At 38.2% G+C, this 72,089-nt stretch overlaps 1 protein-coding gene across 1 annotated transcript; it reads right to left on the bottom strand.

Annotated features, from left to right (window-relative positions):
- Window positions 1–31,957: 31,957 nt before the first annotated feature.
- LOC149246557 (uncharacterized) lies at window positions 31,958–60,148 on the bottom strand. Its single transcript, XM_089455712.1, has 3 exons — window positions 59,848–60,148; window positions 35,000–35,056; window positions 31,958–34,002 (listed from the first exon to the last, which is right to left on the bottom strand). The coding sequence occupies exons 1-3, from the start codon at window positions 60,070–60,072 to the stop codon at window positions 33,922–33,924; spliced, it is 363 nt and encodes a 120-aa protein (XP_089311838.1). The 5' UTR covers window positions 60,073–60,148; the 3' UTR covers window positions 31,958–33,921.
- Window positions 60,149–72,089: the final 11,941 nt, after the last annotated feature.

Here is a 72,089-nt window from a genome sequence, read left to right as displayed (position 1 = left end):
GGCTCAGTTCGAAAATCAAAAGGCTAGAGCATCTTTGGGAAATATGCCTGAGCAAGCTAATAGAATGATCCAATTCCTGAACACTCACACCAAAGAGCAATTGGCAGCAATAGGAATCAGGAACAGGACTGATACTATCTTACTAGTAAAAAGGGTGTTGACCCTAAGGAATTTTGTGCAAACCCTGGAAAGAAAATGCCAAGAAATGCAAGCAGAGGTGAATGAATTCAGAATAAAGTTTGCAGCATTACAGAGCAGAGGGCTACCAAGTTTAGTAACTAGCGCTGGAAGACTGCTGTCACATGAGCATTATGCCAACAGGGTAAACAACTATGCCTCCAATCAAATCACAGCATCCTCAAGCACCTCAGAAGAAACAGGGCCTCCATCCGGACAGAGTCTTTATGACAAGCTGGAAAATTTATTCTATATTAAACATGAGATAAACCATCTCTTTGAAGTCCAGCCAAACTTTTATAGATACACTGAAGCTGATGAAACACTGATAAAGATACAAAGGCATCAGCTACCTACAGAGGATTGGTGGAGAGGAATGATGGAGATATTGATTAGGTAAATTTTATTTATTGATTCCTTTTGATCAGCTACAGGTCAGCGAAAACAGAGACACGATCCACCTGTCAAAGGATTAAAAGCAGCATAAAGCAGAAATGGAATGGTAATTACAACTCGTCAAATGCAAAGAAACCGAGCACTGATGATGAAGACCAAGACAGCAACAAACAGCGTACCAGCATCAGGACAGCAAACGCAGAATGAATGCGCAACAAGCAACCGACTCACACAGCCCAGAAAAGTCAAAATATTTCTGACTAATTGGACAGCTAGCACATTCATATTTATTACGACATTTATTCCCTCATTTACTGCTTCTTAGGAGTTGGTAAAGAAAGTTATGAGTTCAAAGACTTATCTTCATGATATTTTGTATCACCTTTTTGTATAAATACCTCCCCACAATATGTATTTGGGGTTGGTGATTTTCTCTCTTAGCTACGCTGTAATTTCTGAGACTCTCTAATACAAATTGCTGTTGGAGTTCATGGTTTCTGTGCTGTCTGAATGTGCAAATGATGTTCTGGGACCTGCTACTGAATTCCTGAGTCATTCGAAGGAACAATAAGTTATTCTAAACTTCGTTTTTATGTTTCTGTGTTTACAAATTTCACATATGTCTCATAATCTTGATAACAGAGAGAAAGAATAGCCTAGGATTTGTTTAATTACACCATGTGCTCAATTTCTGTTATTACTTATGTTTTCCTCAGAATTAGTCATAGATATGAATTCTTAACTGCTCATGCTTGCACTAATTCCTTCACATTGAATACTGTTTAGGAATTCTTAACTGCTCCTGGACAATACTCATACACTTTCTCTCTGCCAGCGTAATGAAAGATTCTTGATTGCCTTTCATTGCTTGAATTCATTTCATCATTTCAGATTTGAAAATTGTTCCTAGACTGCCTACCTTGCTCCGTAGCATTACCACTTACCCCAAGAAGTATTTTCAGCTGTACACCATCCTTGACTCCATGGCCCAATGGAACAGACTGGCTTAGACTTTCTCCTCAGCTCTGCTTGGAATCACCATCCAACAAACTTAAAACAAAAACCTGTGCATCATAACTAGCCTAAAATACCCCAAAACAAAGCTAAATTACAAAGAGAGAGCCCTCTCTGGTTGCAGGTAGGCTAGGACCTGCAGCTAAAAGATTGGTTAGTGGTTACCTCGGTCGTATTCCCTCCAGGAGGCAGGGAACAACCTGAGTGATAACATCATTGGCGACTCCACTGGGGACCTGAATGTTTGTTTATAATTACTGCCTATTTTCTAAAGTTACAGATGGAGCCTGAAGTTAGCCAGGTAGCCTTTGAAACTGTCTTTGCTATGCATTGACAGGAGTAGATAAAAGTTGCTCCAGTCAATCTCCAGTACATCTCTAGGCGTTAGAGAGTTGTTCCAAAGATTTGACCAGTCTCCCTGTTTCAACATATTCAAAGGAAAAACTCAAAGCCTCCTATATTTCAAAAGAACTTCATGTAAAATATTGTCAAAAATTGTAATCTTAAAATATTCCCAAAAAATAGCAAAAACAAATTTAGAAGCTGGCTCCAAAGAAGAGAACTCGGTACACTAGGTCAAACCCTGACCCAGATCCTCTAGCTGTTTTTGAAAATCCAAACTTGATCCCTAAGACCCTTAGGAAACAAGAAGCTCAAGAAAGTTCTGCTGGTTTAGACCTTGAAACAGTTCAGCAGAGCTATATCCCAACTCCTGCTAAAGCCTCAGTCCATCTTCACACAACTGCTGCTTCTCCTAGTTCTTCATCTACCTCTCAAAGCACCCTCCCTACACCTCCATCCACTGCACATATTTCAACTCCAGTCCCTGTTGTTCCAGCTGTCCCATTTCTTCCTGTTGCCCCATTTGTCCCTGTAAATATGGCAAACCGTTATGCTCCTTTACAGTTACCTGGAAATCCTGGGGCTATGCCTCAAGATTATCAAAGTAAGATCACTTATTTTGATGGTACTGGTACATATACAGCCCAGAAACACACCAAGAAAATGCAAGATTATTTTGAGAATTATGAAATAGATGATGATGATGTGAGAATGAATATTTTTGTCCAAAGTTTAACTGGTGATGTAAGGACTTGGTTTAGAGCACTTGCTGCAAATTCCATAGCTAATCCATGACCTCTTTATCAATCCTTTCTAAACAGATGGGAGAAGAAGAAAGACCCTTTACACATTTTAACAGAATATGACAACTTGAAAAGAGGCCCACAAGAAGCTGTCCAAGACTATTGTGCTAGGTTCAACAATGTTTACAATGCCATTCCTCAAAACCTTAGACCTCCACCTGATCTAGCCTTGATCAAATTCCCTGATGGATTTGATTCTGACATGGCATACCAACTGAGGGAAAGAGCTCCTCCAAGCTTAGCAGACATGCAGAATATAGCTGTTAGTGTGGAGGCAAACCTTATTGCTAAGCGAAATCAGGCAAGAGCTGAAAGAAGAACAACGTTCAAAGAGGAACCTTCAGCATTTGAACAAAAACTTGATGCAATCATCAAAGGTATGGACAGACTTGGGGATAGGGTGGAAACTATTGAAAGAAAATCATCATGGGAAGGTCAACCAAGTAACACTGCAAGAGGCCCGAACTTTAGAAAAAATCAAACTCCAAATGTTGGAAGGGCTGGCCCTGATCAGAACATCAGACCTCCATTCCAAGAGAACTATGCCGAAGCCTCAACATCTAATGAACCAACTGAGGACACCCAAATCAACCTAATGGGATTGAACAGTGAGCAACAAATATTCCTGACCCAAGATGACCAAGAGGCTCACAATTTCAATCAATTCCAAACCAAATCCGGAGAGTCATTTGATTTTAGGGAAGGCTATGATGCAACAGTCTATGAGGTTCACAAACAGTACAAATTGAGAAGTAGAACCATAGATGCGCCTCAACCTACCAAGCTGAAAGATACTAAGCAGCCAAAGAAGACAAAGGATAAAACTGTCCAGATGGAACCCTCTGATAAAACAGACCCAGACCCAAAGGAAGTCACTGTGGAAGATGTATCAGATTCACAGTCTTTAAAAAACATCCATACATATCCCATTCTTCGAAGGAAAGTCCAAACTGCTCTCTTGAAAATAATTTCAAAACGGAAATACCTCAAAACAACACTCATAATCAAGAGAAGATCACTGAAAATCCAGCTGAAAAGGAAAAGTCTGCTATCCATAATGCAAAAATACAGATAGAAAAACCTTTCAACTTGGAAACAGAAATAGGTAAGCTGAAAATAGCTATTCCTCTCTCTGAATTGGCTAAACATGAAGTATACAGACAACAAATCAATCGGTCACTCCAAATACCAGAGAATAAGGATGCAATCAATGTTCTAGATGATCAACCAGAGTTGATTTTCGGTCCGGAAGTCAATGGTAAAACAATAGATGGAGGAGTTCCTCCATTTTATGCAAGCTTGAACATTCATGACAAGGTGCTCCATAATGCAATGTTTGATTCAGGAGCTTCCCACAATCTAATGCCTAAATCTGTGATGGAAAGGCTGGACCTAGACATCACAAGACCCTACAAAGATTTGTTCTCATTTGATTCCAGCCAGGTCAGGTGTCTAGGCCTAATCAAAGACCTATGTGTATCTTTAGTCCAATATCCGGCTAAAACAATCTTGATGGATGTGGTGGTAGCTGATATTCCACCTAAGTATGGTATGCTTTTATCCAGATCTTGGGGTGCAAAACTCCAAGGATCTTTGCAACTAGACATGTCCTATGCCACTATTTCAGTCTTTGGACAGCCAAAGAGATTATACCGTGAAACACTAATGAAATATGTGGTAAGTAGTCAAGAAAAACCCCAAAACTTCCCCATCTATGCTATGCATTCCGATATGGATTCATTCATTTTGTATAATGTTGGAATGTGTCCCAAAACTGATGTCAAATTCCTAGAAGCACCACAAACACAAGGCATAGATGAACAGTCTAGTACTCAAGATCAAAAAACTGTTGGTATCATTGATGCAACAGAGAGAAATGATATATCAAATGACATACAAGATCCAAATCTGCCCATTGAACAAACTTTTAAAACTCTTAAGACAAGTCATAACCAAGAAATCTTATGGTACTTAGAGTTTGATGGCTCAGTAAACAAGTTAGGAGCAGGGGCAGGGGTTTGGATTCACAACATGCAAAATGACCATGCTGAAGGTCATGCATATAGGCTAAATTTCAGGTGTACAAACAATATGGCCGAGTATGAAGCCCTGTTGTTAGGACTCAAACTCATCAGAGGTCTAGGGGCTGCCAAAGTTTCAATTCTAGGGGATTCAGATCTGATCATACAGCAGATGAAGGGAAATTTTGTCACAAATGAACTTAGGTTGAGAGCTTACAGAGGGGCAGCCATTGAAATACTTAACACCTTCTCGGAATCTCAGCTAACCAAAATCCCTAGAAAGCACAATTTACATGCACATAGCTTGGCAACCTTTGCTAGCACTTGCAAGCTTCCTTTTGAGCCCAATCACCATTTCACTGCCGAAATCAAACATAGACCTGCTGTCCCAGATAATGTCAAAAATTGGTAGGTCTTTGAAAATGATACACAGATAAATAACTTCCTGACTTTGAAAGAGGAATTCTCCAGCATAAACATTGATACAAGCACCATGGATGACCAACAACAGATAGACAAAATTGAACAAAATATATCAACTGAAACAACAAATCTGATTTTGCACCCAACAAATTTTGATGACAAAAATGTACAAGAGCTGAAGCAAACAGATTTTGATGAAACAACTGAGGCAAAAGCTGAAGTAATTGAACTAAAAGACAATTTTCTCCCCACAGGCTTAACTCCTTTGAAGGATTTATTCGATTCAAATGATATTTCAAGGAAGCCAAAAATGCAACCACACGATGCAGAAATTGAGGACTATAACATTGGAACCACAGAGGATCCTAAAATGGTAAAATTGTCAAAAGCATTGCCTGCTGATCAGAAACTGAAATACATTGATTGGTTTAAGGAATGCCAAGATGTCTTTGCCTAGAGTTATGAGGACCTCAAATCCTATGATACTTCAGTCATCCAACATACTATACCCTTGAAAGAGAATCAAAAACCTTTTAAACAAAAGCTTAGAAGAGTGAATCCTGTCCTCCTTCCCCCTATTGAAAAGGAAGTTAAACGTATGTACGAAACTGGTATCATTGCACCTATCAGATTCTCAGAGTGGATTTCAAATCTAGTGCCTACTAGGAAGAAAACGGGAGAGATAAGACTGTGTGTTGACTTAAGAAATTTGAATAAAGTCTCTCTCAAAGACCATTACCCTTTACCAAAAATGGATCATATCTTACAAAGGGTGGTGGGAGCCTCTAGGATTTCATTGTTAGATGGATTCTTAGGATTCAATCAGATTTTGGTCCACCCGGATGATCAAGACAAAACTGCCTTTACAACACCTTAGGGAACCTTCAAACATGTCAAAATGCTTTTTGGACTCAAAAATGCAGGGGCCACATTTCAAAGAGCAATGGATATAGCCTTTGCCAAAGAGATCCATGATTTCTTAGTCGTATACCTTGATGATCTCACTGCCTTTTCAAAATCAGACCAAGAACATTTAGAACATTTAAGACAAGTGTTCATAATTTGCAGAAAATATGGCATATCATTGAATCCAAAGAAATCACTGTTTGGCCTAGAAGAAGGCAAACTCCTAGGTCACATAATCTCAAAAGATGGCATTAGGATTGACCCGAACAGAATTCAAGCTATCCTTCAAGTGCCTCATCCAAGAAACATCAAAGAACTGCAAGCTTTTTTAGGAAAGATCAATTTCCTAAGAAGGTTCATTCCCAATTTGGCCGAGCTAATAAGACTGTTGAATAATATGCTGAAGAAAGATTCTAAAGTCAAATGGACCATGGAAGCTAAACAAGCCTTTGAGGACATCAAATCAACCCTAACAAAAACACCAGTCCTCACAAGCCCCAAGTTTGACAGAGATTTCATCATCTTTTCCTTTGCATCTGAGCATACTATTGTTTTAGATATCATTTTTGGGATTCAACTGCGTTAAGTAAGTCATTCAAACGTATGACCATTTCCATGAGAGGTAGTCATAACTGACTAATTTCTCATGATTTTTGAATAGTTCACTTAGCACTCATTGCATCGGGTGATGCTCACAGGGGTGAAGAAGTGGGATTGAAACTAGTGAAATGTGGAGAACGAATCACATAGCATCAATCATCACTTCCGGGGCTTGCACCCGGTAACCAGGACTTCCCAGGAGGTCACCCATCCCAGAACTCCTCTGGCTCAAGCGCGCTTAACTGTGGAGTTTTTCCACAATCAAGCCCACTTATCTTGCTACCCCATTTGCAAAACCTTAGCAAGTATTGTGCCTCATGAACCATTCAAGTAGAGATCCCTTGACTCTTTTTGAATTTAAGTATGGGGGATTTACGCAGTGCATTATATTAGATATCATTTTTGGGATTCAACTGCGTTAAGTAAGTCATTCAAACGTATGACCATTTCCATGAGAGGTAGTCATAACTGACTAATTTCTCATGATTTTTGAATAGTTCACTTAGCACTCATTGCATCGGGTGATGCTCACAGGGGTGAAGAAGTGGGATTGAAACTAGTGAAATGTGGAGAACGAATCACATAGCATCAATCATCACTTCCGGGGCTTGCACCCGGTAACCAGGACTTCCCAGGAGGTCACCCATCCCAGAACTCCTCTGGCTCAAGCGCGCTTAACTGTGGAGTTTGCTGTTCTATTGCAAAAAGATGACCAAGGATGTGAGAAGCCCATTGCTTTCTTTAGTAAAGCCCTTAGAGATGCTCCCTTAAAATATCCGATCATGGAAAAGCAAGCTTATGCCCTTGTAAAAGCCATCAAGGATTTCAGAGTTTACATCTTGTACTCACATGTGATAGCCTATGTTCCAAATGCTATGGTTAAGGACATTTTAACTCAAGAAGGAATTGAAGGTAAGAGGGGCAAATGGATAGCCAACATCTTAGAGTATGACATTGAAATCAAGCCTACAAAACTGATAAAAGGACAAGGGCTAGCCAAACTGATGACTGAAACCAATTTTCAGGCCCTTGACATCAATGAATTGGACAACGAACAGGAGATGGCGACTCCACAGATCAATCAAGCCTTTTTACAATCCCCTTGGTATGCTGATATATGTTTTGTATTGTTAAACCTGCAAGCTCCTCCAGGGTTGTCTAGAACTAAAAAGAGATTCTTGAAAATGAAAGCATCAAAGTTTTGTATTATAGATAATGCTCTATTTTGGAAAAATCATGAAGGAATTTTGCTTAATTGCCTAACATTGGATGAAATTGACAAAGTACTCAAGGAATTTCATGCAGGGGACTGTGGAGGACACTTATACTGGAAATCAACAACTGATAAAATCCTAAGGGCTGGGTTTTATTGGCCCTCCTTGTTTGCTGATGTGAAAAAATTTGTAATGTCTTGCCATAAATTCTAGATCTTTGAAGGCAAGAGAAAGCTGTTACCTTTACCCCTCAAACCTATTTCAACTCAAAGACCATTTCAACAATGGGGTTTAGACTTCATTGGTGAAATCCATCCTTCCTCTTCTGGCCAACATAGGTGGATTTTGACTGCCACAGACTACTTTACCAAATTGATAGAAGCCATCCTTTGTAGGCAAGCCAATGACTCAATCATCATCCAATTCCTAGAAACCAACATCTTGGCCAGATTTGGATGTCCATAAAAAATTACTACAGACAATGCTGCTGCTTTCAAATCCAAAAGAATGATCAACTTTTGCCACAAATACCACATTACCTTAGGCAATTCCACAGCCTATTATCCTCAAGGTAATGGTTTAGCTGAGTCCTCCAACAAAAGCCTCATCAACATCATTAAAAAGGTCTTGGAGGAGAACAAAAAGAATTGGCATAAGAAGCTTGTAAACGCACTATGGGCCGACAGATTGACCATCGAAAGATCTATTGGTACAAGTCCATATGAATTGGTTTATGGAATGGAGGCAAGATTCCCTTCATCTTTGGGAATCCCTGTGATCAAGTTGCTGCAAGAAATACAAGCAGAGCCTAATGATATTCAAAGAAGGATCAATCAAACTATTCACTTGCAACAAACAAGAGAAGAAGTATATCAGAGAACCCAAGTTTTACAAGAAAAGCTGAAAAAGATCTTTGACAAAAGAACAAAAGCTGAGGATTTTTTCATAGGAAACAAAGTGCTGAGATGGGATTCTAGGAGGGAAGATAAAGGGAAACATGGGAAATTTGATTTTCTTTGGAAAGGACCATATGTTATTCATGCTGTACAAGGTAACAACACCTATTTTTTGAAGAGTTTGGATGGCACAGATACTGAGGAAGGCCCGGTCAATGGGCGAATGCTCAAGCACTATTTTGATTCCCTTTGATCAAAACAACACCACTATATATTGTACATAAATATTTGTATTTCCATCAGTTTTCATTTACAACAATTAAATAAGGAACAACATGCAACAGATTTTGAGGAAAGAGTCAAAGAATTACTCCCCTTTTGGTGTATAATTTGAGTTTACCACAAGAGATCAAGAAGAAGACTTGGGAACTACATAAATGATGACAAATACTCAGAAAAACTAGCAAAGATAGAGCTGTAATTTTGCACAGATCAGCTCATAAGGACTGCATACAGGCTACCAAGGTTCAGAATCATTGGTTTCCAGCATAAGGAAGTTTTAAATTACAACAACCAACTAAGAATAAGGCAATCTGACCTGCTGTTCTTGGCTTTTCACTAGGAAAATCCATCCCCAAGTGGAGCCACTGTTAGGTTCCTATACCAATAGGTTTCATGTTTCATGATTGACTATGGAAGTGCCAAATATGTTCATCTTTTCATGTTGCAAAGGTTCCATATTTTGTAAAGAGTTAGAGAGAATTAAAAAATGTAAAGAGGGTATGCCCTAAAAGAAATATCAAAGGGCAAGAAAAATGAATTGGTCAGAAAAAATAACAGAAACGAACCCCAAACCAAAAGACCAGGAAAGTGTGCTAGCTCAAGTGCCACTACTGTTCCATTTTTGAAGAACTTCAAGTCATGAGTGATTTACTCACATTTGATGGATGGTCCAATAGCTCAATCTGGGCCAATCCATATTTGAATTTATTGTTGTAGAATAGAGAATAAATATCTGTCCAAACAACTAAAGCTTGGCAGATGAGTAGACAGGTGGAGAAAGTAAAGGAGCCCAACTGCTTAATCTGGGCCCTTGGAAGAAATAAGGGTAGACTTAGATAGGAGGGCAGTCAAAAGAAAAGAGGAACTTCAGGGTTTGCTAGTTCAAGTGCACCCAATCCAAAGGAAGAAAAAAATGTTAGGTGTATTAGGCTGGGTAGGTAGTTTGAGGTTGCAGAAGCAAGGTTATGATCATTTATTGTCTTGTCAAAGAAGACTCATATCATCAGTGACATAAGCACTAAGGCAGTTGTTGGACTGAAAAACAATGGAAGCATGACTAATTCCCCTCCATTTCCCCATAAATCTTTGACTAACATCCCCTCAAGAACCTTGGGATCTGCCCAAATAGTGCTATTTCTCTTCATTCTATGAGAAATTCTAAGTTAAACTCTCGATTTACTTAGTGGAAGAAGCCACATTTCTTGTGTAAAAAGTTTTATTTCTCCTAAACACCCTAAAGCCTAGGTGATTCAATGTTATGCACCTAGCGCTTTTCCCTTCACGTTCATATTAATATTCTAACTTTAATATATAAATCCCCTTTATATCTCCCCTCCCCTATTATGTATAAAAATCTACAAAAAACCCAAAAATATTGTAAATACCCCACCCCCGGCCTAATATGGCTATAAACTCTTTCTCGGGAGTCATTGGTCCACCTGGGACCAATAACAACCCGCCACTTGTCGCCCTGGGATTCGCTAACCTCCGGTTCAGCGAATAACCATAGTCGCTGCGCATAAACATCGGGATTTGATTAATGTTTGATTAATCACATAACCGCATTCCATATAACCCATAACCCAAAGTTTAAACCCCGCCAAACAATATTTAATTGCTAAAAAATGGCAGCGGGTCCCGTACATTAACATGCCGCCAGCTCGCAGTTCCGTCAACCGTCGGATCGGGCCCTCCCCATCCGACGGCTCTCGTTGATATCGGAGCCGCCCCGACGTACGAGAGTTAGCGCCCGATAGAACGGCAGTTTTCCCGTCGTACAAAGGACGCGTGCCCTCTTTTGATTGCATCGGGCCCGCTCTGACGGAAACCGCCCCCGTACCAAAAGCGGTCCGATGGAAACCGGTTACCGCCTTCTGTCCCCGCTGCCCACGTCATACACCACGTCGGCACCTGCGTCAGCCCCCATGTCACTGTTCCGTCCGACGTGTCTGCCTCATCATCCGTCCATGTCAGCGCCTACGTCAGCTGCCACATCACCCTCCGTACCCGCTACGCGACAAAAACCATGTCATGATGATGTCAGCATAAAAAGCGCCAAAAAGTCCAAAAAGCCCAAATTTGTTCAAAAGTCACGAAAGTGATGGTTTTTCGTTTATTTTTATTCGTTTGTCTGCGGAAACTTTGCATGCGATTCACAACGATTTGATCACCATAGCTCCAATCCGCCACCCAGAGGAGTTCAACCTGCAAACCCGACCTCCTCAGCTCTACCTGCAACTGCATTTCGCGCCAAACTCTCGGGAAACAGGTATTTATCCGTCAGTCACCCATAAACCCTGTTTTTCCTACGTGATTTCTCTATTAAAAATCACCGAGAGAGTTGAATTTAACTAAAATACATTGTTGCCCCAAACCTCTGTGCTCCAACTTACTGTTTGACCGTGTTTTCCGGGCAAAACTTGCTAATTCTATGGCCCTCTGATAAACTATCCATTAAAACCTGAAATCGAGCTCGCCCCCACCTGCAAAACCACCGAAAGCACCTGCAGAAGCCGCCCCTTTTCCACTGTCTTTTTAGTTTCCTCATCGAAAGACTCCGCAGACTCTGTTGTCCCTGAGAGTGTCACTCACTAAGACCACTTTTATACAGAATTCAAATTGTAGCAATTTTGCTAAAAACCTACTGCCAGCACCTTGTTTCCTATTGACATACCAACTCAAAATCCAGTTGTAAACACTGTGGATCATGGATGCTCCAGTGGCCTTAAATATTTCCCCCTTGAACGCACCACATAAGAACTTGGAGTGGCTACCCCTTGCTGACAGGGATTACCAAATGAAGGAAACAGTTGAACTGAGCAACAAATATCACATTGAAACTTTTTGTGAGATAAGGAAAAGATACAGAAGCAATGCTGATGTCCTGGGTATCTGGGAGTCCAACATGCCAATCTATTATCTCCCACAAGTAAATGTATTCCCTGACCTTATCCATCAATGTTATGAAAATTATGAGCCCACTCAAAGAGCAGTTTTGGCTCCATCTGGGACTGTCTTGTTCCACATCAACCCTCAAGCCATAAACAAGATGCTAAACTTTGAGCCAACTAAGCCTCTGACTCCTCTCTCCATGAAACTTCTGCTTGACCAAGGTGCCAAACTGCCCAGCTCAAAGATCACAAGAATTGCCCAACTGTTCATGCAACCAGATTGTCAGCCCCGGCAACCTCCTCCTTATCTACATGTTTGGTTTAATGAAACAGGGAGACTACTGGTAGACATGATATCCTGCATCTTAGGATTCAATACCAGTGAGTTTGTTGATGAGACAATCTTGGTGTTGCTGTCCATGTTTGCTCCAGGACAGCCCCCTGCTGTCTAGTATGATTATGCCACCTTCATAGCTGACAAGATTCATGAGCAATTCATGAACCTGGAGAGGGAAAGGGTGTTCAAATACACCTCCTACATATATCATTTACTGCTGTACTATCAGCCTGATAGTTTCCCAGTTTTCCTCAAAAAATTGGATGCTAAGGGGAAGCGAAGGTCTGTAATATTTTGGTCATCAGTCTGCCACCATGTTTATTACTCTCCATATACCTACTGCAAGTTTATTGACCTATTTATATATCCAGCTTCTTCTTTACTGGTGAGCACTCCTCTTCCTAGACTCACTGATGAGATGCAAAAGATTCTACAGCTTTCCAAAAGCTACAGCATTGGTGACTGGTATTTTTACCAAAACCACACAGTAATCAGGATTTATGGCTGCGAATTAGCCCCCTACAGACTGCCAAAATATGTCCCTATGAGACTCTTTGCCTTGGAATACTTCCGGCAATTTGGTAATTCAGATATGATTCATTTCTATGGCACTAGGAAGAAGGCACAGCTCAAGATAAGACATCAATTGGGCCCATTTATTTTCAATAAGAGAGAGGAAGCCTGGGAAGAGGCAGACAAGATTTTGAAAATTTTTCTGTTGCTAAAACCAAGCTTTTATTGGGCACCATATGACCCCAATCACTTCATAAGCTTTAGAAGAGTCAAACACAAGCTTGCAGGATATGTACACTACAATATCCCTCAAATTGAACAATATGCTAATCAACAAGAATGGGTAGAGGGCACACTTGTGGAAGAACTTACTGAAGAAGAAATAACAGAAAGAGCAATCAAGAATCTTGAAAAATCAGTTGACTTGGAATCTTTTGAACAGGTGTTTTTCACAGCTCCTCGGCACCTCGGAGAAGGCACCTCATCTGCCACGGCTTCCCAACAGCCTGTCCAAGAAAGTGCTCCACTAGCAGGAACATCTAAAGGTAAGGAGGTGCAGGATTCAGAACAACAAGTGCACAATTTGGAACAGCAAGAGACAATGGCAGACCGGCCGGCCTCTACAGATGAACAAAGTCAAGGGCTAGACCCTTCTACTCAAGCAAAGGCAACTGAAATCCCAGTGTTACAGACTCCTCTTAATGAGGAAAGGGCTAAGAAAAGAGATAGACAGGAAGAGACCCCTCCAGGGACATCCACAGAGCAGCAAGGAGAAAAAAGACAGAGATTAAATCCTTTTTCAGAGGAAGAAATACCAGAAGGGCCAACTGAACAACAAGTTCCCCCAAGCATGGAGACATCAGCCAGCTCCTTCCAGCCTGAGCAAGAAAGACAACAAGGGGTGGAGGTTACATCCACCAGGAAACAAAGCAGACAGGGCTCTGATATTAAAAAGGCATTCACCGATATCAAGGCTAGAAATGAGCCAGTGAGGTACCAACTCTACAACCAGTTGCTAAGGATGGCTCCCACTAATCAGCAAAGGCTAATGGCAGCCTATGACATCCAAGAAGGCAAAATGACTCTCAGTCATTTCAGACCTATAATGCAGCAACCACAATCAGCTGCTGACTATATCAGAACCAATCTGGAAGTGCTCTCCAAAGACATCCATCCGATGGACCAGATTGAATTGCACAAGCAGACCGGGGAAATGGTATATTCTACCTTGGCAGACAAAACGTTGTTGGCCCATAGATTGCAAAACTCTCTGCACAATACTTCTGCCCAACTAGAATTGGAGAAAGCTTCATCACAGGCCAAGGACAATAGAATCAAGTCCTTGGAGGAGATTATTATAGAGTTGGGACATGATCCCCAGGATCCAAAAGGCATTCAGGCCTTGATCAAAAAGAAAGATGAATACATAGCAGCCCTCAAAAGACAACTCAAGCTGCTAGCTACACTGCATCCTCAAGCCATAGAGATAGCACAACAAAAGGAAGAGCAGGATGTGGTAACTTTTCTTATGAGCTTGCATAAAAGGTTGATAGAAACAGAGAGTGCCTTGGAGGCATCATTACAGGGAAGACAGGGAGAGTTGGCCTCTCAGCCAATTCAAACAACTTAGATTCTTATAGCTGCTCCTCCTACAGCCACCATAACAGTCCCTCCCACTGGTCCAACATCAGAAGCAGGTACCTCAAGTTCAGCACCAGTTTCAGCAGCAATTACAGAAACAGCAGAGCAAGAGACCAGCTTGAGTATGGAGGGGATGATGAAAGAAATAAAAGCCCTAGAAGTGCAGATGGCAAAATTGAAAGAGGCCAAAGAAAAGTTGGCCAAAATTAAGGAAATATATGACAAGTCAAAGCAGGATGTTGCTGAGAAGACAAGGGAAGTGAAAACCTGTTATGAAACCAGCTCAAGAAAAGATAGAAAAGAAAGATCAACGCCTTAGAATTCAGCCTCTTCTAGGGGGCAACCTCCTTTACATTACATAAATGAACAATTCTTGGATGATACAAATGAAAAGACATCCTTTCTATATATAGGAGTCTAAGGTGTTATAACATAGTCAGAGCCAACATAACAATAATAATGTAAGGGCATAATAATAACAATAGTGGGCTTCTATGGGGCACAATAGTAACAATATGGGCACTACATGGGTACATCAATATAATAAGTGGGTTATACTAATAACAATAAGGGGTTACACTAGTAGTATAGGGGCCTAACATGCCCCTCTCCTTCAAAAAGCGTTGTCCTCAACGCTTGAGTAGTTCTTGATGCTTCTATATAAAATTCTTGTCCTCCCATGTGGAATATTCAGTGGGTAAGTTCTTCCACTTGATGAGATACTCTGAAATTGATCGATTTCGTAGCTGTCGGGTTCTTGTTTCTGTGACTGCTCCAGGTTCCAATATGATTTTTCCTTCCTCTTCAATTTCTGGCAATATTGCTTGAATTGGGATCTTTTGCAACTTTTGAATAAGTGGCCATACTTCTTCGTTCTTCTTCCATTCATCCGTTGCTTCGTTTATCCAATTTGGTTGGATCATATAAATAGCACAAAACAATGCTTCCACATCCTCATCCTTGAAGCGTCTTCCCATTCGGTAAGGTCGCCATTTTTTTAAGTGCATGTAGTATTGCCAACATTTCCTTCTCATAAATAGCTTGCTTGAGATGTAGCAGTAAAAATACCCAATCACTTACATCAAAACAATTTTCACTACGATGTTGATCTGCCTGTTGTTTCATTTGATTTTTCACCGAAGTCGCGTTATCCTTTAAAAGTTGGAGAACTTGCTGTTGATGCTCGATATGATCTTTCTCTGCTTGAACCTTTTTCTTCTTGATATTTCCTTCTATCTTTTGAGGAGTGGTAATTTCTTCCAGTCCTTTACAAGACATGGTCGGATTCATTTCTTGATGCTCGATGTGATCTTTCACTTCTCGTGCATTTTTCTTCTTGATGTGTCCTTCTATCTTGATAGTTTGAGGAGTGGTAATTTCATCCATTGAATTACAAGATATGGTTGGATTCATTTCTTCCTTCTCGATGTGATCTTTCACTTCTTGCACCTTTTTCTTCTTGATATGTCCTTCTATCTTGAGAGTTTGAGGAGTGGTAATTCTTGCCAATGCTTTACAAGATATGGTCTGATTCATTTCTTCTTTCTCTGGGGGGGTGTCCTAACGTATATCCTCTTCTTTTGATGTTTCTTGATCCTTTTCTTCCTCCTCTTCATATTCTATGTAAAATAATTTCTTCTCAGCACACCTATGACCTCTAGTGCATTTGCTATCACAATTGTAACAAAGCCCTTTTTCTCTTTTTTCTTCCAATTGTTGTGGTGTAACCCTTGTAGGTTGTGGAAGGCTGGGAGAAACAACACTTCCATCTTTATAGTTGTGAGGGGTATGCTTCCTGGTTTCCATAATTTTTCTTTCCATTATGTCACAAAGCCCTTTTACTCTTTCCAATTGTTGTGGTGTTGCTCTAAAGAAGGTGTTGCTCTTTGTATCCTCATAATGTGCTATCATTTCCTCCGTGAAAATTGACCACGTAACAAGTTTTTTACGAGAACAAAGCCCTTTGTACCATAAAAATTGATCTGGTTCTAAATATGAAGATGCAATACATACCTTTTGTAACAGTTGTACACCATGTATATCAAAATATTGCTCCATCTGAAGTATCCAATTTACCGGATCCTTGCCATCAAACTTCCTCATCTTTCTTTTTCTTGATTTTAGGAGCTCTACCTTGAAACGACTGTAACTCTGTATTTTCGGATCTTTAAGTTTTGAAATTGTGACCTGTAGTAGCCCTCTGTGTCCTCTTTCCAATGCCACAAGTCTGATCCAATTTGGATTCTCCAAGAAAGAGTTATGCACAATCTCCCGCAGTGACCTGATTATAGACTAGTTCAATAGAGCGAACTTGTATGAAGTGCCACATGTCACTGTTGCAAACTTTGACTCTGAAAAATATATAAACAGAAACTACAGTCCGTCCTCTTTCTGTACCTTCTGACGAAATTTCAATCCGATGCTCAGAAAGAAAGTTATGACGATTTTCCCCAGGTCACCTGTTTTGAGTGTAATTCAGGAGTCTGCAAAAAGACCAACTTCCTCAGATCATATCTCCGAAAATATCACGTAAAAATCTCTGAAATTCGGACCCAAGATTCAGCGTCAATTTTTCTCAAATGGGTTTTTTTTTTCGACTTCTGAAACGTCACAGACAAAACGTTATAGCGAAAATTCCACGATGACTTGTTTGGAGCAGCGAAACCCTAGAATCCAAAGCTCTGATACCAAATGTTATGAAACCAGCTCAAGAAAAGATAGAAAAGAAAGATCAACGCCTTAGAATTCAGCCTCTTCGAGGGGGAAACCTCCTTTACATTACATAAATGAACAATTCTTGGATGATACAAATGAAAAGACATCCTTTCTATATATAGGAGTCTAAGGTGTTATAACATAGTCAGAGCCAACATAACAATAATAATGTAAGGGCATAATAATAACAATAGTGGGCTTCTATGGGGCACAATAGTAACAATATGGGCACTACATGGGTACATCAATATAATAAGTGGGTTATACTAATAACAATAAGGGGTTACACTAGTAGTATAGGGGCCTAACAAAACCCTGGAAAAAAGAATAAAGGAGCTGGAGAAAGATCTCACTCTTGATAGGACCCTAGCTGAGGTCAAGAAAATTTTGTGGGCCAAGATTGGCCAATCCATTACAGACCAGTGGCAATCAATTGAGACCATTCATGAGCAAATGGATTTGATAAGCTTGGCTCAGTTCGAAAATCAAAATGCTAGAGCATCTTTGGGAAATATGCCTGAGCAAGCTAATAGAATGATCTAATTCCTGAACACTCACACCAAAGAGCAGTTGGCAGCAATAGGAATCAGTAACATGACTGATACCATCTTACTAGTAAAAAGGGTGTTGACCCTAAGGAATTTTGTGCAAACCCTGGAAAGAAAATGCCAAGAAATGCAAGCAGAGGTGAATGAATGCAGAATAAAGTTTGGAGCATTACAGAGCAGAGGGCTACCAAGTTTAGTAACTAGCGCTGGAAGACTGTTGTCACATGAGCATTATGCCAAAAAGGTAAACAATTATGCCTCCAATCAAATCATAGCGTCCTCAAGCACCTCAGAAGAAACAGGGCCTCCATCCAGACAGAGTCTTTATGACAAGCTGGAAAATTTATTCTATATTAAACATGAGATAAACCATCTCTTTGAAGTCCAGCCAAACTTTTATAGATACACTGAAGCTGATGAAACACTGATAAAGATACAAAGGCATCAGCTACCTACAAAGGATTGGTGGAGAGGAATGATGGAGACATTGCTCAGGTAAATTTTATTTATTGATTCCTTTTGATCAGCTACAGGTCAGCGAGAACAGAGACACGGTCCACCTGTCAAAGGATTAAAAGCAGCATAAAGCAGAAATGGAATGGTAATTACAGCTCATCAAATGCAAAGAAACCGAGCACTGATGGTGAAGGCCAAGACAACAACAAACAACATACTAGCATCAGGACAACAAACGTAGAATGAATGCGTAGCAAGCAGCCGACTCACACAGCCCAGAAAAGTCAAAATATTTTTGAATAATTGGACAACTAGCACATTCATATTTATTACAGCATTTATTCCCTCATTTATTGCTTCTTAGGAGTTGGTAAAGAAAGTTATGAGTTCAAAGACTTATCTTCATGATATTTTGTATCACCTTTTTGTATAAATACCTCCCCACAATATGTATTTGGGGTTGGTGATTTTCTCTCTTAGCTACGCTGTAATTTCTGAGACTCTAATACAAATTGCTGTTGGAGTTCATGGTTTCTGTGCTGTCTGAATGTGCAAATGATGTTCTGGGACCTGCTACTGAATTCCTGAGTCATTTGAAGGAACAATAAGTTATTCTAAACTTCGTTTTTATGTTTCTGTGTTTACAAATTTCACATATGTCTCATAATCTTGATAACAGAGAGAAAGAATAGCCCAGGATTTGTTTAATTACACCCTGTGCTCAATTTCTGTTATTACTTATGTTTTCCTCAGAATTAGTCATAGATATGAATTCTTAACTGCTCATGTTTGCACTAATTCCTTCACGTTGAATACTGTTTAGGAATTCTTAACTGCTCCTGGACAATACTCATACACTTTCTCTCTGCCAGCTTAATGAAAGATTCTTGATTGCCTTTCATTCCCTGACTTCATTTCATCATTTCAGATTTGAAAATTGTTCCTAGACTGCCTACCTTGCTCCGTAGCATTACCACTTACCCCAAGAAGTATTTTCAGTTGTACACCATCCTTGACTCCATGGCCCAATGGAACAGACTGGCTTAGACTTTCTCCTCAGCTCTGCTTGGAATCACCATCCAACAAACTTAAAACAAAAACTTGTGCATCATAACTAGCCTAAAATACCCCAAAACAAAGCTAAATTACAAAGAGAGAGCCCTCTCTGGTTGCAGGTAGGCTAGGACTGCAGCTAAAATATTGTTTAGTGGTTACCTCGGCCGTATTCCCTCCAGGAGGCAGGGAACAACCTAAGTGATAACACCTCCATTATTCATGATTCTTCTGGTCTCGAATAAACATTTTTTTTGTCGAGTTTCACGATGGAAATGTTCTAGCAAAGTCAAAGGAGGGAGTACTGGGAAATCTTCAAGGGAATCTTACTTTTGAAGATCTGGCTAGCACAAAGGATTAATGTCATGGGTCTCATCCTGTTGGAGGTGTAGATGATTCAGGGCCCCCCTGTGAGCAGTGGAGCTTTCCTATAGTTTCAGTGCTCTAATGTTGAAGGTTCTTATTTTCGTCCATTCGTTTATCAATGAAATTATTTTCATCCTAGGCTTGGTGATCTGAAAGGGGTTGATCATAGTGATTGCTTGAAGGATGATCATTCATTTTGGGAAGAAATCACAAGAATGTTGTCAAAGCCTCTTTCCTCTGAGGAGATATTATTGGTAGAAAAGTTTGAAATGGGTACTTCTCAGTTTTCTTCTTGTACTTCGACTGCTTCTTACATTGTTAATAACATCGAATTTTTTAATCTTAGCAATCATAATAACTTATATCATGATCATATCTCTCCTTTACCTAACTTGGTGGTGGTGTTATTACTCAAGTTTTCCCAAAAGTTGTAAGAATGGGAAAGGAGGCCGAGGTAACCACAAACCAATCTTTTAGATGCAGATTCTAGCCAATCTGCATCCAGAGAGGGCTCTCTCTTTAAGTTTTAGCTTTGTTTTTTGAAGATATTAGGCTAGTTGTGAAGTTTAGGAGTTTGTTTGAATTTGGGTGGTGAGATTCAATAGTAGAGGGATAAGACTCAGTAGTTTAGGCCATTGGGCTAATGGAGTCAAGTAAGATGGCTTTATTGGATTTGGGTTTCTTAACAAAAGATGGTTTCACAGAGCAAGGTGGTCAAACAGTGAACAAATAAAGACTTGGAATAGATGGAATGGGTTTCAAAAATGGGAGAAGGGCAATTAAGAATCCTTCAACCTATTTCAGGAGAGAACTTGGATGATTACTGATAAAGAGCAGTGAAGAATTCCTTAATAAATAATCAATATGAAAGAACTAGAAAACAGGAGCAATTAAGATTTCACTGTTTATCCTAATTCAGAAGAAAACATAGAAAATGATAACTTTTGAAAACAGAGTGCAATAAAGCAAATTCTGAATTATTCTTTTTTGTTTATCATTGAGATATGAAACAGAGATGATATAATAAACAAAGAAAACTTTAAAACATGAGGTATAGAGGACTTATTGATCCAGTGTTTGCTTCAAGAAATCTGTGAAAAGTCCCATGCATTAATTCTTTGTCCAGCAAGCCATGCGAAAATTTGATCCAATCAGCACTTTATTCCAAAAACTCAGTATTACAACAATGTATATGAATCCACCCCAAAATACTTCAAATGAAGAAGTATTTATACTAATTGTAAACTGAAATATCTTGAAAAAATATCAAAATTAGTTTCACAAATATCTCCAACTGTTTACATTAATAGAACTTAAATAAAGGACATTCAAAACTAATGAATATATTTGGCACTATTTCTATGGCTTTATGGTGACAAACAAGAGAAAGTCGAATTTGATAGCAACTCTTAGTTGATGATGAGGCATCCCAGTCACTAACTACATCCTTCCTTTGTGCATTCTGCCTCAGAAATTATGCAAACTTGGGGTCCAATGATTCGCTTGTATATCTCAATCCGAGATAGATATGTAAAATGTGAAAGCGGTTATTGTAGATAAGTATGTTTTTGAGATAAAACTCTCTCAGTTTCCCAAAATTCATCTCCATCTGTTCCCAATATTCTCTGCAAACAGATGTAAAAAACAGGACTTTTCACAAACTGAAAAATAAGCTGTGAAGAAATGCACTTATCTCTCTCTTGGTAATACCTGTGTAAAAAGTGAGAGAGGTTTTTGTATCTTGTCCTGTTAGGAACAAAAACCTCTTCTAGTTTCTCGAAATACTTCTTTTATTAGCCACAATAGTTTCTGCAAAACTATGACTTAAACAGGAAATTTTTGAAGAATGTACCATTTTTGCTCTGATTTCATCTTTTAACCTTAAACTTCTTTTGATTGTTTTTCACTTTTACTTTGGATAAACTTCATTGTAGCTGGTGAAAGTGTTTTCATCTTTTTTTAACCCTCAATGTCTTCATGTTTACTTTTACTTTTTACTGTTTACTTTTTACTTTTACCGCTCTGTTTTTTCATCTGTCTTCACTTTGACATGAATCTGTATGCTATGCTTTGTAACTGTCTTCTTTGATGTTTATCTTCATCCTAGCTGATTTACTTGACTTGGTCTTCAATCTGATACTCTTTAACCCTGATACACTTTGACTGTTCTTTACTGTGTCCTTTTACTTTCGCTGTGTAGTTTAGGTTTTTACTGTCTGTTTCAACAGTAAATCCTTTTAATTCCATGTTTCCTTTGCTTGTCTTTTAACTGTATGTTTTATTTTCCATCTCTGTTTGAATAGATTTGATAACAATATTGGAGTAAACAGGTCTTATGACTAGTATTAAGACTGTTTATCCAAGGATGTGGTCTTTTGATCACCTGTCAAACAAAAGAAATTGTTAAGAAAGCATTGGTTTGCAGGGGGGGTCGAAAAGTTTTCATTTGAGCTTGATAGGTCTGTGGAGTGAGTCCAGAATGATTTTTGGGAGGTAAACCATGCTCGAATTGGTTAACAAAGGTTTCAGGTGGTGTAGCATGCTACAGCGAAAATGACATTTGTTCGCTTTATTTCACAAAACTGAGGTTGGCGGGGTTTTTTGGTTTTATCAGGCGTATGACGTAAGCGGGATGTGACATTTTGTCGTTATGTGGAGGGTGGTAAGCGGTTTGTATCGCACCGCTTTTGGAGTCAAGTGGTATCAGGCAGAGGGCGAGCGATCACATCGGCTGCGTGACGCGTGGCGGGAGTATGGGGGCAAAACCGCCTGGTGATCGCGAGTTAAAGCACGATCACTAGGGGGGGCACGATATTGTCCTCAGTTGTTGGATGAAAGTGGATTGATCGGACGGTGGACATGAATGGGATATGGCGGGGATTTAATACAGCGGGCCCGGCATAATAAACAAAGTTTTAATCGTATCGGCGGCATTTTGATTGGTCGGGGGGACGGTTATTAATTAACCCAAATGGTTAATTAATCTTGTATTTTGGTGAATCGGGGAAGGTTATTAATAAATTCCAGATAAATTTATTAATCCATGTTTAATAGAGTTTATGGTTATATTTAACTGGGGCGGAGATACATAATATTTTGGGGATTTATATGTAATTACATAATACGGGAAGGGTTAAAATTTTTATATAATAAATATGTTAATAGTTAACATGAAGTAAAATGAAAAAAAGCACTAAGTAAATGTTAAAGATTTACATTAAACTTAGGCTAAAGTGGGAAAATGGGTTTTCAGGTGATATGGTGCATTATTCCTAAGTAAATTAGGATTTTTACTTAGGAAAAGAATTTATGAAAACAAATGAATGGTTTATGAATGATTCTAAGTACTTAGGCTCTCAAATCATTGGGTCGAGGGTCCGGTCCCTTCAAAAGTCAGAGAAATGCTATGAGCCCCTTTAATTTAATAAATGCCTTGGTACTTAGGGGAAATTAGTAAAAAATTAGGGAAAATGAGTAGGGGAGTCAATTATTCTGACTTTGCTTTTGCTTTCAATGTACTGTATGCCTTGGCCTTGTGATGAAAGTGAAAGATAAACACATTTAGAGACATCATTCATCACATATAGTTCTGCAACATCAACTACCTACCCTACCTACTTTATCCTAGCATTTTTTCTTCTTTATTTGGGTGCGCTTAGACTGGCAAACCCTTATCCATCTTCTTTTTCTTTTACATGGCAAGCCTACCTAAGTCTACACTTATTACATCCAAGGGCTCATATTAAACTGTTGAGCTCCTTTTATTTACTCTACCTATCTACTTATCTGCCAAGATTACACTGTTTGGTCAGATGTTTATTCTCTATCTCTAAAACATGAAATTCAAATATGAACTAGCCAAGCTTAAGTTGTTTGACTATTCATCAATTGTGGCAGAAGTCTAACAAGTTGCACACAATTTCTTATTGCAGAAAATGAAATAGTAGTGGAATTTTAGGCTTGCACACTTTCCTGATCTTTTTGTTTGGGTTTCATTTCTTCTCATTTTTTGACCATTTTATTCTTTTTACCCTTTGATTTTTCTTTTAGGGTATACCCTCTTTACATTTTTAAAATTTTTTGATATTTTGAAAATATGGAAAACCTTTGCAACAAGGAAAGGTATGAACATATTATAGAGCTCATGAAGTCAATCATGAAATATGACACCTATTGGTATAGGAGCATAACAGGTGGCACCTAAGACCTATCCAAATTTCTTTGGTCTTGAAAAGTTTGTTAACATTGTGCTAAGGAAGTCAGATGTTTCGTTGTCCTCTCTTTGCACCGTAGTTTCACTAATTCTTCCTCTGGTTTTCCTTTTCGGAACTCTGACTTGATTGGTGACTTGCCTGTTCATCTGGGGTATGATTCTACTCCCTCATACGCATCCTCCCCTAGTGTTAGCACATGGTTCTCTTCAAACCTGCTCGACTTCCTCAATACCCCTGCTTTAATGAAAGTTTAAACCTCATTCCTCTCCCTGTTCACTAAAATCTGGAGCCTAAATAGACGAAGGGTTAGAATTTGAAATCTTCCTTTAGCAATGTGACCATTAGGTAGAAAAAACATAACAAGAAAGCCTTGGCCTAGGAGGGCACTATCAAAGGAGGTTTGTATTCCGGAAATATGTCTTTCTCTGAGGAAAAAAGGGCGCTTAGAGCTAAGATGCCCTCTCAGGAAGGTCCCCTGTGATAGTGATGTCGATCAATATTAGGGGAGTGGGGGATAAAGTAAGGAAAATTCCCTCAAAAGAACTCTAAAGATCATAAGACGTCTATTGTCCTTATTCGGGAAACAATGGTGGTAGGGGGAAAAGCTTGTGATTATTTCCTTTTAACTTTGTCTAGATTGAAAGGCTTGTGCTATTAATATTGTGGATTTATCAGGGGATCTGTTGACTACATGGAATCCTAATGTTGTTGATCTTAAGTATTACTTTTCATGGGCTAGTATCATCTTGGAAGGCTCCCTAAAAGCATTAAACACCCCCATAAAGCTACTTAACTTTATGGACCTTGTGATAATAGGCGAAATTTTTTGAACTAGTTGCAAGAAAGTGGTTTTCTACTAGATTAGCCCATCATTTTTGTTGGGGACCTCACTTTCACCATCTCAACTTCTAAAATTTGGTGAGCTAGGGCCTGGGTTGACCCCTTAGCTCCTTATTTCTCTCCACTGATTCAAGATTCTAACTTTGTTGATATCAGGCCTTCCCCTATGAGACTGGCCTAGACAACTAGCAGGGTGGATGAGAGTGGGATAGCTAAAAGATTGGTAATATTCCTTTTAGTTGATTCCCTCTTGAAAATTCTTGGTAGGTTCTAAACTTGGACCTGTTTGGCTAGCATTTCTGATCACTCCTCAATCATCCTCCAATTGGACTTTGATACTTATAAGATACATTATCCTTTCAAATTCAATCCCACGTGGATGGAGGATGTGTCTTTTGTTTCCCTGATGAGAAAGAGTCAGCAAGAGATTTCAAACAAATATTTCAACGCAACCATGTAAAGTTGGGTGTATAAGATGAAAATTTTAAAACTTAGGGTGAAGGAATGGGATAAGCGTAAAAAACAAGATCGGAAAGCAAATCTTATACATAATGAATCTCAATTTGACAGAATTTTTCAGGCTTATGTGAATACAATTTTTCCTGAAGAGGTTACCTCTGCAATTTGGAAGAGAAAAATATCCCAGATCTTAAAATAGGAAGAAGAGGAATGGAGGATGAAAAACATAGATATTTGGATAAAGGTGGGGATGGAAATATAAAAAAAAAATTCCACTAGTTTGCAAACTATAGAATAAATCACAACTCTATCACGGAGATTAAGGAAGAGAAGGGGATAATTAGAAGCTCCCAAAAAGATTTAGAGAAGGAAGCAAAGGAGCATTTCAAGGATATTTTTACAAATCCTGGTATTAATAATATTTCTTCCCAATTGAAGGCACTTCAAAATTTTCTAAAGTTCTTTTCAAAGGATGATTCCGCTAGACTTGGCAAATATGTAACTTTGGAAGAAGTAAAGGGGTGTTAAAATAGTTTGCAAAATAAAAGTCACAGACCAATTGGGTGGACAATAGAGCTATACCTAGCTTTCTTTGATCTGATGGGGAATGAGATTTTACATGTGGTGGAGGAAGCTAGAAGGAAAGGATCTATTAAAGGTGTTATTAATGCCACATTTATTACTCTAATTCCAAAAGTTCAAAACCTGAGAATTTTAATGACTTCAGGCATTTCATTGTGTAACTTAATATATAAGATTATTGCAAATATCTTATACATTCATCTTAGAGAAAAACTTGTTAAGATGATTTCTTTGAAACTATTTAGTTTCTTTCCAAATAGGAAAATCCACGATGTTAATGGAGTTTCTCAAGAAACCTTCCACTCTATTAAATTAAATAAAAAGAAAAAACAAAAAAAAAACAAAAAGAGAAAACAAAACGATGCAAACATTTTGAAAATGGATTTGGTAAAAGCATATGATAAAGTCAATTGGACTATTTTAGATTGATTCTCTTCAAACTAGCCTTAATATGGAAGTGACCAACTAGATCATGGGGTGTGTAACCTCGATGAATTTCACAGTGGTGATTAATGGCTCCCATTTCAACTCTTGCCGCAGCACTAGGGGGTTGAGACAAGGTTGTCCCCTTTCTCCTCTACTTTTTTTGTTAATAGTTGAAGGTTTAAGCACACTGATCCTTCAAGCCAAATGTGTTGGGAATTTAAAAGGGGTGAAAGTGACTAGATCAATGCAAATAACTCATCTTCTTTTTTTTTTTTTTTTTTTTTTTTATGATATCTTAATTTTTGGAAATGGATCTTTTGTTGAATGGGAATGTCATGCCAAAAATATCTCTCTCTTTTGTCAAGCCTCCAATATGGAGGTTAGCCTACAAAAATATACTTTTTTTTCCAAAATAGAGGCCAGGATGACAATCTCAATCTCATAAAGTCCATACTAATTTTTGAAGTGGAGCTTCTTTCCAAAGGTCTTAAATGCCTGGGATTTTTCTTGAAACCAAATTGTTAGTTAAAGGAGGATTGGACTTGGCTCCTTAAAAAGGCTGATCATAGAATTATAACTAGTGTTTCATGTGGATCTCTCTTGGGGGAAGGGTGATACTTGTAAAGTTTTTCCTTTAAAGTAACCTTTTTTATTGGATGATACTTTCAAAAATCCCTAAATTTATCATTAATAGATTAGGACATAAAATGTGTAGTATTTTATGGACTAGAAAAAAGGAGAAAGGAGTACATCTGGTTAGGTGGGAATCCCTTTCTCTACCTAAATCCTTTGGAGGTTGGGGATTTAAGAATACATTTACATTTGGAACTTCCCTATCTATGAAGATTCTATGGAGAGTAATAAATGGCTCTAGTCGTCAATAGGTGCTTAGCTCGAGTGGTAGGGAGTGGTTTACCATCCCATCCACCCGGGTTCATGTCCCTGGAGACATGGCCCATCATAGTAAGGCTGGAAGGATGTGCGTCCCATTGGATTCTGGGATCCAGCTCCAGTTTTGGTGGTCTCCGGATGTCTCGATCCTACGTCGAACTATGAGTTTCTGATATATGTGGCTTGAGGGCTATTGCATATATCTGAGGAGGTTGCTAGTTCCCTATCAAAATTTTAGGTTGAAAAATAAATGGCTCCAATATGTGGCAGCAAATTATAAAGGTTGTATTTAAAGAAGAAATTTGTCACTACATGGTTTAGATCATCCTTTTCTATTTTCTCCCAGAAAGGCTCTATCAACTGGAAAGACCTTATGGACTCCTTTTTGGGGCTATCCTCTTGGATTGCCTGGAAGATAGGAAATGGGAATAAACCTTAATGGTATAAACCTTCTATAAAACCATCAATGGATGTATTGAGTGGGCCTAATGGTTAAGAACATTGCTTCCTTGCAAGAGGTCATAGGTTCAAATCTAGAGGGTTGTAGAGTATGTTCACTTTCATAGAATTTAATAGTCAAACCGTTGCGCAAAGGCAGGCCCTTGTCCCATAAACAAGGGGGTCTCACACACCAATTCGTTGTCTGGCTTGGCTGTGACCTTAAAAATATATTATTGTTGTCATTATTGATGAAATAAAAGATTTTGACCATTTCTTTTGTAATTACTATGTAAAATTGCTTTATGGGTATTCATTTAGGCTTGTTGGATTTGTTTTAAATTCTTAAGAAGTTTGTTGTTCGAAATTTGCAACCATGGGAAAGAGTTTGTACATGGCTCTCTATATGGTGCTTATGGTTCAAAAAATTATTTCCATGGCCAAAAACTCCTCAAGCACCATGTTAATCTTCATGAAGCTACAATTCAAATCTTTATTTTTAGTTTTGAGCTTACAACAATGTTATCTTCTTGAAACTTGGCATGTGCACTACAAGAGGATATTTTGTTCATTGTAGTACGCCCCACCCCCAAGCCCAAGACATAGCTCAATGATTGAGTTGCAGAGGAACTTTTCCTCCACATTATGCCTTGCCATTTGTCCTTGTGTGAGCGGGAAGAACCTAAAGGAAAGCATATCACTCACTCATATTTGTATTCATCACTTTTTTCATGGCTACTTATTTGGCTCACTAGTGGATGTTGAAAATGGTATAAGATTCAGTTAAAATCAATATGAAGGTCATCCTTATACATACACGTTGATAACCTCTCTTGGGGAGACCATCCCAATCTTAAGTGATGTATAAATACAACTCTCATTTGTAATTGATCATCTTGTGATCAATAATCATTAATAAAGGGTTTTTCTTAAGGGCACCTATCAAGTGTAGGTCCTTGTGAATGGGTTTATTTCTCTCTTTAGAATACTTTGGTTCACTCTTTATTTAGGTTTGCACCATTCATAGTTGATATATCCTCTCGTGTTTCTCTAGTGCTCGTTTGTTTTTCTCTTTATTGTGGAGTTTTGGTTTGTGTTGGTTTTGTTCATTTCTCACACTCTTTCTTGTGAATCTTGACAATATCATTATGTGGGATAAAAAATACTCTAAAAATATTTTAAAACATCTCTTTGATATGTATATATTACTTGCAATCTAAGTCACTAAATTTCATTGATCAAATTTGAAATTTGACACATTTGAAGAGAAGCTATGTAAATTTGGTCAATAAATTCATCTATCAAATTAGTCGTTGTTTAATAAACAAATTTAAGTATGCTTGTTAATTGTTGTGGAAGGAGATGTTATGGAATGTGCCTTCTATTTGCATGAGAGTCCATCATGTGAATTCAGTAGCAATATGTCCCACTTTATTTTCCTATATAGTGTCATGACTCTAGAGATGTCGTCATAACCCAAGGTCTTAGAAATCCTCCCACCATGTGGCGCCAATGCGGTTCTTCCCAATGGATTGCCTAAAGTGGGCATACTAGACTTGGACCATGCCTTCTCTCATTTATTAGCTGAAATTTAACTTAACCAATCTTTAACTTATGATCAATTGCAAAAATTCACCACATGCAAGAGACAATGTAAAATAGGCATTATCCATCCTAATACTCAAATCATAAGTTTAATAATAAACTTTGTTACAAAAACCAACCCAACTTTGTCGATCCCCAAATTTTAGCTCTTTGAGAAAACCCAAAATTTGGGGCTCGTGTTCCAACACAAAACATAATCTTAGTGGCCTACAACAAACCAACAAAACCCCAGCCTTTGGCCCACACACCTCTACCTCACAGATAGGGCACAACCTTCACCTCATGCTCTTTGTCTTGTCAACTCTACAAGGAGTTCATCACGTGCTCAGCCTGAACGATCTGTGGTCTGTGTGCTTTGAGCTATCCATTGATTTATTTCCTCCACTTTGAATATATACATGTGATGCACGTGCCCATCAATTGTTGCATTGGTTGGGTGGAATGGGCCAATACACGCCTGTTCATTTTGTGTCCATGTCAAATTATAACTAATCAAGATGACATATCTCTTGCACGCCACGCACATTTAACGAATGTCTTGTCCGCGCTTCATTCCAACTCAATCTAACCATCTCGCTCGCATGCTGTACATTGGAAACCCCAAATTTGGTTGTGGCCACCGCAACATCACTCTTATTGACCTATTCACATTGTTGTGCAACTAACCAATGGATATAGCATGAGATGATTCCTTACCTGCTGATATGGGCACGGTAGTGTCGTGCAATTGTGCTCATCACATCGCAACTCAGCATGGCACCCAAATCATGGATTGAGCACCTCGAACGTCCATTTTGACTAGTGGAGCATCGTGCGATATCACATATTCCTTAGGTGTGTATCGAGCATGGGCTCTAGGGACCTTACATATAGTCTTCTAATGATGTAACAATTGAAATCATGCCCTACATCATGGTGTTGATGCCCAACCACTTAGAAAACAATTAATCTACCATCCAACTAAAATGTCAATTATTAATGCATTAAGATTGCCCACTATTAATACATTTAATTTTAAGCATTGTTACTACTAAGCTTTTTAGTGTTATCTATGAGAATTAACTACATATGTATTATATTAAAATAAATTTATATATTACCTTGTAAATTGAAAATAAACTTAAGGATATATAATTCATCATTTATATAAAAAAAATAATATATTTGAAAGATACACAAATTAAATAATTTATCTAAAAACTTATATAAATAATTAAAAACTTGATATCATATTTAATGTATTTATTATATAGTTTTAATTGTTTAATTTAATGATGAATATGAGCTATTTTCATTATTCAATGAACAAGAACATGAATTAGGGGACTATCCCTAAGCTCTTAGTGTTCAAAATAGTTACTATTCAATTGTCAAGTTTAATGATTTGTAATCCGCAGAAACTATGCCAATGACAAATATATATTGATATATAACAAAAAAACAACAAACCTCTATGTAACGATTAAATTTGATGGGTGTTTACATATTCTTCTTTATCACATCATCATTGATGTGAATTTAAAATTGAAGATTTACAAGTAGCCATATATATACTTTTCGTCAGAGGGCCCTTTTTAACACTGCAGCATGTTTGATGTGCACTTAAACTGTCAAATTAAAACGCAAACTGAAAATTTAATTGTATAAATATCTGTGTATTACATTTACTATGCATTTCAATTCAATGAAACTTTTATTTGTAAATACATGTGTATGGATGAATGATATCATTTTAATAAATTTCAACAATCAGTCATGTCAAAGCAAAGTAGGTGTGTGAAAGGCTGAAGATATCTGCTGCATGAAAAAAACACACAAATTTTGATTGCATATTCAAATGAAAAAGTCTAAAATTTCTCTTGAATTTGAGGATCATTTTTACTCATAATTAAAACATGACAATTTTTACTAGGGAAACAGTACAAATGTACCTTATTCCACACCATTTTGATTCACATAATGGCCATGATAATGCGAGTCCTCACACAATTAATAATTCATTTGATTTATTGGGCCTTGAGTTTACTCCTTTTGACAGTTACATTTTTATATTCACCTTGTTATATTTTTTAAAACATAAATACACAAAATGTCGAGAATGCGGATGATATCCATGAACTACAAATAATGATTGCGACTTGGGATAGCTACCACTGAGGGGAGAAAATATTGGGAATTCTACCTACTGCTAGGGTGTGATTCTTGAATGGCGAATTTAATATGAATGTGAACTGCAGCTTTAAGCACTTTTCCTCTTCCCATAAATTGTACCTATCTTGGTATCATTGCATGCTTCCTGCTCAACATTTGGTTGTTCATATACAATGATTGTATTTATGAGGGAATGAAGCATAAAAATAAGTTGGAATGATGTCTAGGCTGTTAAATCTAAGGTAATCTGTTAAGTTTTGTCAAAGTTCAAATATATTCAAAATCATATGATGTTATTTTAAATGCAAATTCATAATAATTTTATATTATGAATGGGCTACCTTTATATTCACAACAAAAGTTGCTCTTATATTCATAAAAACAAGTACATATCACATCATTATATTTAAATGAGAGGTAAAAATAAATATCCTGAAAAGGGCAGTTTAAAAAAAAACACAACACTTAGGAGTGCCCAAGAAACTTATACCCTTCCTATATGTCTTAATCCTCAAGATATTAACGCATATGCATGAAAATTATGATGACTAACTGGATCACATGGCTTAAAATGGAAACATGTGTCCTTGTAATGGATATCAGACTTAGCTTTTCAGCGAAGTCGAGTTGAGCGCTACAATAAATATATGAGATTGCTTATTTCTTAAGAAAAATGGAACAAAACAACTTCTTATACTAAGAAGATTTGCACAACTGTACATAGAATCATGACAAAAAAGTGGCCAGTTGATGAAAGTGTTCCTTTACAAGCTTTTACATCCACAGCTAGCTGCGGACTTAATGACAACATTCAGTTCCTAAAATACACTCTAAAATACAATGCTCTAAAAATACACCTAGAGAAAACGTCTTGGACCATATGCCAGAGACATGCTCACTGGTTCAAGGACATGATCCTTGAACATATCACAAAAATGCTTTGTCCAATCCCTAACAGAAGCAAACGGAATAAGTCCAGCCATCACTGGAAGAACTAAAACTAGTGTAGCATGGAAAACAAACTTACGAATCCATGAGGGTGTCAAACTGCTCCTACCAGAGTTTGAAGTCGGGCCATTCATAAAACAAAATAAATGTGATGTAAAACAATTGGAAAAGGCGTGAAAAATACAAAGTAGTTCACAATGTATGAGCCAATGAAACCCACTTCTTCCCAAGCTATCCACAGAGAATTTTCCTGCCCAACCACATAAGCATCCTAGTAAAACCAAGATAATCGTTGCTGGCTTAGCCTGACTAGAGCTTGTGACTGTGTGGTGGAATAATAAATAGACGATCACTGAAACAAAACTAGCACCTGCTAGCATACGGGATATTACCATAATTTCGCATGCAATAGTTTGGAATATTCCTGTTACAGTGCCCACTGGGTTGGAAAACCACGAAGACTTTTGTGATTCCTACACACAATTGGAACAAAACAACAATCATAGAAATGTAAAGAATAATACACAACTTATCTTGAGACTTGATATTATACACATCAACGAAATTACCTTGGTGGCTTGGCATGATGTGATTGCTTCTGAAAGGAGCGAGCATGAATATCTTGAAACATCATAGGCTAAAGCAAGGAGCATGAATATCATCCCCACCACTAATTCATCTGCACATTGTCTGCTAAGCTCAACATATGCCCTCTTTTGTTTTTCATCTGTGAATGCACTCTCTTTAAACAATGCTTTGGAATGGTTAAACTATAATTTGTTCCTAGCCAACATATTCAACTCTGAATTAATATGAAGTTGTTCCTCTTCAAGTTTTAATTGCTTCATTTTTTACATGAGCTCGAGTGATATTAATTGGTTGCTTCTTTCTTGTTCCCTCACAGACTTATCAAATACATTAAGAACATTTTGCTGAATTTGTCAATTAGAAATGTTTGTCCTATCTGAGAATACAGATAACAAAGCTGCTTCAGGTAAAGAGCTAGAAAAATTCCTCAGTTGTCTATCGGAGATTTCCTCGCATTGTGGATGTCCATGTAACACAATCTTCTGACAATCCTCTAGAATCCCTAATGTTTCTTTATTCCCATGTATTTCCGCTCTGACAATAGACACACTATTCTCTCTAGAACCCTATGCTGTAGCTGTATTCTTTTCAGTCAATATAGAAAAGGAATTATCCATTAAAAACTTTGGACATTGTGCATCCTGCACTTCCACATCTTTAATAGCCGAGTTACTTCTTTCAATTTCCCCAGAACCAGCACCACAACTATGGACATTTACTTCGGACTTCACATGATCGAAATTACTCTGCTTCACATTACTAGCAAGAGTTACTTGCGAGGTTGCACCCTCACTACCTACAAATTTATAGTTATCTTTAGAGGCTTGACCCTTGCAATTTTCGGTTCCCTCTGAAAACTTGCTACCAAGCTGAGATTCAACTTTCATGAAGCTCTGCTGCTTCGAAAAGTCTTGCTGTAAACTGGGTAATCCATTTTCATCTCCAGTCTTCTATGCATGCTCACATGTAGTATCGAGACTGCATACTTTTTCTTGCATTTTCCCCTTTTCATCTGACTGCAGTTGACATTGTTTCTTACTTCGTTTTTTCCTCCGTGTTGTTTTACACTTTATGTCCATGTTGTGACTATTGACATCTGTTACAAAACCATGTAATGAACTATCAACAATCTGCCCAAATGGGTTTGCATTCCACTTTCCTTCAGAATCACATGATATCTTATCATTATCGCGGTATTGTGTTGAAGGTGCTTCTGAATGATGCTTCAAAGTCATTTGCAAACTGTCTGCTTTCAGTATATAAGATCTGAACAAGCAAAACATCACCTAAGTTCCAGCCACAACATTTCTGCTTCCATCTATAATAGTTTAAGGAGTAAAACATGAAACCTATATGGTTCCTTTTCTAGAAAAAAAACTAACCTGGGACAACGATTCCTTTATTGTCAGTCCCATGAGCTGCAAAATATATATATATATATATATATGAAATGATGGATTAACACAAAGCAATCCAATAGAGTAGTTTAGAGTCTAGACCATACAAGAAAAGGATTTTTACAAGAGTAAAATGCAGAAAAACTAAATGCAAGAACTGTATGGCATGCTAAATATTCACGAGAATCATAACCTGAAGAGATAGAGTTACAGGGATAACTAAAATACAGAGAATATTACAATTGAAAATGTTTAATTCTATAACTATTAATATATTATGCCATATCTTAGCTTGATTATTAATTAGTATCTGTGGTATTTTTCCAACAATATAGTTTTGCATTGCTAATGTTATGATATATTATCGTATGTATTAAATTATGTTAGGGTGGATGGATATTGACAAACAATATTAACTTATCAACTAATGTGTATATTTATGAAATGATATATGATAAAGTTTTGTAAATTAACAAAAACTCAAGTATAATTGAAACATTCATTGAGCATATAATACATTAAACCATTTTAAACATATAAATTAAAAATTGATGCTAAAAAATGTAAGTCAACCAACATTACATCAAAACATGTGCATGATTTTATACTAGCTCAGAATTGAAGTGTAATAAAATATTTATTAATGTACAATAATAAACACTGAATGGTTAATAAGACTGTAGAAACAATACATCGCTAATAAAAACAAAGGAATGCTTCATACAAATCCATCATTAATCATAAGAGAAACAGAAAAAAAAAAAGAGCTTCTAGCTTTAGTAGGTTTTTAAAATCATGCAAGAATAGCAATGCCTGGTAGATTTCTCAAATTTCTAAAGAAATCAAATGTTTGAAACAAGACTCACCCTTGGTAGCTCATTTGCTGAAATGAACTGCCCCTTTTGATTACTGCTTTCGAAAACCTGAAAATAGGATCATGATTGATAATTTAATTATGAGAACAATAGCACCAAAACTTGTCTGGTTTACTTGCTCAGTAACTTATGAGTCAAAAGCAACAAATAAAATTCCCCATTTCACTTCAGAAGTAAAACATCAGATATATTTCCTATTGCAGAAAAGATTATAAAAAACTTCACAAATAAGATCAAAACTAAGGAAGCCATACTCCATTCCTATGATTCATTAAATCCAGATAAGAAAATTTTGTCCAGAACAAATACGAATGCCTCTCCTGGGGCTGTATGATTCCCCACCTTTCATTAACTCCAAGGGTTGGTTGTGAAACCTATTTCTTCAGGCCTAAAGTTTTACTTGTCTCTCTCCCACATAAGGAAGGTAGCAGCATTAAAAAACAAAAGTTGGGAAGCAGCAATTGGGGAGACCCGAGTAGAGGACAGGGAAAAGAGCACCACAAGGATAATGCACATGAGAATTTGGAAGCAAATTATAGGAATAGATGACCCACCTTTGGGGGTCAGATTCAAATGAGTAACGTAACACTTTCAGATATTCACATAAGGGATATGATCTCTTCCACATATTTATTATTTTCTTCAATTTTTAGAAGTAATGTTGCAACGAGATTTAAGTTTTTTTATCCCATAGGTGAGTTGGCCTCACGAACACCTTAATAAAATCCCATTCTAATCTATTATACTACATTGCATTCCCTCCATTAGAGTACCAAGTAGAGAGCATAACCATTTCAAACACATTGTTGAATGACCAGGCGAATGACTTCATCTAATATGTGTATATCCAAAGTTTTTTTGAAATAAGTAGCCTAGAAGGGGATTAGTTTGTTGAAAATGGAATCAAATAATCTAAACAATAGATTAATTCATCAAGCCAAGCACCAATTTATTGCTACCCCCAAAATAGTGCTCCCAAGAAAATCATGTTTCTTCTCTTTGGAGGAGATTAACTCCTTAGGCCTCTCTATACATAAAGAGTGTTGGTTCTCGGAAGCTTCTGAACTCCTTTATTCCATTAGAACTTATATTGAGAATTTCCCTCACTTCAAGGACACGATGGACACTGCTCATCACCTCTTCCCTCTAAAAGAAGAGATCAACAAGGTGGTCAACATAGTGAATACTAATCACATGGAAGTCCCCTTCTCGAGCTCTTTCTCCAAAAATGGCATTCTATTATGGGCAATTTTTACTATTGTAGGATGGTCTCATTATGTGCCCTAACTACATTCGATGTCATTGGCCACATAGCCTGGAGATTCAACTTGGTCAATTGTGTGTTGATTCGCGTTGGTTAAATTTGAGTCAGATCACCCAAAGTTATAATCAATTGAAACCAACCAAGGATCTAACCAGGACTCCAATATGACCAGTCAAAAAACTAGGATGAAGAATTGATTGACTAAAAAGTACAAAAAAATATGCAAATTTTAACTAAAAAATGTAAATACAAACCCTTAGCCACCAAATAAGAAAAGTTTTATCATGTATATAGTATATAAGGGAAAATATAGCTAAATCGCAATGACAATGATTCATATCTAGAAACAAAATTCAAAAACATCAAAGTTGTTGAGCACACGCTTATACTAAGAGGGGGGATCAGTATAAGACAATTTTTTCACTTATTCAAACATTCATCAACCATAAGAAAACAATCAGATATGAGATCTATTAATATAGAACGTGGAACACAAGATTTATGTGGAAACCCTTTCAAAAGAAAACAATAAAACTTATCTTTATAATTCTCTGCAGGCACCAACCTACTCTTATAGATCTTCGTAGGCACAAGAAACACCAATCCCCACTACCACAAATATTCATAGGTACAAACCTACTAGAGACACCGATCCCCACCACTAAACACCAACTTAGCAAGAGATACCAATCTCTTTGTTTGAGCAACAACCCTCAATGACAACTCTTCTTTAGTGCATATAACTTCTTCAAAAGATGATAGCGTTCACACTACCTTCACCAAGCTTGCTTGCTACCTCTACCTTCACTAGGTTTGCTTGTTGCTTTTGCCTTAACCAAGTCTACTCTCTACTTCTGCCTTCACCAGGTTTGACCGAAATTTGAATCTCTAAATGAAATTTATGGTAACTCTCCCAAAGATTGTTTTTGACCTCTACCCAAGAAGTTGTACATGTCATGTATCCAATTTCGCAAATATGATTATGAAATTTTTACCTAACGTACTATAATGTCCCCAATTAATAATTTTGCTAAGGGAAATTCTCAATTTTGCAATTTTGGGGAATAATAAATATATTTAGATAATTTAAATTAGGAGAAATAAGTTGTGGAGGTATTAAATAAATTTTGGAGAAAAGGCAATGGTTGGCACTTAGGAAAAGAAGAAAAATTAAAGTGAAGGTAAGTTGTGGAGATTACCAAGAATGGAAATCGAACCATGGGAAGAATAAAACCATGGTATCAAAGCATAGTGCGAGAGAAATCGAACCATGGTATGAGGAAGGGAAAGTAACAACAAAAGGAAGGCTAGAGCCTCATTTTGGGGATTCTATTTTGACATTTCATTTCTAATTTTGGAGTTTGCTTGAGCTACTTAGCCAAGTCAACTAGTGCTGTTTAGCACAAGGAATTTCCAAGTGGAAACTCCACCTCTACCTTCGGTGAACTTCGAGTCTCACCCTAGGAGAGAATTTGGGAGTTTATTACAAAATATTCACTTAGAAATTCATTATTTATGGATGAAAAAGACAAACTCCAGAGGTTATTTGGAGCATCATCTTTCTATTGCAGGTTTCAAGTATTTGCAGGAGATTTTCTACTGGTTAGAGGAGTTTAGGACCATTTTTCAGAGATGTTCCTGTATCTTTTAACTGGGCCGAATCTTCTCTTATAAAGCATGTACAGGGGTTGGAGAAAAAAGTTTTTTGTTGGTGTTTGGTGTTGATATTTTCTGGGGGTTTTTAGTTGGGAGTGATAGCTATTTTTTGAAGGATATTTGTGCACAATTTCTCAGCCATTTGCAGGAGAGTTTATCATTTCTCAACAGTTTCTCTTTGGTTGGGTGCAAAACTATGTAGTTGGGAGATTTGCTCTATTTTGGGAATTTGGGAGCAACTGGAATCAGCCCAAATGATTTATAGGTTTTGTTGGTTGGTGTGCGAGAAGCGTATAACTAATTTTATAGAATTTTCTGAGTAATATTTGGGCCAAAATTGTACATTCTTATAGTAGGACATATTGTGGGTTCAATTTTGGCTTGGAGTTAGGCCAAACTTTTTCTAGGTTTTACTAGTTTATAGGAGGGGAGTTTGTGGCTACAATCTCAGGTCAATCCGAGCATTATTGGTGTCAAAATTTCAGTTTCTTATCTAACAACAAAGTAGCATCAATATTATTTTATAGGTAATTTTCACATTTTGGGGCTTTCTAGGTCAGCTAGAATTAGCCCAAGAATTTTCTGGGTTTGATAGATTTGGGTGAGAGAAACCTCTAGTTAATTTTGTCTAATTTTTGGAGCAAATTTGATGGTATAAATCACAATTCACCTCCAACAACAATAATTTTTTTTTTGGGCAGTGTGTTGGGACCAGTGTTACTTGGGAGCGAGAGTGAAAGTGGGGAGCGGGAGCGAAAGCGGGGAGCGGGAGCAAAAACGGTTGTGGGAGCGAAATTTTCAGAAGCTCCCAGTTTGGGAGCAAATCCCAGAGCATTATATATATATATATATATATATATATAGATATATATTTTACTTTTTGATACATATATGTCAACAAAAACATGTAGAATGATGAATTAGATATAAAAAACATAAAAAAAAACATAGATTGATCATTGAACCATATAACAACAGTCATCTAGAATTTATAATCTTCATCAACCACGTCCACAAGTTAGTAACATACAACATGTTGAGTCTCATGAATCATGATTCATCATTCTTAAAGTTTCAACTTCAAGCTTTCAAAATTGAAAATTCAATATATAACATTTATCATCATTGATCACCAAAGTTGTACTTGTAAGCTAAGTTTAACCATTACAACAAATAATATCTAACATGAAATGAAATGTTATAAAATGAAATGAAATGAACAACTTTCATGAAGCATTATATTCACAATTCATTACCAGTGAGTTATAATTGACAACTTCAAACTTCAAACTTAAATTGTCATATATTGTTTACAAAAAATATCATAATAAATATGAAAGAGTCAACAGCTATGAAAACTACTAGAAACTAGAAAAGACAAGTAAATCTATTATCTACTACTTCATGTGGCCCTTGCCACGAGAAATGTCTAATTTTTTAGTAGGTTGTGGTGGTCTTCTAGGAGTCTCCTCCTGCATAGACCCACAACCAACCATAAAGCACATGCCCTCCATGTGAGGGTGTAGAAGGAGGTGGTGATAGAAAAGGAAAAAGACTCGGAACTCAAGAACTGCTACTGGATGGTGGAGGTGGCATGGTCGTTGCTTCATCTTCCTCTCTCATAAGTTCTGCTTTGAGTTCTTCAAGATGTATAGTGCCATCCTCCAAATTATCATCCTCTGGGTGGTTGTCCCAAATTTTATATGTTGGATCCTCATAAGACCGATCACAGTAATGAATCAACAACCTCAAGTTGTAGTGCACATAAACCAAGCTTTCTACCTGGTTTAATTGAGTCTGTTTCTTGTCACATTATGTATGAAGTTGTAGGTGCTCCAACACCTCTCTGCAGAAGAAGTATTTACAACCCGTGAGAGAATTTTTTTTGCCAATTTTGGCAAAAGTCCCTGGCTGCCATATGCTTCCCACCATGTGAGAGCATCAAATCTGTCTCTATCTTCCATTGCATGGAAGGAAACAAACAAACTAGTGCAACTGAAGTATCTTCCTAATTCAAGACGCAGACTAGCACAATCCTCCTTGTCAGTTATCAACTTGTCTAATTCTTGCAAATATCCTATGGATACCTCTTCATCTATATGGGGTTTGACCCTAACCCCACCCCCTGGTGCAGATTGGCCCAACCAAGATGCATAGTAGTATTTTGGCGTAAGAATATACACCAAGGCATGTAGTGTAACATTATGTTTATCCCACTGTGTACACACACAATTGTGAATCAATGTATACAAGTTGGGATCATCTTTATGAGCAATATATTTTATTTGCCCCAACATGGTATCCATCTACTCATACACCTCCCCAATCACTGGTTTATTTGTATCTGCAAACCGAATCATGTGATAAATGGGCTTGGTGAATTCCAATACTTGCCTCACACGTGCCCAAAACATACCATCAAGAGCGATCTCCTCCACCTGTTCAAAACCTTGTCTATCAACTGCATTTGTAGCCCTTTCCTTTAATACCTACGAGTGTGGACTTCATACCATGCTAGCCAATGATTCTCTTACCTTCAAAAGGCAACTGAAGGTGAGGTAATAGCTATCAAATCTAGTCCCCGCAATCTTCAACAACTCCAATCTTGAGTGACTGCAGAAAAGGCCATGGGTATTGCTATGATTTGTAATAAATTTTATCATTTCTTTCCCTCTCTTGTACAAATCACCAATCCATTTGTATTGTTGGTTTTTGTTCTTACCAATATCATGCATCAAAAGATTCATTGTGTGGACCAAACACCCAGATCAAAATATGTTGGGTATTTATCCTCAATAATTGCTGCTGCTGCCTTACAATTAGGAGCATTATCAGTGATGACTTGGATGATATTGTATGGCCCAATACGTTTAATTGTTTCAAGTAAGGGTTCTGCAATGTTGATGTCGTTCTTGAAGTTGTTTGAGTAAACATATGCTAAAAGAAAGATGGAATCACTAACAGACACAACAAGAACACTTATCAATGGCTTGCCTTTTACATTTGTCCATCCATTAGATACAATGGACACCCCATGGTCAGTCCAAGAATTTGTCATTCTACTCAAAGAATGTGATATTTTTTCTTTTTCATGATCAAGTCCAATGGTTCTAGCCTTTTCATACCCAAGGCTCTTGTATCCTTTAGGGGCATCATTGGCAGAAACTATTTCATGCCAATAAGGTGAGCGAAGAACATTGAATGGTATCCCACATGCATAGAGAAACTTGTAAACTTTTGAATCCACATCATTCCTACACCCTTCATCAAGGAAATCTGATATGGTTCTACGCCTTAAAATTGGTGACCTTTTACCTCCATATCCACTGCCATGGGAGGATGCTAAAGGAGTTCTTTGTGCATGCAATTGTGAGCTTGGTTCAAAGAAACCCTTTGATTTTTTAGATTTGTATTGGGTTTCCTCCTCTTCCATGATGTATTTGTCTCTATATACTATTGACACACCTGTACAAGTTTTGATTCCTATTGGTTTATCTCCATCCCATGGCCTTTTCTAGCAAAGGTGCTTTCTGGCACGAGTGTATGAACCTGTGTAATTATTGTTGCACTGGGGCCAATGAAATTTAGTGGTTCCACCCCCTTTCCCTGCTTCAGACCTATTAACATATTTCCACAATGGAGTTTGGTCTTCTTTAGTTTTTTGAGCTGACTCATGTTCACTCTCCACCAACTCCTCCTCACCAAGGTACTCCTCTTCGGGGTTTTCATCATATCCACTATAGCCCACTTCTTCATCCCCTTGTTCATTTTCAACCCTCATTTTTCTACTCTTGAACACCATAATATCCAAAAAGTGAACCAAGAAGAAGAAAATGCCAAGAAATATAACCATGATGTTTGAAATTTTAGGTTTTGAATCTACAAAAAAATGGAATGGGAAATAGAGAAAAAATTTATTTATTTATTTAGGAATGAACATTTAAAAAAAATTGCTAGAATAGAGTGTAGAGCCTACCTTTTTGGCCTTCAATCTCCCCTTGCAAGCTCTTCAATCTCCCCTTGGATGCCTCTCCTTGCTCTTAGCTCTCTCTTGCTCTCTCTCTCACTCTCACTCTCTCAAATGTAAAATGAAATGAATATGAGGGAGAGGGTTTATTTATATTACCCCCCTCCTTTCCCTTCCCTCCTTCCCTCCCTTTATTTTCGTCGCTGGTGGATTTTTTTTCTTGGTCGGCCGTCACTTTTTTTTTTCCTCTTGCAGGCGTCGCTCACCGCCGCCGGGAGCGATCACTACCCGACCGCTCCCAGTTTGGAAAAATCGCTCTCGAAGCAACGCTCCCTAGTTCGAATTGGAAAATGGTAGGGAGTGTAATTTTTTTTTAGGGAACGCACTCTCGAAATCGCCGCGCTCCCGACCCACTCCCAAGTCGCTCCCGCCCAGAGCGTGGATTAGGAGCCAGATCGAGGGGGGGGTGCTCCCCTGCAACACTGGTTGGGACTAATTGAGCCATTTCAATTGGAGTTTGCTTAGATCTTCACCTATGTATTGCATGCTTGCATTAGCAAGCCTAGGTTCTATCATTCCTTGCCATTTATGTACTCAAATTTCTATATTAATAAGATGGCTCAGTTGTTTGGCTCAATTTCTTGTGTATTTTGATGTGCATGTTTGGAATTTGTTTATTGTTGTTTCTTCCTTGTACATGACTCTGTTATTTGCTATAAATTTCAATTTGGAACATTACAGGGGCCTTTGTATGTCTTCTCAAGGCTTTGAAAATTTCACAATCTGAAAAGAGTCCCAAAAACAAAGTTATAGCAAAAACGTCAAAGTGACTTGTTTGACATTGATTTTAGGACCATACAAAACCACTAAATTCCACAAAGCATATCTCTAGAAGTATAGCGAACCAAATTCTGAAATTTTGACTGCATGCACCCATAGATCTCGCCTCCATCTCCTTAAAATTTCGTAGTCCGAAACAACCTAAAAATAAGCCATAGCGAAATTACAAAATTGATCTGTTTGAAGCTGATTTTAGGAGCATTCAGGAACTTGAACTTCCACATGGCATATATCAGAAAGTATAACGTATCAATGTCTGAAATTTTGACCACATGTACCCAGAGATCTCACCTCCGTCTCCTCAAAATTTCACGGTCTCAAAGATCCAAAACAATAAGTTATAGTGAAAAATCCTAACTATTGAAAAATAATGTAGCTATACTCGACATTTTTCATTGCAAAAAAATAAAGAAGAAATCAATTTGTGTCATCTAAAATTTGGCCCAAACAGACCTACAAGTCAGCTCCAAAGGGTTCTTCATGTTGGCCCCATTAGGGATAATTATCCCACACATGACGCCTATATATATGAGCTCTTTGGCACTCATTTCGGCCAACCAACTCATCAAGCATTCGATCTGTAATTAGACAACTAATACCACACATGCAAAGGATGGAAAGAGGACTATTACAGCTGTGATGACTTTATTTTGGTATCTACATTGAAGTTTGGCTTGGGTTTATTCACATTCATTCCACCGCAAACCTAATCTCTTTGAAAGCTAAAAACCTCTGAAAAGTTTGTTGATTCTTGGGACTGTGATTTCGTTCTTTTGCCAGACGTTGACCGAGGGTTTTTGACAGTAAATTTGGGCTGAGCTTCTGTGGACATTTCAGGACTATTTTTGGCCTCTTGTGACAAGGATCTCAAACCATAATTTTGGCATCTTTGTGCAAACCTTATTCATTGGACAAAAGTTGATTATCTCTCTTACTATTGGCAGAATTTGATTGGTTTTCATTGAAGAGTATTTTTGGATTTGTTGGAACAATTTTGATATAACTTTGATGGAAAAAACCTCTCTCTCATAGGGAAATAATTTCAGGTTTTCCCCTTGTGGGTTTTGTCCTGGCAATGAGCCCAATCTTGGTGTCTCTTGTCTCTTCTTTATTGTCTACTGTTCATTGTCTACTATGATCTTTATTTACTGTTCTTGTTGAAGAATTAATGGTTCAAATTTTTCATGTATAGCTACTTGTTGATTAAAGTATAAAGAAGGAACTGTTTGCATCAATAGAAGTAGTTATCAATTGTGAAAAACTATTATAGTCATTGCAACAATAGAATTTCAACATGGTATCAGAGCGAAGTTGGATTCAAGAGTAGTATAGCCTAGTTATAAGCCAAGATCAATTTGAGTTTGAGAAGGGTACTTCTATGGAGGGACAGTCGAAATTCTTTGTACAGGCGTACTATTACCCTTTAGTTTCAGACCTCCGAATTTCTATTCTATAGCATTACGAAGGTCTGAGGTTCTAGTCCAAGCCATAGTAGAGATCCGAGGCTCTTACATGGAAAATAATTTGAAGCATTTATATGACTACATGAGAAGGGCCAAACTCCTTTTGTAGTGGCTGTCGAGAGAAGGACAACTTTTCCTAAATGGCATCGATACGCTTGCAGACCTGAGGCATTGTCTCTTTGAAGAAAGTGAATTCCCTGTGACATGATACTGGCCTATTCTCTATGCGAGCCTCCTATAGAAATTCATGAACTACCTGTGAGCTCTATGGCAAGGTCTCCAAGGAAATTGATGGGTAAACAAATGAAGATGGCCTTCATTCTCCATCTCTTCTAAAACCTGATCTAAGTTCAAATCCTATACTACTGATTAGATCCAAAGAACAAAGTTCAGAGGCTCTAAGGTCTGTGCCCCTTATTCGAATTATTTGGAGAACCTTGCTTGCTTGTGGTCCGAGAAGATCTGAGACTGATATCTGTAATCCGTGCCTAATCCTTAAAAATGATCTGAGTCGGATACTAGGGTTGTTAAAAAGTATACTTCAAAGTCGCCAGATGTTATAGTGAGTATGTTGTTGTAATATTCGAGTTGTTTTGAGGTGAAAAATGCTACAATTGCTTGATCCATGCATTACATAGTTTACATGATCTAGTGACAAAGGTATGTTATATGGAGTGCTCAAATTGCAAAGAGTATATATCAATGTTGCGAACATCGGCATTGGGATAAAATCGGCAAGGGTCCGGAAAACCAAAAAATCGGGCAAATATCGGTAAAAATCGGCAAACATAGGCAAAATTAAGATCAATAAAAATATCTGCAAAAATCGGCAAACATCAGCTAGGCCAAAAAATCGTGATTTCAAGATAAAATCGGGATGTTATCGAGATGTTCTCAACACTGGTATATATTGCGTATAGCATGTACAACATAGTATGTATGTGATAATCAAAGCCATCTCCTAAAGTATGATAGTATATGATGTGAAGTACACTGGAGTATGTATGTGAGTATGTTGTAGCAAGGTACATGATTCAAAGTTGCTATAACAATTGCTAAATAATGATGTGAGTCTCAGTACACCCTTATAATATGTATGTCATTAACAATGATTCGTAGAGAAGACTTGGCAGAGAATGTATATGACATGGAAGACACCCTTGGTATGTATGAAATCGCAGACATTATGGCAAACAGTGTCTATATGACATGGCAGACACCCTTGGTATGTATGACATGGTAAACAGTGTGTATGATATGGCAGATTGTATGTATGACATAGCAGACTGTATGTATGACATGGCAGATAGTAATATGATTGTGACCTGAGTTTTACCCGGTCAAGATCTGAGTTGTTACAATCCATGCAAATTGTTACAGTACATCTAGGACATGCTACGAGAGACACATTTAATATAAATTGAGAGGTATGTAATGTATAGTAGGTACGCAATGTTTGCATGAGTAACAGTGATCAGAATATGTACAATTTGGGTGTGATTTTGATGATATATACTCTTGTATAAGTTCTCGAACATATGTTTGATATGTCAATGGTATGATGCAACATTGATTGACTTGAAAATAATTTTATATGATAATGAAACTTGGATAGTATATGGGACTATGTATATCCCACAGTGATGGTATATGTCAATATGGTAGTAATTTCAATAATATGTGATCGGTGTATTCCAAAAGGAATTATAGTCATCATTGAGGATGTGCTCCTATGGCCAAAATTTTGCCTGTTGCATTAACAAAAAGAACCAAGTCTATCATGGGCAATCATTGTAGCATGCATGATTTGTGACAAGTATAGGCTCCAAGTTGCCTTACATCTCTGAGGAATTTGATTACACGAATTGTGTGGAAGAAAGAAAGTTGAGTATAAGAATACTACTTGAAGTCAAGAACCTCAAATATAGTGCCTCATATAAATATTCGAGTAGAAGAAGGACGATACTCATTGCTAAATAGCCAACCTATAGCTCCACTATAAGTTTCCAAATTGAAAGGATTGTTTTTGGTTTCTTGTTTTGGCTAAAGACTTGCAGATCTCTAAGGGTTTGAACAAGAAAGTATTAGGGTTTGTAAAGCCCTGGGATTCCCATTGTTAAAAATGATGAAGAATGTGAGAATGAACGATGAAGAATAAGCATTAGGGTTTGGGATTAAAACCCTATCAAGTCAAAAGGAGCTACAAATGAAAAACCTTGGGCCTGTGGATTAATTACTTCCCTAGATCCTGAATGAATTGACATCTTGGTAATGAGGTTGATTTGTAGGATGGATGAAATTTATGATCTCTCATGGAGAATAGTTTACCATCCCCTCGATGATGACATCATGCCCTAACATTATGAAATCCCCTTCTTGATACTTGGAAGGCTGACATGGGCACTTTTATGGATCACATTAGGTTGAGGGGGCCTTGCTATTATGCATCCATTTCATGAGGAAACATGACCTTTGGGATGAGATGCACCCATTAGAGCCATTTATTACACTTTTCAAAGAGACACGCTCCTTTTGGAGAATGACGTCACCCTTGAAGGAAATTTGACTTGCAAGTGTGGGTTAATTGAGGCATTTTTTTATGTTACATCATTATTTAGCTATCTTTCGGGGATCAGTTTATGACCTCTCCAACTTGTAATCGTGATTTATTATTATTTTAGGGCTTTTAGGCTAAATTAGGGGAAATCAACTCAGTTAGCCCAACATAAATAGAGGGAAGTTGATTTTCCTTGGATAATTGTCACACTTGGAGATAAATGGCACTAGCTAATTGACATTTTCTCTCTTATGCACTATGGGGCACTAGTGCAACAAACTTCTTATGAAGGATGTTTTGCAAATGGTTCTCTCTTGGATGATTATTGGTAAATTATTTGATGATATGTGCTATGTTAATGTATGTATCTTCTTCCATCTTGTTCTTGTTGATGAATTAGGATTTAATGAAAATTTCACCAGGGTTCTGTTAATGTTTTATTGCTCTAAAATCTCCTTGCAAATGATTTTCATCAAGTTTCTATTGAGGTGACCAAGGTTTAGCTCCTTCCATTTCAATCTCCAATGAAGAGAAGAGGACACTAGGGTTAAAAAGTTGAATAACACAGATTTTTACTCATGGACTCCACTAGTCCTAGATTGAGAAAGGCTCCAGTCTTATCCCCTGTGCTAATAATTCAAAAACCCTAAATATTTTTATATTATATTTTCTAGAATAAATTATGACTATATTATATCAAAATCATCCATTTCAACATTATTTTCATCAGAGTTAGACTTGTATGCATTTATTTGGAAAAGTAAAAATACCATTTTTATGCAGTTTTCAGACACAATTTAGGGCTAACATCAAGGACTTATTGTGTTGTTATATGTGTTTTCATTAATTGAAAATCGTTGTAATTATTTCCTCTATTTATTCTTTATTTAGCACTAATTTTTCACTTGTTTATCATAGATTCTAAGACTAAATTTTGTTGTTGTTATAATTTTATTTGCATGATGCAAATTTGTTGGTTAAAACCCTAATTTACAATAGCCAATTGTAATTTCTTGATTGCATGTATTTGGGAACCCATTTGAGCCTCCATTGGTTAACTTAAGCCTTCTAGATTGAACCATATGAACTCTTGAACTTGTCTACTTGGAATTATACCATAAATCATCCAAAACCCTAATCATTGTACTTATCCTTGGGGGAAATCATGGTGTAGAACCCTTAGAAGGCATTTAGCCTAAGTCTATTTGTGTTATTTGATCCCTAAGATCTAGTAGGGAAGCCTCCTTGCAGTGGATTGTGTCCAACCATAGAAATGAGGGGAGTAATTGTGGATGTGACAGTGGTAACTCTCCCACTGTGGCTCTTAATCTATGTTGTTTAGTGAGGCTTTTCTTTGGATTTTGCGGTAACAGTCTCTATGACCAAGACATTGAAGGTGGCTTGAATAATTTTAAACTTCCATATATCCTCCGTAAATCATGGGATGCCTCTATCATTAAAATTGGCCAGTCTCACCTTGAGCCACATAAACAATCAATGCAAGGCATGTATTAGCTTTCACAATTTATGTGAGTAGACTTCCCCATGCTTACTAATCACATGCAACCTTGTCTTCAAAAGGTGGTTACATATAAAAGCAATGGATTCACATTACACTTGGCTCAAATGACTCCATACCACAGACTTCATATATGTGTCAAACCAAAGGAAACTCTATAGAATTTGACCCATGCGATAGGACATCCCCTTCTGATGGTAAATTAGAACCCACGAAATGGAGACACAGAGAAATATTACAAGGTGTCTCCACACAATTTCCATGCTATAATGTTTTGAGTGTGAATGAGGACGGATGACCCCAATACAAGGTTGCTTCATTTGAACAATTTGGCCACAACTAAAATGTGTTGACCCCATATCATGGCCTTTGACATTATACTTGTGGGCAAGTGGAGTATAAAAACTCAGAAAGAAACATATATATTTTATTAATAACTCAATGGTGATTATTGTCTGAATCATTAGTTGCTTCACACTTATATAGGTTCTTGGTTTCTTTTCCCTTAGCACATCTATGTTTAGGGTCCCATTTTTCACCACAACGTTTGCACTTGCCTTCTTTCATTTTTTGCATTTCCAAGTTAGATTTTTCTCCTTCACGAAGATGTGGTGGAACATATTTTGTATTATCCGTGTTCGAAATTTTGGGAAATCTTCGTCTCAAATATACTCTTTCAACTTTTGGTCACTGCATCTTTTCCTGCTTCTTTTCAGCTTCTTTTGCCTTCTGTCTTGCTACTTCTATAGAAGTGATGTCATGAAGCTCAAGCTTGGCCTGGAGATGGGATTTAAGTCCCATGATGTATGACTAAATGAGACAAGTTTATGATAATCGAGGTACTCGTGTAGCTAAAGTTTCCCATTCTCGAGTGTATTCGTCCACATCTCCTTTTTGTTGCAGTCTGTTGAGTGCTGAGAAAAACATTTCTTCCTTGACACCTTGGAACCTCTTAAAGAATGCATTTTTGAATTTCTTCCCACTGATAGCAAGTGTCGTCTTTTTCCACCACATATACCAATTATATGTTTCGCCTCCCATTTGCATGGACACATGCCTGATATTTTCATCATCATTGTCAATACCGTAAACCTCGAAATATTATTCTACTTTATTGAGCCATGCAACACTACACTTCTCGTTACCATCAAATTTGGAGAGCTCAAGGCTCTTCGTTGATATGTAGTAACTGGTGGAGTGAAGAAGGGGTATTGATTCGCGAACTGCATATTTGAGTATTGATTCCAGAGTTGCATATTTTGAAAATTCATGTTACTATTTTGTTGATGGGGTATGGACGATGCTTTTGGAGACTCGGGTTTCTCATGTGAGTCTGACGAGTTTGATGTATCCGACAAATTGAGATGTTGAGTACCTTCATTATTCTGGGTATTTGATCGGGTGTAATCTTCAACTTGTCACAAATACAGGTCAACATCACCATTGCTTGATTATGATTTAGATCCACCTTATTTGAAAGGATTGCATGATCCTTTTTAAATTTGTTATGGTTCTGCGCGAGCTGACTTTCTATTCTCTTGGTTGTATCCTAGAGCTCCTCGATTTTTTTGGCATGTCCAGTTACTTTAGTCTCCAGATTTATCAATTTTTTATTAAAATTAGCCATTGACATTGACGACGACATTGAAAGGGTATATGGTGGTGTATATTTATCCAACTTTAACCTTTCTCTCTCTCTCTCTCTCTCTCTCACTATATATATATATATATATATATATTTTATTATAAATTTATAAACATATTATTTATTTATTTTTATTTAATTATTATTTATTTATTTTTAAACTTTTTTTAACTAAACAATTATAAATAATATAGTTATTTAAAAACTATTAGACTAACTATATAATTATAACCTTAGTCTCAATAAATTTTAAAAACACTACGTGCTGACCAAATGGAAAATGATGGTCATGGCAGTCGAAGGCTCGAGTAGAACAATGGATGCGCGTCCGGGCCAAAGCTAGAGATGGTGGCATGATGAGGTGAATAGGCAGTTGGTTTCGGGTGTTGTCAGAACAGTGACGGGGGACGAGCGCGATGGGTTTTGGCTTTTATGAGCGGAAGATAGCGGAGCCAAGGTACAAAGTATCGGGTATCGATGTTGGACTGCGACACAAAAAACTAGGGACACGACGGAAAAATAGTGGCACAACGTATATGAACAACAAATGGTGATAGTATGAAGGAAACAGGGTGTCGAATGGACAGAACAGTCGGCGGCTAGGAACAAGCGACTAGAAACAATGAGACGAGCACGATGGAGAAGGATGATGTGGCGTGGAGTAGTGAACTGTGCAGTGAGAATTTTTGCTGAGAGCCATAAACCCACTCTAATACCAAATGGAGTATAAAAACTCAAACATAAACATATATATTTTATTAATAACTCAATGGTGATTACAGTGAATGAGGACTCAAGCTTTAATATAGCCCAAGAGCCATTACATGAGGGGGCATGATCTTTGATTGTGCCCCTTAGTCTAAAAATGGAGTTAAGTTGGTAGAATAATTTTATAAACAATAACAAGATAAGGTGCACTACTGCCTTAGGTTGCATTGGTATCTGAATGAAGTGGGCAATAACCTTTAGTTTTGTCAACATATCTACCCTTCATTCAAATAATATAAGGCCACTTTCATTTATGTTCCCATCAAGGTATAAAGTAACACTTCATTAGAAGGTTAGATGGTTAATATATGGGATAGAGAGGAGATGGACAAATAAAACATTATAAGTGCCTCAATGTGTTCTATGACCTATCGCATAGTCTTGCTCCAATGAAGATAAGGTCTAAGGTGTAGAAAGGGGTGGCACCATTAAAGTAATAATATACTTAACTCCACACGTGTGCCAATAAGGAGTATTCCTCACAAAGGTTTTGTACCATGAAAGCTGAAGTAGTACCCTAATAAACTCCACCATAAGCCAAAGTCATAACAAAAAGAGATCAAGAGATGCATGAACGTTAGGTTAGGCTAACCATGAACAACATAATCACCCACCAGTGATATTCCATAGCACCAAATAGCATCTTACAATCATCAACTAAAGCATCAATGATCCGTTAATGAAAAAGGTATTATAGACTATGTGTAAATTTGCTTATGTTACTTAGTGCAATGGATCAAAAAGATTGCGAATAACATAAACACATAAATAATTAGAAAACACATTCAAACACAAAAACACAACCAAATTTAATAAAGGAGTTCACCAGACTTCCTTCCTACATCTCCTGGTCCTTTCGCTTCCAGTGCTGACCTCTTTATTTTGTCTTCAAATTGTTGTTACAAGTATGAGCTCCAAAACAGAGTCTCAAATAAGAAAATGGACATCACCCCTATGTTTAGCTCGAGATTTCGAGTCAAACGAGTATAAAATCGACCATATCTGGCCACTGTGACCTCCAGACCCCCTGGAATGGTCCAAAACCATAATCGTTCGTTCGGTTTTGGTGATATGGTAATATATACCATATGTAGTTGCAATTTGCGGTGAATGTGGGATAATGCGATAACAGAAAATCAAAGGTCTGACGGTTGTGGGGTTGACCCTGACTGTCCTGCCTTTTTCCGGTGGAGATCCCGTCAACCAAGTCTCATTCAATCCAACGACTGTCGCGTCACCCGCTTGCCACTGGCTTGGCCAATCTCCACCATCGATCAATCCCACATGATCCAATGGCTATCATGTCATTCGCTCACTAACTAACCCGGATAATCTCCACCATAAATGTAACCCATCTAATCGAATGGCTGTCGCGCAATCTTGCGTGAAATCTTGCACGACTGATATCAGATCGAGAGTGCGCGAGAAAAGTGGTTTTCTCATGCTATGTGTCACCCGCTAAGGTTAATCATGTGAATTTTAGAAAATCTGCTTACCACCTTTAGGGCACGCAAGATACCACTTCCCACTTTCCTGCTGGAACTGAAACTATTTTTAATAACCACATCACGTCTGTTTGAAATTCTAACCTACTTGCACGTTCTGATGCGATATGCGTCGATCTCCTCTGATTGGACAATCACCACTTCCCTATGATTTCCATCAATTTTAGCAGTCTGCCAAATTTCTTTCTCATCTGCCACATTGGGATTTCATGCCAACATTGGGCAAGTCCAGGCTGCTATGTGTCAGCACCGGATTGGCCCGTGTGAACCAATCGCAAATTTCCATGTCACTTTCTCTGCTGAAATCATCCAGTACCCGTGGCTCATTCCCGGGTTGCCACCTATCCTACTGGCGTAGGCATTGACTGTTGACCATTGACCACTTGATCCACTTTCATCTGCATTTGAAGACTTTGATCCGGAGGCAAAAATGAATCAATTTTGGATCACTCCTCCCCACTGGAAGCTTTTGGTCCACCAAAAGTTGTTTTAGTTGTTGAGTAAGTGAGGATAAAGTTCCATCACTTTTCCAATCTCTATCCATCGTGCTTTACTTGGATTTGTACCTTTGAGTCCAACTCGAAGATACTCAACATTTCCCGGTTGTGAAGTTCTTATCCTCTCGTCAAGAACTGTGTCCTCCTGTAGCTCATTGAGATACTTGGGCAAAATATCTTCAATGGAAGGTAGCTGACCTTGCTCTTTGGGATCTTCAATCAATGAAGGTTCATACAATCGCAATTTTTCAACATTTACGATGGAATAGATCTGCATATAAGTTGGTAGATCTAGGCGGAAAGCATTTTCACCAATTTTGTCAAGTATTTTGAAAGGAACATATCTAATTGGTTTCAACATTTTACCTTCCCCTTATAGTCTTTCTTTGTTTATGTACAACCAGACTTGATCACCAACTTGAAAACTATGCTCAACTTGATGCTTGTCATGTCACGCCTTATACTTTGCTTGGCTTCTTTCCAGCTGTTCCTGTACTGCCTGGTGAATTTCCTGGATTTGTTCAATGAACTTGGTTGCTTTGTCCACATCACTATGTCCATCAACTGCTATGTGTTTACCAATGACAAAATCCAAGGGAGACTTTGGTATAAAACCAAAACAAGCCTCAAAATGAGATCTCTGAGTAGAAGAATGTTTTGCATGGTTGTAAGCATGTTGCACATAACACAAATGCTCATCCCAAAGTTTGGGATGCTTGCTGCAATATCCTTGAAGCAACTGTATCACTGTCCCATTGACCACTTCTGTCTAACCATCTTTTGCAGATGAAATGTCGTGCTTGTCTTTAACTTTATGTCCATTAACTCCCATAGACTTGACCAAAATTTCCCGACAAATTGAGAATCTCGATCAGATACAATAGAAGTGGGTAACCAAAAATGAACCCATACATTTTGAAAGAACAACTTTGCAGTTTGTTCAGCTCTGACTTGTTTATTACATGGTGTCAAAATACACGTCTTACTGAACCTATCCACAACTACATACAAATAATCATGACTCTTTCTAGACTTTGGCAATCCCCCAACAAAATCATGGATACACTTTCCCAAGGATGAGAAGGAATTGGAAGTGGAGTATACAAGCCTAATTTTCTATTACTTGGCTTGCTTGTAGCACACATAGTCCTTTAATATATCTAGAAACTGTCTCATTCATTTGTGGCCAATAGCAGAATATTTGTAATTGTGCAACTATTTTACTTACACCAAAATGACCTGATATGAGAGAAGTATGTGCTTCTTGAATTATATTAACGCTTTCAGTTCGTGGAATGCATAACTTTCCCAAATGATATAAGAGTTTGTCCTTTATGAAATAATCCGATTCTTCTACCTGCTTTCCATGACTTAAAGTTGCATATACATCCTTAAAATCTGTGTCTTGAGCATATTGTTCAATGTAACTTTCATGAATTACCGAATTATGCTCAAGTATTGTGGACGCATTTATAATTGGTCTTGATAACATGTCTGCAACCTTATTATGTATTCCCTTCTTATATCTGATAACAAGATGAAATTGTTGTAGAAAACCCATCCACCTGTAATGTCGTGACTGTTGCAATTTAGTTTGTGAGTGTAAATATTGTAGTGGTTGATGATCTGTATGTATTATTTTTTCTTTACCCATTATGTAATGTTTCCACTTTTTAACACTCTGAACTAATGGATACAATTCTTTATCATATGTAGGATAGTTAACTATTGTTGATGTGAATGTCTCAGAATGAAAGCATATAGGATTTCTGTGCTGCATCAACACTGCCCCCGTGGCATATTCAGTCTATCTTGATCTCAAATGGATGCTAAAGATCTGGCAGTGCTAGTACTGGCGTTGTACTGATCCTTTCTTTCAACGTGTCGAAGGCTTTCTGTTGTTTGCCTCCCCACTGAAACACCTGTTTCACACTTGTCAAAGCATGTAAAGGAGGTGCAATCAAAGAAAAGTTAGCAATAAACTTTCTCCAATATTACACTGCCCCTAAGAAACTTCTAACTTCTGTAGCAGTTGTGCTTAGGCCAATTTACAATGACTTCTACCTGAGAGGGATCTATCTTCAATTCACCACCCCCTACAATATAACCCAAATAATTCAAATATGTTATGCCAATTTCACATTTTGACAGTTTTACATAGACATTTTCTCTTTTCAAAACATCTAAAATCTGCTTTACATGCTTTACATGTTCATCCCATGTTCTATTGAAAACAAGAATATCATCTACATAGACTATTAAAAAATCATCAATGAATGGTCTAAATACACCATTCATGACTCGCATGAATGTAGCCGGAGCGTTAGTTAAGCCAAAAGGCATAACCATCCATGCATAGAGTCCTTGCTTCGTTTTGAAGTAGTCTTCCATACATCCTATTCTGCAACTCTGATATGATGGTAGCCGCTTCGCAAGTCCAATTTAGAGAACTAAACTGCGTCTTTTAACTAATCTAACAAATCATCAATATGAGGAAGAGGATAATGATTCTTTACTGTGATTTTATTTAATGCTCTAAAATCAATGCACATTCTCCACAACTAGTCTTTCTTTCGCACTAACACAATAGGTGATCCGCACGATGATGTGCTTGGTCGAATAAACCCTTGATCGAGTAACTCATGTACCTGCTTCTTTATCTCTACATTCTCTAGAGCTGATAACCTGTACATTCCAATGTTAGGTAGTGGAGCATCTTGCTGCAAATAAATCTCATGTTCTATCTCTTGCTTGGGTGGAAGCACTTTAGGCTCTTGAAACAGAATATCATAATCGGAAACAAATTTAACTAGATCAACTTTCTGTTTAGGATTACAGCCTTGGAATGCATCGGATTTATCAATATCCTTTGCTTTTACAATCATAAGTAAAAATTGTTTACTTGAATTTACAATTCTTTTCATCTATCCTGAATGTATGAGAGAGAAATTATCTTTGAGTTTATGGGCCCTTACAATATATTCAGTTCCATCCTTAGTGAGTTGATACTTATTTTCAGTTCGATAGAAGATAGCATTTCTATCGCACAAGTATGGAATTCCTAATATAATTCCACATATGTCCAATGGGACTATGTCTAACTCAACCTCATCTACAAACATTGACCCAATAGAAAAACGAAGTATACATTGTTTCGTAACTTGTAGCTTAGTTTTATCACACACCCAACCTAATGGATATGGCTTTTTATGAGGTTTTGGTTCTAGACCCAACTGCTTTACAATTGCTTTAGAAATCAGATTAACTTGTGACCCACTATCAAATAATGTATCAATTTTAGTATGCTTGGAAATGACTCTAATATGAAATAGCTCATTTCTTTTCCTCTCATCATTATCATTATCAACAGAATGTGAAGAAGTACTTGTAAATTCTTTAGATTCTTTACCTTTTATACCTATAGCTGTAACCGTTGTCTCATCACCTAAATCTGATCCCAAGTCCTTTTGAATAGCAACAACATTCTTTCCCTCTTTACTCCCGAATGTCTTAGGCTTCAATTCTGGATGCAATGACCAACAGTGTGCCTCATCGTGTCCTTCCTTCTTACAATGATTGCATGAAGGTTTATCCTTCTTCATAGTGTTTGTTTTCTTCTCTTTCCATTTCAGTTTCTTCTTGCCTTTATTCTTGCTTTCAATAGGTTTGGATGATTTCCCAACATCTTGTGTTACATTTTTACCTCTAGCTTCTAGATGGGTTGCTTGAACGGATACATCATCTAAGCTAGTTGGATTAAACATAAGTATGGTATGCCTCAAATAACTATGAATACCACCTATGTATTTCAAAAATGTCTCTAGTGAGTTCAATGATATGCCTAATGTTAAAGCTCTCTTACGGAATTCCTGCGTATAACTTTGAACACTTTGACCTTTTAATTGACATAGTGTTTGCAAACTCATCATTGCTTGTTGCATATAAGCCAAAGGATAAAATTTCTTTTTAATAGCAGAAACAAATTCATTCCAAGTTGAAATGATTTTACCATGCTTTTGGAGATCTATTTGTGTCTTGCCTTCCCACGATACAAGTGCGGTTCCTCCAAGTCGAAGGCGAGCAAGCTGGATCTTCTTCCTTTCTGAAACAACTTTTTGCACCCTGCAATATACCTCAATTTGTCTTATCCAATTATCAAGCTTTTCAGTGTTAAGTTCTCCATCATAAATTGGCAAATCAAATTTTACATCTAATTTGATCAAAGAGGATTTCTTTTTCTTCTTCTTAGAAGAACTAGTTTTATGAGAAGAAGACGATGACGACGATGATGGTGATGATGGAGGAGATGGTGGAAGCTTTTCCCTTGTCTCTTTATCTAGAGGCAAAAGAAGAAAAGGTTCCTCTGCTCCTTTGTCTGGTTTAGGTGATGAAGTGCCTTCACCTTTACCCTTTTTCAACTCATTATACATCTCTTCCACCATTGCACGTATCATCATGAAAACGTATCGTCATGAAACTATCCAAGAATTGGGACTCTGATCCAAGTGGAGTTTCATTTGCCATCCTTCTTTGCAAAAAGACCCTTCCAATCTCTGGATTCGCCTCAACAAATTCACCTTCACCTCATCCAAGCCTTAACCTAGTAAGCATTCAAATCTCCACACAAACTTGTCAAACCTTAAAAACCTTGCTGCTCTGATACCACTTGATCCATTAATGAAAAAGGTATTATAGACTATGTGTGAATTTGCTTATTTTATTAGTGCAACGGATCGAAAAGATTGCAAATAATATAAAGACATAAACAATTAGAAAACACATTCAAACACATCAACACAACCAAATTTAATAAAGGAGTTCACCAGAATTCCTGGCTACGTCTCCTGGTCCTTTCGCTTCCAGTGCTGACCTCTTTATTTTGTCTTCAAATTGTCGTTACAAGTATGAGCTCCAAAACAGAGTCTCAAATAAGAAAATGGACATCACCCCTGTGTTTAGCTCGAGATTTTGAGTCAAACGAGTATAAACTCGACCATATTTGGCCGTTGTGACCTCCAAACCCCCTGGAATGGTCCAAAACCATAATCTTTCATTCTGTTTTGGTGATATGGTAATATATACCATATATAGTTGCAATCTGCGGTGAATGTGGGATAATGCGATAACATAAAATCAAAGGTCCGGCGGTCATGGGGTTGACCACGACTGTCCGACCTTTTTCCGGCAGAGATCCCGACAACCAAGTCCCGTCCGATCCGATGGCTATTGCGTCACCCGCTCGCCCACTGGCTTGGTCAATCTCTACCATCGATCAATCCCACATGATCCAATGGCTATCACATTATCTGCTCACGAATTAACCCGGATGATCTCCATTATCGATGTAACCCGTCCAATCGAATAACTGTCACACAATCTCACGTTAAATCTTGCATGACCAATATCAGAGCGAGAGCGTGTGAGAAAAGTGGTTTTCTCATGCTACATGTCACCCGCTAAGGTTAATCGCGTGAATTTTCGAAAAACCATTTACCACCTTTAGGGCATGTGAAATACTACTTCCCACTTTCCTACTGGAACTTAAAGTCTTTTTAAAAACCACATCACGTGCGTTTGAAATGCTAACCTACTTGCATGTTCTGATGTGATATGCGTCAATCTCCTCTGATAAGAGGATCACCACTTACCGCGATTTCCGTCAATTTTAGCATTTTTCCAAATTTCTTTCTCATCCCCCACATTGGGATTTCATGCCAACATTAGGCAAGTCTGGGCTGCTATGTGTCAGCATTGGATTGGCCCATGTGAACCAATCACAAATTGCCACATCACCTTCTAAGAGACATCATCCAAAACCTGTGGCTCATTCTTGGGTTGCCATGTGTCCTGCTGACGTAGGCATTGACTATTGACGATTGACCGTTGACACTTGATCCACTTTCATCTGCATTTGAAGACTTTGATCCGGAGGCAAAACTGAATCCATTTTGGATCAATCAAGAACATAAACTTCTAACCCTAAAGCTCCGTCAACCAAACATCTGCAACAATGATGAGAGAACCAAATACTAAGAAAATCCACTACATAAGCCACATCTCATCCCATACTGCTAATATCCAACCCTTGGGTGGCTAGAACAAGGCAAGCACATGTGAAAAGACCACCTGGAAGCAAGCACAATCACAATCCAACAAGAAGAAATGAGACTCCCCCAACCAAAGATCTCCATCAAATGATATAATGCCATGAAGAGATGGGGCTCCTTAAAGATGAATCCTCCCAAGTCAGACCAATAGCTCCAACAAACAAGAAGAAAATCTCCATCAATTTGATAAAAATCACAGGTGGAACCTCCTACAATATGAGGTATAAAAGAGTAAAACTTCAGTGTATTGTTTCATGTGAGATTGTTGGTTTTGTTGTATTATATTCTTGCTCAAATACATAGTAGCAGGAGGATGATAAAGTACAAACATAAGATAAACATGCAGCAGAATTTAAAAATGACACCAACGAAGGAATAAATAAAATTAAAGCATGTTGGTGAATTAGGTTGGCCATAGACTGACTGATTACAGACTGGTCCATAAAATTATGCAAAACAAGGACCAGCCCAACTGCTTCCTCTATGTATCCTAAATACTACCATTCTTACACAATACCACAGCCTAAACACTATTTGCAAAATATGAGATATGAATACTATTTCTTAGCTAAACTGAATAATCAGACAATTAGGTTATATGAAATATGAACAAAATAATGCTCTTAGAATTTTTCTTGACTTGTCACTAACATCACCAATCAAAGGGGACAAATTAAAAATCAACTATATCCCAAATTCTCAGAAGGGCAATCTCAGAGTTCCATTAGCAAGTGGGAAGGATGCTTTCTAAACTTCTTTAAATCAGGTAATAAAATGTATGTAGCATAGCAATTTACAGGAACCATTTTGTTTATAGAAATCACATTATAATATTGCTACTGGCATAATGAAGTGTTCCCAGGGTTTGGTTCCAACCAGCTGAAACGATTTTTAGCAGACTTGTGTTTGGGTGTTCTAAATCTACTTGGGATTTACATTGTATTGCCACATCCATACTTTTGTTATGCTGGCCAATTCATCCCATTCCACTGTGAATACAACCAATCTATAGAATTTAAATGCAGTAGGTTAAGGTTTCTATCATACTTACCTCAACTAAAACAGAGGCAACTGCCATGCCAAGAGGATAGCCAAGAGCTCCAACCATATTGTCCTTTTGCAAATTTATGAAAGATTCTCTTCTATCTTCTTCATTTAGTGACTCTGCTGAAGTTGCACTTTCTTTGGAAGCAAAGAATTCAACAATATTCTCTACTGCCATTTGTTTTGCTTGAGTCAAAATTCGTAGAACTAGCCTCAATTTTTCAAAGGCCATTATGCTTAACCCAATGGAATAGAAAAACAAACTGGAGATAACCAAAGAGATGAGGTTCGCATTCCTCAGTAAACAACCCAACACTTCATACCTGCAGACACCATGGGTACAAATTTCAACTCAGAATATGTAATTCAGTCAAACCTAATTATTCTATAAGCCATTGCTGATTATAAAGGACTCCCAAAATTTTGAGCCATCACAAAACCTAGAGTCATGGATTCATTGGCATCAGTATGCAAACATGACAGATATCAATATGCATATAACTAAGACATCTGCAACAGTTAGGTTTGCCAGTACAGGGGTCCAAGTTGCACTATGTTCATAGTTCACACATACATAGCACATACAAAATACATCCAACACAGGTATATACACACACATTTCACATTGTACAGGCCTTGCAAAGCTGGTTTGAGGATTCTGATGTAAAGAAAAATAGGTCTCTTTCCTTGTGTGGTCTCCCAGACAGTTTCTCTTACTAGGAATGCTTCTCTTTTCTAGAAGAAAACCGTCTCCCCCACAGGTTCTCTAAAACATTAAATTCACCTATGAAGACTTAAAATTGCCTTCTAAGCTTAAGCCTCACATAATTTTGGGCTCACTTGACATTGATAAGTCATTTCCATCTTCATTCATTGGAGGTTCTTGTGAAAGGACCCCTGATGTTTGTGGGGCTGTAGGGGTTCTGATCTTATCTAATACTCGGTACTTATCCTTCAAAGAAAATCTGGGAAGGGGTACATAACAAAAGGTAGAATTATGGGCCCTTGCAGCTCTGCTTAGGATTGCCTTAGAAAGGAATTGTAGTGAACCTTCATGTTTTTATTGGTTCAAAGTTAATAATGATTGGATGTTGGCATCCACTAGGGTGCAATATCTAGAATTGTATCCTTCTTATGGATAAGTAAAACTTCTGGAAAGCAGGTTTAAAAATGCCTTACTATCATATATTCAGGGAACTCAACAGGTTCACTGATTGGCTGTCAAAAGATTGGTTGTATAGTCATGAGGGCACTATAGACTTGATGGAGCATATGTTGATTTGTAAGGGCCAACAAAAGAATCGATGGAACCAAATCTCACCCAAATTTTGAAATAGCCTCAGAAGTGTGCTAAAGAGGGATATAATGCACTCGAGGAGTATAAAAACCAGGCACAGATGCTGAACACAGAAATACAAAAATGTGCCTAAGAGAAAGATGCCAATCAAAGAGATAAGACCAAAATTAAGTGCACTCGGGGTTATAACACACTGTTTCAGATGAAGAATATCAAAATATTAGATGATACAAATGAGAGCTTATATTGTGTATTTATACACATTTAGGTGGGGAATTCATTCGAGAGAGGCTTATCAGCCTATAAAACAAGGGAAAACACTCCAAGAGGGTTATTGAGCCTACATATCAAGTTTTACTAGTTCAGCCTTAACCATACCCAGTGATACAATGAAAGAATAAAGAATATGGCATTAGCCATAATCACAAGCAACAATGATACATGAGCTGTGGGCATATGTACAGAGTACACTAATAATTCTAACAGCGTAGAGATAAGGAAACCCTTCCCATGGTTTCCAGGTCCATCGACATATGAGCTATAAAGGCCTGGGTTTTTTCATGTGTCATCTGTTTTTGCTGTAAAACTGTTTTGGAAATTTCTTACAGGTTCTTTTTCCTGTTCTGTTTTTCTATAATTCTGTACCATAAATCTCAGGTTTTTATCCCTCGACATCTTACTAATATTTGGATATTTATCAGCTGTTTTATTTTGGACTATAAATTCCTAGGGGTTTGTCCCAGAATATCTTACTGATTTCTGTTTTGAACAATTTTTAGGGCATATACTTTAGATGTGCCCCCTAGTACCTACTGAATGTAACTTTCCCATTTATGCATTGCATAAGAAATAATGATATTTTCTTGGAGAAAAAAATACACACACGTGCTGTCAATTGGATGTAGCGCAAGTGAAAGTGAGTAAAATTTGTTACCCTCCCACCTTGGTTCAGATCCCAGTTTGTGACATGTTTTCTCTAACTAAGATGAATGTTGATGACCTTTATATGTTATATTACCCACCATTTTTTGGGTGATATCCCTAGGAAAAAAATTCTAGAAGATGGTCCTCACCCGACAGCCCCTTGGAGCCATCAACTAGCTTGTTGTGCCATTTCTCCGCCACCTAATCTATCCATGTGGTCCCTTACCCATCCGTCATGGTCGTATGTTTGAAGGTGGGCCTCTCAAACTTGAAGGTATGCCTTGTCATTTGGTAATTGAGTATTGTAGTTTACTTATCATGGAAACTTTTGGTCATCGATTAATGGGGGGATTCGGCAGAAAGAGTGGCTAGGTCTGAGCTCTTGTCCCCTAAAACTCTTTTAGATATTAACCTTGGACCCTAGTCTCGTGGGATCTATTTTATTGACCTTTGGGCTTTAGGGATGGTACTTCATGGGAAACCCTGATTTTGGTTGCGTGGTCATGCTTCCTCATCCACATATATCACACCCCTTCTGCTCATTATAACCTCATTCATCATTCCTCCCACCTGAGTCCATATTCCTCCACTGGGTCTGTTGTCGCACAAAGTGTATAGGCACTGCAACAATGCTCAGAGTAAGGGTTGTTAGTCTAATCCTTACTCACTCCGTTTAGACTCTCTCCTAGACAAGTTAATGGGGGTAGTCCCTAAGGTGAATAAATAAGAAAAGCCTGTAAAACACAAGCTCTAGGAGACTTAAATATGGACAGTTTGACGAATGTAAATGAGTCCTAGTTAACTGAGATGAATAGATTAAACACAAATACAACCAAGACACAACCACAATATAGAAATGATTATAGAGCAGTGCCTTAATATTCATAAACTAAATGAGAACAAGTTACCCAGAGCAATTTATAATGTACCAAAGGTGACGATCATGAACGATTAAATGCAAACACCCAAAACTGCAATATATCTAACAATTAAATCCCATGAAGGATTATGAAAATTAAATGCTAAACAATGATTCTAGATTAAAAATGATTTTCTTCAATAACCCAGATCTAGAATTAATTATCTTTCTCCTATAGCCAATATAATTTTCAAAACATTAATCGCACTTGCCAATAGAGAAATCAATACCACAAAAATCAAAATTTTACACTTAACACCAATGACACCAAGGAACTTTAAATTTGAATGTTAATTATCCCTTAGGCAATCAATTTAATGTGATAAATGAAGAAATTAAATTTTTGATGTGACAAAAGTAAATCAAAAGGGTTAATAAATTGAAATTTTAATGGGCCATAGGCAACATTAAATTTTTTAATGTGAAAGTGCAAATCCTCTTTTAATTTAATTCCTTAGCCATTCTAAAGTCACAAAAATTAAGCTTTTTTAATTTTTTAGATTTTTTAATGCTTGTAAATTTTTTAAATTTTTTAATGTTTTTTTTAACAAAAAATAACAAAAACAAGGTCATAAATGCAACAGATGGTTGAGACAAACACATTTAGCACGTGGGAAAAAGCCAATACATGAGCTCTACCCCATTGTCATGGCCATGACCCTGGTTCCTACAGGCCCTAGATGAGCCTCCTTTATCATTCAGGAACCCATGATTGTCCCAACTACTAGTGGGCAATGAACTGCCCTACCCTAAAGGGGGTATCCACTGCTATACCTTACACATCATGCTCTTATCCCTTGAGCCCTGAGCAGTTAATAAAAAAAAATCATAAAAGGCAAAAGGCATATAAAGAAAGGTGGAAAAATTAAGGTCAGAGCACCTCATGTACCACAATTTCTCCCTCCTATACATTATATACCCAAGCGTGGGCTTCCCTTTTGCTAACTACCCTAGTACCCCAGCATGTGGCTCAAAGTTTCCCCTTTTATTTCCCTACTCCATTCATATCTTTATCATATGCCACCACCCTTTGAAGGATGTACCTTGGACATACTATCCCATTTAAAGGTAGAAACCACCTAATAGGTTACTTGGTTAACCCCATTTGGAGCTTGGAGACATTAACAGATGTCAAAGCTCACTATGGAATGGCATGCCATTATGAAGTGCCCACCTGTTGTCCATGGTTTGTAAGCTCTTTAACTCGATTTCCTTTGATGACTTGTTGTACTGCAAGGCTAGGGGACGCATTGGATCTTATGCAAGATTGCAGATGGTCTCAATTTTGGGTTTGGTCTCCCAATACGGGGTCCTAACCCTCCCGAGGGCTACATTGGCACATGCAAGGTGTGTATTGAGACCCATGGACCTCCACAGCAGTAGAAAACACTCCATTGATCCCAAAAATGTTCAAAGATTGCTCGAGATTCACCTATTGGAGGAGGAAGATGCACCTGGTTCACCATGCCTAGTCGGCCCCATAGTTGTACCATACACTTGGAAAATGACCCAAGACTTGTATATCGATGTTGCATCACTTACATCATCATCTAAGCCCTTACAGATGGCCTACAAGCATCTTCGACCTACTTGGAGGCCCATGAGGTTACTTGTGTGCCCTCACACCCAATGGGAACACCACAAATTATTATTTGGAGAACAAGGATCCAACCCCTTGTCCACTACTTTTGGGGGTCCTATTCATCATTGTGGCACTTATGAACTTCATCAGGCTTCTTAGAAGGCCCAATGACATGTATTATTGATCATTTGACCTCTTGAGAGGTTTATTCTTTTGTTTATGAGCTAATTTGGTGGGCTTGTCACCAAAAGTTAGTTGTTTTGCACATTATTTTATTTTAGGGGCTAATGTAGGCTGAAGTAGCTAAATCGAACTCATTAGAAGTGTATAAATAGAAATAATGAGGATTCATTTTATCATCATCACTTGGATTTGGAACTAGTATCTCTTTAAATATTTTCGCTAACTTTCTTGGAAGATGAGTTTTTGGAGCATGGAATGAATTTTGATGTTTGGATAATTTTGATGTCATGGAGCTTCTTGATGGCAAGTTTTTTGGATGGTTGGATATATTCTTATACGTGTAGGTACATTTTAATGCTATTCTTTCTTTCTAATTTTGTCACATACATTGTTGTTGGGATTTTGCTATACTAGGGCTTATTTGTTGCATCTCTTATGTGAAGTTGTGGAAATTTTGTTTCTAGATAGTGAATGCTTCATTTATGGGCCATGTATAATGAATGAATGTTCCTAGAGATGTTTCATTACTAAAATTCATCTTGACAAGCTATCTACCTTGCAAAGCGAAGTATAAAGTCTTTGAATTTGCTTTTGTTGTTGCACTAGTGCCAAGCGAAGTTGTCTTTGAGGCCTCCTTGACCTAGAAAATTCGAAAGTCCATAGTCATAATTATACCTGACTCCAATCTCCCCAAAGGATTAGGTACTAGTCCACCCAATGGTGATCACCTTAAACCTATTTTCCTTCTCCCCTTTCCTCTTCTTTAGGTCTAGTCCTCTAGGTCACGTAGGGCATCAATTATCTCACGATCGATCCATTGGTTTCCCGTAGGCTAGAAACCTCACTAGGATCCTTGCATTACCTTTCATTGAAAATTCATTCCTTGATCCCTTGCCGTCCCTAATTAGGTCAAGCATATCATTGGTTGCTAAATCCTATCCCCTTTACCGAACCTCGCATCCACTTGGTCTTGTGTGGTCCCATGCACTATCAAGGTTAATTCTTCAAAGATCACTCGGAACCCAAGTTTCCACAAGAATTCCAGGACTTAGGGATCTCGTTTATAAGACACAACATACTCAAAAGCTAACTGTAGAAATTTTCTTTAGGCCCTTCCTAGAGAGCCTTCCATCTTGTCTTCCATGACAAGCAAGCCACATATTTGAGCCTCTCTTGTGAATAGGGTTCCAGGATCACCCCTTTCCCTATCATTGGTCCATCCATTTCGTGATCCTGATAATAATGGGTCTCCTCCCATCGGTGAAAATCCGTAAAGAGTAGGGAGCATTAGTCAAGGTGACAATGGGCTATTGCGCCATTGTTGCCCTTAACCTAGTAGTAACCCTTCAAGGATCCCCTTTTAGGACCCCTGCTAGTTTGAGCAGTAACATTTTGGCGTCGTTGTCGGGGACACGAAATGTGTGTTTTATTCCTCGTATGACATATTGACATAACATTATTGACGACTCCATTGGAAGAACGAAGCCTTAGTTCTTCATTCAACTTTAAGGTCGATGCTTGTAGGGTAAAGCAAGCATTTTTCTAGGCATCTTTAAATTCACCCTAGCGACTCCTACATATTTTTCATGTATATCTCAAATAGGTTGTCTTTCTTTGATAAATTTCCCACTTTGAACATTTCTAGCATCCCTAGGCACTCTAATCATGTCATGGGAAGGATGGTACATGGAGTGCTTGCGTTTGATGGTGATCCACTCTTCGCAATTGACCACGTAAAAAGATTTAATGCACATGCTTCAAGAGAGGAGGTTGTTCACCGAGATGTCCTTATGTTTTTGTTCATGGGATCTCTCAGTGGTCATAACTCATGGTTGCATGATCATGAACCTAAGAGCATCTCATCTATTGAAGAGTTCATTGATGGATTTGTTAGACATTTTCAAGTATGCCCCACATTAAGCATCCAAGAGGAAGCCTTCATTGACCATCATCAAGACATTGAAAATCTAAGTAATAAGCAAGAAGATGAGTCCTCCTCTGGTCCACATGACGAAAAGGATGATTTTGAGAACACGTGTTGGGAAGGATGAAGTTGAGACTAACCTTACCTTTCCTGAGGATATTACTCATGATAACTCTCCTTTTGAGAGCCTTGAGGAAGGTGATCCCAATGGCCCCTTAGAAGATGATATTGGAGATTATTTCCATATTGAAAAGGAGAAATGGGAAATTGTTGGTCCTCAATTTGATTGTGCTCCCATTTATGACACCAACAAGGAGGATGACGCTGAAATTGGTCCTCCCTTTCTCTCGGGTATTATTTATGGTGTTGGGAATGGGTTCCTTGGGGTCAATTTTGGGGTTAAAATCCCACTTTTGGGGCAGAAAGCCCAAATTTTGTAGGAAAGACTGTAAAGTCTCTGCATTTTGTGGCCGCGGAGCGTGAACATTTAAGCAGTCAGAAAGGGTTTTCCGCCCTTAGTTTAGATAGTTGTGTCGGCTTGATGAGATCTGCCCTTGGTCCGCGGACCATGGGATTGTATAAAAAGGGAGTTTTAGAAGAGTCTAAGGCAACTAAGTCACAAGGTTTGCTAGAGTTCTAAGTAAGTTCATGGGCCTGTGTGAGCTAAGAGTGAATAGTCTTAGCGTAGGAAGAGGCTCTACAACTGAGTGCGCAGAGGTCTAGGATAGAAGTCCACAACTGAGTGCGTGGACCCTTGCAGCTGTGTGCGCAGGGTAGCCAGAGTCTGTACTGGAAATCTGGATTATCAATAAAGAGAAGTATTATGCAATTATTTGTGTATGCGTTATTTTAATTTTGTTATGAATGTTGCAATTATGTTATGAATTAATGTTATATTGATGCGCGAATATATGTATTTTACTTTGTTGTATGAACGCAAGTAGGAATATCTGTTTACGCAAAGATAACCATAATGCAGGTTAAAGTAACCAATACTTAAGTGAATCTGAGTACATACAGAAGTAAGGGTAATTACAGAGGTGTGCAAGTGCCTGATCTATCTATTTAGGGTTCGCGAAGAATAATCGAAGACTTTGGCGGAGGCTTCGAGGACAAATAAGAGAAGTACTTTGATGAGTACCTAAAGGGCTTATCGATCTGTGAAAAAGAAGATTAGGGCATATACCTAACATCACAACCATCTCAGGGTGTGGAAACTTGGTTTCTGCATCCCCCCATACTGCTTGGGGTGAGACTTCAGTATGCACTCCGCGAATTGATGCCGAAAGGGCCAGTAGTGTAGGGATTTGCTTGCCTACTTAGCATTGACCCTGGGTTAGGGCCCATCAAGCCAAAAAATGGTTCCGTTGCCAAGACTGGGATCTGCATAACGAGATGTGTGATGTGGGCTCATTGGAATCCAACTAAGAAGGAGATTGAAGACTGGTTGGATAGAAAGATCCACGAATTCGCGGTGCAAGAAAACAGGAATCCATGATTAACGAAAGAACAGTGGTTGGACAGATATCTGTACACAGAGATACATGAAATATTCTTTTGTTCCTTCCCAATTGAATTATACGAGTGGATCGCGAAGTTGGCAGACGACCAAGGGAGGTGGAGGCTTGACGGTCCGATTGTCTGGACCCCAGAGTTAGTGTGGAAATTGGAAGCCTTTGAAGATAAGATCACGCGCATTGTCGATCATTGGCTCGACCATATCATAAGAGGGTTTGTGACAGAGTTCGCGGTCGATACTTCAGTCAATTACAGCGAAGCAGAGTGCCACTTCTTCAAAGGGTCGCAAGGTAAGTATTTGAAATTGTTAAATAATTGGGGCTACACGAAGTGGAAGGACTTTTAAGGACGGAGGAAGAAAAGGCCTTGAATATAGCCCATTGATTGAGCCTCCTTTGAGTGACGGCGAAGGAGTAGCATAGGCTTCTCCGTTGAGCGCTATTCAGTTGATAAGACATGGATTCCCATGAATATCTACACCACCTCCATCCTCACCTCATCCACCCACACCACCTCCATCCTCACCTCCACCACCATTCAACATGGCGAACTCTGTAAAGCTACCTGTGTTCAAGGGTGTAGGAAATGAAGATCCAGACTAGTTTTGGTTCGTCGCGGAGGATGTATGGAAAGCTTCGGGTATCACGGATGATCAAATGAAGAAGACGACATTGGTTAGTGCTTTGCAGGACCGCGCACTAACTTGGTACATTAAGTACTACACTGATAATCCGATGTTTGCGTTGGCAGATATCCAGACTGCACTGAATAAGCAATTTAGTAGACCTAAGTCTGAGGTGCAATCAATTGTGGGATTCAAGGAGATCATGATAAAGCCTAGAGAGACCCCTGGGATTTGGATCAAAGATTGAAGTGTATGATATGTAAAGCCAACATGAATCTGATTGATGGGTAGCACCGTGAATGGTTTGTGGCCTCGCTCCTGCCTCATCTAAGGGTTTCGCTACCGCAACAGAAGATTGGGACACAGGTGGAAGCTCTAGAAATTGCGATGAGATAACACGAGATAGAAATGCAGGATGCTAATCTGGGGGTTCAACAGACTCATGCACAGTTGCAGAACCTTTGCCTCGAAATGCAAAGTCTGAAGAAAGACAAAACAGCTCGGCCAGAGGCGCGCAAAGAAGTGTGATGCCTAAAGTGCAAAAGCCAGGGGCATGACAAAGATCACTGTCCTGTTTTCACAAATTATGTTGCATCAGGGGGACCAATGCCTTTGAGGCCGGAAGCTGCAGTAGGGCCAAGTACAAGGCCCGCACTATGGTGTGCTATTTGTCAGGTAGCTAGGAAACATGCGACAGACAATTGCCATTTGCTGTAGAAATTCGTACAGACACCGCAACAACTCTTCTGCAACTTCTATCAATCTGTGGGTCATGATGAGTGCAATTGCTGGAGTTACGAATTAATGATGGACAAGACACCTACATACAAGGTGCAGGCAGAAACGCGGCCTCTGGACCAAGGTGCTGGAGGAGCGCAAGGTGAGTATCAGGGGCGCGGCCGAGGCTGAGGTGGAGGAGGACCTGGTAGAGGTCGAGGACAGATTATTTATTACAATTGTGGAGGACCAGGACACTACACACGAGACTGCCTGAATTCGATGCGGCTGTCATGCTGCTATTGTACTCAGTTTGACCATGCAACAAAGGATTGCCCTATATTGTTAGCTAAGATATGTGAGAAGTGGGTGCAGCCTCAACAACTGACTCAAAACCTGCAGATAATGAGGATTGAGCCTCGCGAGGAAGACCCTAAGGTAAATATTGTGCTGCGGAGTGGAGCAACGACTGGTGAGGATAAGGGGAAGTAGCCTGAAGAAGGTGAGTGGGTCCACAAAGAACTAGAAAAGGAGATCGAGTTTGATCTAGAACACACAAAAGAAACATTTATGGAAGCGAAGAAAAAGTTTCGTTGACGCCTCTACTTCAGGGAGTCAAGAGAAGTCGGTTGAAGAAATGGACCCGTCCATGATTACCACATTCTTGGAGACTTGCATGAAAATGTTCTGTAATAGCAAGGCTGTGAAGGGACTGCAGGAGCTGATCAATAGGTGCGCTGGCAAGGAAAATGCTACTGACGGACCACACATAGTTAGAAAGCTTGGTAAGCCTAAGGTAAGGATTGGATGTGAAATGAGACTCACCGCGTAGATAGGAGAATATGAAATGGACCAAGTTATCTTGGACCTAGGGTCTGACACGAATGTTTTGCCTAAACAAACGTGGGAGAAAATGGGGTGACCAACGCTACAGTGGTCTCCGATTCAGTTAAGGATGGCGAATTAGCAAAAATCATCCCAATGGGGAGGTTGCAGGGGGTAACAGTTGATATCGAAGGCGTGAGCGCACTAGCTAATTTTGAAGTGATAGAGATTATGGATGACAACAATCATTACCCCAAGCTCCTTGGGATTGATTGGGCCACTAACATGAATGGGGTAATCAATTTGAAGAAGCGAAAGTTGATGTTTGAGAAGAAATCGCTCCGCGTAGTGGTGCCACTGGACCCTGCAGAAGGACCATACTATATTGAACCAGTCTGAGATTGTGAAAGTGATGACGATTTGGACCAGATTTACAAAATAACGACATGAGATCAGGATTGGGTGAATCTGACAACAAACAGACGTATTGCGTGGGACTGCGAGAGCTCCTGCACATCAGATTCAAACAAAGAACTAGAGCACTGGCAGAATTGATTGCATGAAGTATCTGCACTACGTTGTAATATGATGACCAAGTCGTTGCGTTGTGTATCATCAGAGGTAAGTAATCTACCTTACTATGATGGGTTAACTAATGTTGATCACTTTTTGGATGCATTTGAAAAGGAAGTGCCAGAGAAGCATCGCTTCCAAGCATTGGATTAGGCATTGCACCCTACACCCGCAAGGTGGTGGGGTACGCACAAAGATAGTTTTGATGATTGGTGCGAATATAGGAGGATGATGAGGGTCTGCTTTGGTCATCCAAAGTTGTGATTAACAGAAAAGTATGATGGAAGAAATGATCTGCGCGACCATTTGGCCAAATGGACTAAGTGTACGGAGCGAAGCCTCAACCGGAGTGGGTCCATCTGTTTTGTCATACATTGGATGTTATACCAATGAATTGGTACTTGGAGACAGAACTCCACCATGGCACTGAAGAATGGGATATCCTGCGCCAAAGATTTTTTATGACGTTCAATTTTGAGGATGGATTTGATTCTATCGATGAAGCGTTGCAGGAGGTTAAGACAACAATTTTCAGGATACCGCAGGATCCTCTAGATTTGATTCAACCTGATTGTACTACCTAGCCGAGCCACGTGCTAGAGTGCTACAATGTGACAATGGAAGAAGAAGACGAAGACCAGAGGAATATTAATATCTTGGAGACTAAAGGTCACCGTGAAGTTGAAGGACCGCAACTAGAGAACCCTGACATAACTGAGCCACTCAAAACTAGACAGGTGAACATTGACACGGAGGCAGAGCCGAAATTTGCAAAGATTGGGGACTACTGGGATGACGCAACAGTAGATAAGGTCGCTGAACTACTCCGCAAATATTAGGATCTGTTTCCCACGAAGTTTTCAGATCTAAAAGGGATAATAGGGGACCTGGGTGTCATGAAGATCACCCTAAAACTGGACGCAAAACCTGTGAAGCAAAGACCTTACCACCTCAATCCGAAGTACAAAGAAAGGGTCCGCTTAGAGTTAGACAAGATGCTCGCGGCAGGTATTATTGAATCGGTGGAAGAATATGATTGGGTGAGCCTAATAGTGGTTTAGGAAAAGAAGCAGAAGGAAGAAATAAGGATATGCATAGATCTCAGGAAATTGAATGATGCCTGCGTGCATGATCCCTTCCCAACTCCATTCACCGATGAGGT

Source organism: Pinus tabuliformis, chromosome 7 (assembly GCF_031772625.1).
Source record: "Pinus tabuliformis cultivar Carrire ecotype Pingquan chromosome 7, CPIR1, whole genome shotgun sequence".
NCBI classification, from domain to species: domain Eukaryota; kingdom Viridiplantae; phylum Streptophyta; class Pinopsida; order Pinales; family Pinaceae; genus Pinus; species Pinus tabuliformis.
The sequence above is the reverse complement of the archived record's forward strand: the minus strand, read 5'-3'. Positions and strand labels throughout refer to the sequence as shown.

Excerpts from the sequence above, each read along its gene's own strand:
- LOC149246557 (XM_089455712.1), bottom strand. The coding sequence starts at position 60,072 with ATGGCCTTTGAAAAATTGAGGCTAGTTCTACGAATTTTGACTCAAGCA. Across the intron at positions 35,057-59,847 it reads TTGCCTCTGTTTTAGTTGAG|GTTTTCGAAAGCAGTAATCA; the intron begins GTAAGTATGATA and ends TCCTATTTTCAG. Across the intron at positions 34,003-34,999 it reads CAGCAAATGAGCTACCAAGG|ATCTTATATACTGAAAGCAG; the intron begins GTGAGTCTTGTT and ends TTGCTTGTTCAG.